At 47.1% G+C, this 68,811-nt stretch overlaps 1 protein-coding gene across 2 annotated transcripts; it reads left to right on the top strand.

Annotated features, from left to right (window-relative positions):
* Positions 1-8,198: 8,198 nt before the first annotated feature.
* On the top strand, positions 8,199-34,419 carry LOC311322213 (glutamate receptor 2-like; the record flags this gene model as incomplete). 2 transcript variants are annotated; one of them, XM_084454260.1, is made up of 15 exons in its annotated part: positions 8,199-8,268; positions 8,747-8,887; positions 17,466-17,705; positions 17,833-18,029; positions 18,280-18,333; positions 18,495-18,653; positions 18,816-18,983; positions 19,142-19,246; positions 27,266-27,373; positions 27,762-27,968; positions 28,877-29,244; positions 30,307-30,505; positions 31,048-31,295; positions 32,284-32,398; positions 34,174-34,419. In XM_084454260.1, the coding sequence occupies 15 exons, from the start codon at positions 8,199-8,201 to the stop codon at positions 34,417-34,419; spliced, it is 2,625 nt and encodes an 874-aa protein (XP_084310386.1). The 2 variants fall into 2 exon arrangements, with proteins under 2 accessions (XP_084310386.1, XP_084310387.1); XM_084454261.1 differs by lacking the exons at positions 8,199-8,268; positions 32,284-32,398 and adding an exon at positions 33,228-33,342 and having other exon boundaries at positions 8,800-8,887.
* Positions 34,420-68,811: the final 34,392 nt, after the last annotated feature.

Here is a 68,811-nt window from a genome sequence, read left to right as displayed (position 1 = left end):
TGTATCATTCATCTGAAGGTAGAAATATAATGCTACAGTAGTCATAAAAGGGTGTCTGTGGCCGTGTCCGAAATGCATATTACCTGCTACATGCTATGTAGTAGGTACTATATAGTAGGCATACTACATGCTATAAAGTACGTACTGTTACACAAAACGCGTGTAGTATGTGAGAAAATACAGCATGTTACTCGAGTCATCCAGCGGAAGTGACGGGGCTATGACGGGCTACGATACTGTTTACTCAGACCACGAAGCTGTGGTACAATTCTCTGGTGTTTTCTGTGATCGTTTTGTGTATTATCCACAAAAATGTTGCCTTTTCCTGGCATGGGATGTGCGGCTGCTGCCAGGAGAAGTCGTGTTCGCGCTGCAAGGAGAAGAGCCGTCATGAGATTTGTTCTCGACATGCTTGTAGTTGAGGTAAATATTGAACATTAGCTTGCTAGCTACGTTAGTTGATAGCCCCGCATGTGCTGGCTTGGGGCTAGCTATACTGTTATATTTGTACCAGGAATGTTATATTAAATATATTCTGAGAGGAGGCAGGTAAGCAAAACAATAAAACTCAACTCATTTTAAAGAGGTGGGTAAACTGAGTTTACTCATCACTACACGCCTGCTTTGTAATGTTAAATTTTAGCTCTACAGATAATGACATCTCTCTATTATCATATTGTAAAGACAAGTATATGCCATAAGCACAAATGAGTTAAAGTTTGCCCTAATAATATTCCCCCTGTAGGCTCGCATGGAAGACAGAGGTCCTCACCAAGTCAACCTCCACGTCCCTGCTGAGGACCTATTTTGACGGCGCGGACACAAGGAGGGACTTCAGATTGTCAAGACCGACACTGAGGCACATCATTGATACCCTTGATACCCTTGGTGATGGTCAGGGAGGATGGGGCAAGACCATGGAGGTGCTAATAATAGCAATAACAATAATAATAATTAATTGCATTTAGAGCTTTTCTCTGTACTCACCCTTTACAATGGTCTTGTCATTCACACACAGGTGCTAGTCTTTGTCTACTGGCTGGCCAGTGCAACCTCCTACTGGATTGTGTCAGAGGCCTTTGACATGCCGCGGTCGACCGTCTGTGATGTGGTCCACAGAGTCAGCAGGGGCATTCAGTGTATCATAAGCCGCGTGATGGGGTACCCCACAGAGGCAGAGCTGGAGGAGGTCGAGGCTGGGTTTGCCCGCCTGGCCAGATCTCATGCCTTCAGGAATTTGGCCGGAGCCATCGGCGGCACGCATGTCCGCTTCATCCCCCCAGCGGCAGAACAGCAGAGCTACTTCAACCCAAAGCTCTACCACTCCATCCAGATGCAGGCTGTCTGTGACCACGAGGTGCGGTTTGTCAACATCTTAGTTGGCGATCTGGGATCAGCCCATGACTCACGTGTCCTGAAGAACTTGGACATGTATGTCTCCTCGGGGACGGAAGCTACACCTGCCTGGCTGAACCCATCGCCCTCATCACGCCATACAGGTATTTTTAGAGGAAGGCTTGCTTCTTTATTTTCTTGTTAGCTACAGTAACTCTGGTTCCTGTTTTTATAATCATGTGTGTACTATTTTATCTTGATCTTTAAAGCATGTATTACATGTATTATTATTATATTTCAGAGAGCCAGTGCAGGGACTGGTGCGGGAGCGCTTCAACGCCCTGCATGCCAGAGCCCTGTGCATCATAGAGAGGGTGTTCGGGATGATGAAGACAAGGTGGAGGGGGATCTTTCTGAAGGCTCTGGAGGTAATAATAAATTATAATAATACATTTTCTTTGTAACACACTTTACATTAGAAACAAATCTCAAAGTGCAAAACTGCGCTTTTAGGTGAAGTTGCCCTTGGCTGCCGAGGTGATCGCTGCGTGTGCTGTCCTGCACAACCTCTGCCTGGAGAACAGAGACATCATGGAGCCAGAGGAGGTAACATTACATCAGTCATTTAGCAGACACTTTTGTCCAACATTACATTAGTCATTTATTTAGAAGACACTTTTGTGTCTGCTAAGCGACTTACAGTAGGCCTAATTGCATTTAACCATTTAAAGGTTGAAGATGGTGGCCATGGTCCTGCTGCTGCAGATCATCCCAACCCTGGAGATGGCCTCAGAGAGCGTCTCGCAGCGGCAGCATCAGCACCAGCACAAGCTGCTTGGGTCCCAGCTCTTGGTGAGCACGACTACCCCATCTTGCCATAAGTAGTCAGTCAGTCAGTCAGTCAGTCTATCAGTTCATGAGTGTGCTTTGCCTTGTTCCTTATAGGCAGCCTTGAGGCTTTAAACATCAATCAGTTCCTTAAAGACAGCCTTGAGGCATTTGTTTAAATGTATTTGTATTTAAATGTATGTGTTTCATTTAGCACTATACATAGTAATCAGTTCTTTATTAAGTTTTTTGGGGAGACAAGTTAGATCAGCGTTCTCGTTGCGTCTCCTGTCAGTACTTTTTGCAAGGAAAGCTAATGATCTGACCAAATATAAACGTCAAAGTCAAAAGTATATTTGAAGACCATTGTGTAATAAAAATATCCAAGAAATGTTTATGGTTGTGCTTCTTCCATTATACATGTAAAGGTTACTTCTCAGTGTTTCCCATACGTTAATTCATCAATGGATGCATTTGTCCCGCCATAGCTGCAAAATTTTGGTTATCAACAGTGGCGATTGCTCCTATAAGCCAGGGTAAGCCTGGCTTACCCATACAAATCCAAATAACACTTGATTTTTGTGCTTTCTTTAAGTGAAAGAAGGCACAAAAATCGACTTTCACACTGTTTTTGACTGTTTAGCGTTTTGGTAGTGCTCCGTCGCCCCTAGACCTGGTCCAGGGCGATATCCTACAGATAACGCTCTGTTACTGTCAATGCAATTTACCTATGAATGCACTTCCTCAGCCCGCTCGTCTGAGTCTACAGACAAAACCATTTTGTTACTCAACAAAGTAAAAACATCGTTGGAAAGATTAAAGCCTTTTCTCCGAGGTCGCTACAGTTTGTAGTCCCCCACCTTTCAAATAAAAGACAAATTTGTACACTTAAAGGAGTAGTAAAGGGAAAATGCATGTTTAGCCCTGTTTTAAGGTTACTTATGATCATATACAATGGTTCAGATCAAAACATTGACAAAACTAGCACTTTTGAGAAAGTCTAATAATTGCTCTACCACCGTTTTGGTCATACAATGGATGTGGGTGGACACACAGCTCTCGCTCTGGGTGTACAGGGATTGGATGGCCCTAAGTAGGGACCCACTCACCCCATACTCCCGCATAACCCTCCACAAGACCTCTCGAGGGACCCGGTCGTAAGCCTTCTCCAAGTCCACAAAACACATGTAGACAGGTTGGGCAAACTCCCAAGCCCCCTCCAAGATCCTTGCGAGAGTGAAGAGCTGGTCGGTAGTTCCACGACCAGGACGAAATCCGCATTGTTCCTCTTCGATCTGAGGTTCGACTATCGGCCGGACCCTCCTTTCCAGCACCTTGGAGTAAACTTTCCCTGGGAGGCTGAGTAATGTGATGCCTCTATAATTCGCACACACCCTCTGGTCCCCTTTTTTAAATATTGGGACCACCACCCCAGTCTGCCACTCCTTCGGTACTGACCCAGACTTCCACGCAATGTTACAGAGGCGTGTCAACCAAGACAGCCCCTCTACACCCAGCGCCTTCAGCATGTCTGGACGGATCTCATCAGTCCCTGGGGCTCTGCCACTGTGGAGTTGTTTGACTACCTCAGTGACCTCCTCCAAGGAAATTGACGACCCCCCATCATCTTCCGGCTCTGCCTCGATCGTAGAGGGTGGATTAGTCGGGTTCAGGAGTTCCTCAAAGTGCTCCTTCCAACGCTCAACAACCTCCTCAGTTGAGGTCAGCAGTGTCTCCTCCTTGCTGTATACAGCTTGGATGGTCCCCCGCTTTCCCTTCCTGAAGTGTCTGATGGTCTTCCAGAAACACTTTGGTGCCGACCGAAAGTCCTTCTCCATGGATTCTCCGAACTCCTCCCACACCCGCTGCTTTGCCTTGGTCACGGCCGAAGCTGCAGCCCTCCGGGCCAGTCGATACCCTGCAACTGCTTCTGGGGTCTCCCGGGCTAACATATCCCGGAAGGCCTCCTTCTTCAGTCGGACGGCTTCCCTGACCACCGCTGTCCACCACGGTGTCCGAGGGTTACCGCCCCTTGAGGTACCTATGGCCCTCAGGCCACAGCTCCCAGCCGCAGCTTCAGCAATGGAGGCTTTGAACACCGACCACTCATGCTTGGTGTCCCCAACCTCCACAGGGATGCCTGAGAAGCTCCGCCGGAGGTGGCAATTGAAATCTCTCCGGACAGGCTCTTCCTCCAGACGTTCCCAGTTCACCCTCACTACACGCTTGGGTTTTCCAGGTCTGTCCAGAAGCTTCCCCCGCCATCGAAACCAGCTCACCACCAGATGGTGATCAGTGGACAGCTCTGCCCCTCTCTTTACCCGAGTGTCCAAAACACATGGCCTCAGATCAGATGATACGATAACGAAATCGATCATTGACCTTCGGCCTAAGGTGTTCTGATGCCAGGTGTACTTGTGGGCATCCTTGTGTTCGAACATGGTGTTTGTTATGGACAAACCGTGACTAGCACAGAAGTCCAACAACAAAACACCACTCGGGTTCAGATCGTGGTGGCCATGCCTCCCAATCACGCCCCTCCAAGTTTCTCCATCATTGCCTACGTGTGCATTGAAGTCCCCCAGTAGGACAGTGGAGTCCCCTGCAGGAGCCCCCAAAAGGACTCCACTCAGGGTCTGCAGGAAGGCCGAGTACTCTGAACTGCTGTTCGGTGCATAAGCACAAACCACAGTCAGAGTCCCCCCCCCACAGTCCTAAGGCGCAGGGAGGCGACCCTCTCGTCCACTGGGGTGAACTCCAGCACAGAGGCGCCAAGCTGGGGGCTAGCTAGTATAGCCACAACTGCCTTACGCCTCATACCGTGCGCAACTCCGGAGAAGAACAGGGTCCAACCCCTATCCAGGAGTTTGGTTCCGGTGCTGGTGCTGTGCGTGGAGGTTAGCCCCACCAGGTGTAATTGGTATCGCTCCACCTCCCTCACAAGCTCCGGCTCCTTCCCCCCCAGCGAGGTCACGTTCCATGTCCCCAGAGCCAGCCTTTGCCGCCCGGGTCCGGTCCGTCGGTGCCCCCCGCCTTCACCGCCACCTAGTTGGCAGCGCACCCGACCCCGACAATTCCTCCCGCGGGTGGTGGGTCCACGGGACGATGGAGGAGGAGATGGTGCTTCCACGTTGCTTATTCGGGCTGGGCCCGGCCGGGCTCCATGGTAAGCCCGGCCACCAGGCGCTCGCAGGCGGGCCCTCCGTCTGGGCCTGGCTCCAGACGAGGGCCCCGGGCTTCCTCCGGGCCGGGTCTCTCTTCCTTTTGGTTGTTTTGTCATCGGGATTTTTCCTGTAACCCCAGGTAGGGGGGCTAGGGGGTACTTGCCCAAGGTGGACCCCCAGACTAGTGGAGGGAAGGAGGCGTCTTACTTCTCCATTCTAGTTTTGCAACTAGCCACTGCCGCTAAACAAATCATCATACAGCGAAAACTATAAGTCACACAGCTTAGATATTTACATTGTACGAATCAGCACAGTTGTGTGAACATTTCGATATATAATGTGTGTGAGAGATGTCAAAACTGTAGGAGTACCAGCAGTGTACGACATATGTGAATATTTTTAAAGCAACCGCTGCCACCACTCTAAAAACATATAATGATACTGAACATTCCACCAGCAGTTTCAATGGCACACAAATTACTATTAAAAGTTAAATTACTAAAAAACTATTTAAAAAAATCTAAAATCTGAATAGGTCCGGGAAACAGTTAAACATAATGAACATTTTAAAGTTTGAATGAAGTTTCTAGCACAAAGTATGAAGAAGTAGCTAAGGGGAGAACTAAAAGAAAGAAAGAAAGAAAGAAAGAAAGAAAGAAAGAAAGAAAGAAAGAAAGAAAGAAAGAAAGAAAGAAAGAAAGAAAGAAAGAAAGAAAGAAAGAAAGAAATAGTGGGAATATTACAAGTTGGGCTAGCTTCTACAAGCTAGCCCACCTAAATATTGTGGTGGACCTGTTTTTTCAATACCGCTTTTTTGTAGTTTCTGAACTACTGAGTAGGCGAGTGAACATTTTCACAGCCAAGTGTTATTTGCCGCGTTTCCCGATAATAAAACTTTCTTAAGGAACCCTTCTTAAGCAACCCTTTGTATGGGAGTTAAGAAGTACTTTAGAGTTAAGTGCTTCTTAACTCGTTCGGGAAACCCGGCCAATATCTGTACTCTCTGTCTATCCATCTATCTATGTTACTGTCTGTATGTCTGTCTATCAATCTATCTACTCTATCAATCTATCTACTCTCTGTCCATCTGTCTACTCTATCTACTCTGTCTGTCTTCTCTGTCCATCTAACTTTGTGTTTCTGTCCATCTATCTACTCTGTCTGTCCATCTATCTACTCTGTCTGTCCATCTATCTACTCTGTCTGTCTGTCCATCTATCTACTCTGTCTGTCCATCTATTTACTCTGTCTGTCTGTCCATCTATCTACTCTGTCTGTCCATCTATCTACTCGTCTGTCTGTCCATCTATCTACTCTGTCTGTCTGTCCATCTATCTACTCTGTCTGTCTGTCCATCTATCTACTCTGTCTGTCTGTCCATCTATGTACTCTGTCTGTCTGTCCATCTATCTACTCTGTCTGTCTGTCCATCTATCTACTCTGTCTGTCCATCTATCTACTCTGTCTGTCTGTCCATCTATCTACTCTGTCTGTCTGTCCATCTATCTACTCTGTCTGTCTGTCCATCTATCTACTCTGTCTGTCTATCCATCTACTGTCCATCTAGGAGTTTTGATTCTGTCTTGCAGTGCCACCTAGTGAAATTGAACATGAACTGCAGGGAGAGATGAAGTGAGGTCTCACCTCCTCAACCATCTCCACATGCCTAGTGTGTGTTATGCATACATATCTAGAATGTGTTATATATCTGTGTACATATTATCAGTGCATCTGTGTACATAGTATGTGTTATATATCTGTGTACGTCATCAGTGCATCGTACATACATATTATGTGTTATGAATACATAGTAGTATGTTATATATAACATACTACTATGTATTCATAACACATAATATCTGTAGATATCAACAGTGCATCTGTGTATATATCTGTTATATCTACAGTATGTGTTATATGTCAAGTATGTGTCATATATCTACATATCAGTATATCTGTGTACATATCTATATATCTAGTATGTGTTGTATATCTGTGTACATATCAGTGTATCTCCGTGTACATATCTATGTGTTATATATCTAATATGTGCTATAGTCCGTCTTCTCCCACTCACTGCAGCACAAGAGGGTAAAACAGAGATGAAGGCGGAGAGAGCAGAGAGAGAGCAGAGAGAGGGAGAAAGCAGAGAGAGGAAGAGAGCAGAGAGAGGGAGAGATCAGAGAGAGAGAGAGAGCAGAGAGAGAGGAAGAGAGCAGAGAGAGGAAGAGAGCAGAGAGAGGGAGAGAGCAGAGAGAGGGAGAGAGCAGAGAGAGAGGAAGAGAGCAGAGAGAGGGAGAGAGCAGAGAGAGAGAGAGCAGAGAGATGTAAAGTAACCATTAGCACGGCACGTGGGGAGGTCGTATCATCACCACAATGTAACCATACATTATTCAACTACATCACATGTCCGCCGTGTATTTATGCGAGATCTCAGTAATCCACACACGCATAAATACACGAGGAGTTATGAGCCTTGATGTTTTCATGTGTTACATCGCGCCCGTGTTTGAATGAATTAGACACGCATCCACCCCCGTCCTGCGCGCGTGTGACTGTAGGCTACTCGAGTCTGGAGCTCGTCTCCGCTCGTGTCTTTCCGTCCTCATCAGTATTCTCTAGCTGTCTGCTCGCGGTCGGTCCTGCAGTGCTCGCGCATAGGAGCAAGAGAGAGAGAGAGACATCTGCAGAGCTCGAGCCATCCTCCCACGTCCGGACCACAAACAACGGGCACGCGACCCCCCCCCTTTTCAGGTGCCCATCACCGTTAATCCGGCCTCCGGTTACTATGAGGACAGGCTGAGGTGCCGGTACCCGCTGGATGTCGTTATTCGGTAGACATCGACACTGCGTTTGGAAATGTTGAAGACGATGAATCTGCTGTTTGTGCTGGCAGTCTTTTGGCGCGAGTCGCTCTGCGGTTCTCCCAGTGTTCAGATAGGTACGTAGTCCTCCGCTCCTATCTCCTCCTCTTCTCCTCCTCTCCTATCTCCTCCTCTTCTCCTCCTCTCCATCTGCCGACGGCTGCAGAACCGAACCAATTCGTCTTGTTGTGACAGCGAGGCTCAGATTAGGCCTTTTAAATTAGAACATGGAATGTTTTCGACATGATTACCAATGCGGCCGATGTTGATTAAGAATGAAAATGATGTTTAAGAAGAAATGGATTTGAGGAGAAAAACAGTTTTATACAGAACATCGAAGTGGCCGAGGATGATATGTATAGGCTACTGATTGTTCCGTGTGTGTTTAAAAAGGCTATTCATTCTGCTTCTCTCTCTCTCTCTCTCTCTCTTCTCTCTCTCTCTCTCTCTCTCTCTCTCTCTCTCTCTCTCTCTCTCTCTCTCTCTCTCTCTCTCTCTCTCTCTCTCTCTCTCTCTCTCTCTCTCTCTCTCTCTCTCTCTCTCTCTCTCTTGTAGGGGGCTTGTTTCCTCGTGGTGCGGACCAGGAGTACAGTGCGTTCCGGATCGGGATGGTCCAGTTTGGGACGGCGGAGTTCCGCCTCACGCCTCATATTGACAATCTGGAGGTGGCTAACAGCTTCGCAGTGACCAACTGCTGTGAGTGGGATGACAAGCCGTAATGGTTTTATTAATCCTTTTACCGGGGGAAGCTGGTGGGGGTGGGTTGGCACTGATTTGAGGAGCTCTAACCCGCGCGCAGCCCACTGGGAGACGATGTATTTAATATTGCAGGCTCGCGGGCGCGTTACGCTCCAGTGACATCAGACAGTCTGAATAAAACGGGTCGGGGAGAGTGCGTGTACTTGACATGCCAGCCCACTGCACAACGGTCCTTAAAGGCCTCCTATTGGGTTAGGGTTAGTTCCTATTGCGGCCTACCAGATGCCTGTGGTTGTAGGCCTACTCTACATTCTGTTTTGTAGGTGCTATTTAGTAGCTGTTGATTTTAATATTAAAGACCTCGAGGGTGTTCCATTTGCCACACTGCAGTGGTAAACACATACAGTTCACACAAATACACATGTGAGCGAGCGGGGACAGACACACACACATGCATCTGCAGTCGTCGGTGGAAATTGTTCCCTGAATTTCTCCCATCCAAGCGGTCCTCCATCTTCTTGCTGTGAGGTGACAGTACTGCACATGAGTGATTTTGGGGTTCAGGGTCTTGCTCAAGGACAGTTCGGCACACTGCCAGGAGCTGGGATCGAACCAGAGACCTCCGAATCCCGATGCTCCACCTCCCAAGCTACGCGCCACCCCTATCCTATGCACTATGCTTTGCATACATCTACTTTCCATACAATCTGCATACAACTTCTACTTTCCAGAGGAAGCATCCAACAACACCAAAAAAGCCTCTTCAGTTTTTCTATTTATTGAAACAGTCTAGTGCGATAAGTGTGGGAAAGAAGCACAGGTGTAATGACCAGCCAAACCATATGGCATATTTTGACCATTTGTCAAGTAGAACTTTCATCATACTCTTTTCACACACTAGTTTAACTTTCTGTTCTTACAAACACAAAATACCTATAGGATGTGGTATGGAGAATCCAGGCTACTACCTCTATACTTGTGACTTACGACTGAGGTAAGCTACAGTAGGACTGAAGTAAGCTACTGTAGTACTAATGTGTAGGCTACTGTAGGAATGATGCAGGCTACTTTAGTACTGATATAGGCTACTGTAGTACTGATGCAGGCCATTGCCGTACTGTAGGACTGAGAGGCTACTGTAGGACTGAGGTAGGCCACTGTAGGACTGAGGTAGGCTACTGTAGGACTGAGGTAGGCCACTGTAGGACTGAGGTAGGCCACTGTAGGACTGAGGTAGGCTACTGTAGGACTGAGGTAGGCCACTGTAGGACTGAGGTAGGCCACTGTAGGACTGAGGTAGGCTACTGTAGGACTGAGGTAGGCCACTGTAGGACTGTAGTATGATGGTAGTACTGATGGGTTAAAAGCAGAGAACTTTCATCGGTGGATGCTCCAGCCATTCCGTGTGTGTTTTGCCGCCTACACCATGTGATATGCCGCCTTTCACCGTGTGACAAGTAAAGATGTTTGTTTGTTTTAGTACTGATGTAGGCTACTGTGGTACTGATGTAGGCTACTGGATTACTGTAGGGTTCATGTAGGGTACTGTCTGACTGATGTAGGCTACTGTAGTACTGATGTAGGCTACTGTAGTACTGATGTAAGTTACTGTAGGGCTGATGTAGGCTACTGTAGTACTGATGTAGGCTACTGTAGTACTGATGTAGGCTACTGTAGGGTTGATGTAGGCTATTGTAGTACTGATGTAGGCTACTGTGGTACTGGAGGATGGATGTACGCCACTGTAGTACTGGTGTAGGGTACTGTAGTACTGATATAGGTTACTGTAGTACTGATATAGGTTACTGTAGGACTGATGTACGTTGCTGTAGTACTGATATAGGCTACTGTAGGGCTGATGTAGGCTACTCTAGTATTGGAGGACTGAGGTAGGCTACTGTAGTACTGATGTAGGCTAACTGTAGGACTGATGTAGGCTAACTGTAGGACTGATGTAAGCTAGTGTAGTACTGTAGTACTGGTGTAGGCTACTGTAGTACTGGTGTGGGCTACTGTAGTACTGATGTAGGCTAATGTAGGGTTGATGTAGGCTACTGTAGAGCTGATGTAGGCTACTGTAGAACTAAGGTAGGCTACTGTAGGACTGATGTAGGGTACTGTAGAATTTATAGTAAATCTGAGCGGACAAAAATGACATGACGTTTCCCAAGGCTCCATTCTGGGGCCTACTCTGTTCAACATGTACATGCTCCCACTAGCTCAAATTATGGAAAACAAAAGCTATGCAGACGACACACATTTATATCACTATATCACCAGGGGACTATAATCCCATACAAGCGCTGAGTAAGTGCATTGAACAAATCAAAGATTGGATGTGCCAGAACTTTCTTCAACTAAACAAAAATAAAATGGAGCCAAAGAAGAATGATTAAAAGTCAGCGCTCAGCTCCAATCAGTAATGCTAAAAACCACAAACGAAGCCAGAAATCTTGGTGTAGTCATGGACTCAGACCTGAATTTCAACAGTCACATTAAGACAATTACAAAGTCAGCCTACTATCACCAGTGGCGATTACTCCTATAAGCCAGGGTAAGCCTGGCTTACCCATACAAATCCGAATAAAACTTGATTTTTCCGCCTTCTCGACTTTCAGACTGTTTTTGACTTAAATGCGTCTTGTATTCTGCCTTATTGCTTCATTTTCATCCGTGTTTACTGTTTTCGTAGTGCTCCGTCACCCCCTACATGCCTCGTGAAAATACAGTCCACGTTACGGTCCGTTGACAGCTGTCTTACTAGCTCGTCTTTCACTTAACATTGTAGGCCAGGTAAAAGGATTCTGGCTTACGGAAATCAAGACCAAGTGAAATATCAACCAATCAAATTAGCCCACACATACAAAACCACAAAAAATGTCATCAGTCGATATGTAACCTAATCTGTCATTTGTCAAAATGCTTAAAAGTGGGCGTAGGGTAGGCCTTAGCCAGTTCTGGAAGTGCTTACATTGGAATTCCCATTGACATTTTAACATTGACACGGTTTATCCAATAAAAACTTGTCATGACTGTCCCGTCATTCATGTTACTTGTCAATCACGTTACACACTTTAACAATCTAGCTACTGGCAGCATCAACGGACATGGAAAACTGAGATCTTGAGTATTTGTTGAAAATTGATTCCAAAGTGAAGTGGATTAAACAAGTTTGGGTTACGATATAAGGTAGGTCTTTTGTGATTAATTACCAGTTGTTATGGCTGTGCGTTTTGCTTTGCCTAGTTTAATCAGCACTCGAGAGCGTGAACTTTGCTTCCTGGAGCGGTGGGCTAATAGGGCTAGTAGCCTAGTAGTAGCCTAAACACTGATTAGTGAAGTAGGGGAGTAGGCTATTGAGTGCTGTGCCCTAAGGGGGTGTATTTTATCATCCTGTCATTCCTCTTCGTGGTGCTTGGCCATTGTCATATAATGGCTCTGTAGTTTATTTAGTGTGTCCCTAAAAGCTTGGTTGTTTCGGCCTAAATATTGCCCTCTTATTCGTTCGCTCTCAAATTAGTTGTGTTAAAAAACAGAAATTTGTTGTGTTAAAAAACATCAGTAGCCTAGGCTACTGTAGTCTTTCTGTATGTTTTTACTTATAAAAATGCCAATGCTCAGCACCCTTCTGCTGCTGTGAAACCTCCCATCAGGGCATGCTTTGAAAGCGCACCCCCCAAAAAATCATATGCACAGCACGTGCGTGTTCGTTGGTCTTGGCTTACCTGGTTCTGACCCACCAATAAAGATTAATGCAGGATCTGGAAAAACTTGTCCATGTGTTTATCTTCAGTAGACTCGACTACCGTAACGGTGTGTTTACAGGTCTCTCTGAAAAATCGATCAGACAGCTGCAGCTGATTCAGAATGAGTAAGTGGATCACATCACTCCAGTTCTGAGGTGCTTACACTGGCTTCCTGTCTGTCAAAGAATTGACTTTAAAATACTGTTGCAGGCCCCTAGCCAGCCTTGTTGAAGGGGGGGTTCGTTTTTATCAGAAAGCGGACCTTATCGCATTTTTCTCGAAGATCCCGTCGCTCGGCAAGTTGTTGACGGGGGTGGGGGGGTGACAAATTATTTTGATTGACGTGCGAGTTGTTGGGGGGGGGGACCTTTGGTCTTAAATTCGGGACCTTTGGTCGTGAGGGGGGGTTCGTTCGATCCACCCGATCCCCCCCCTGGCTACGGGCCTGTGCTGTTGGTTTATAAAGCACTGAATGGTTTAGGGTCAAAATATATTTCTGATCTGCTGCTACGTTATGAACCATCCAGACCTCTCAGGTCGTCTGGCACAGGCCTGCTTTCTGTCCCCAGAGTTAAAACAAAACATGGAGAAGCAGCGTTCAGTTTTTATGCTCCACATATCTGGAACAAACTTCCCTAAAAACTGCAGGTCTGCTGCAACTCTCAGTTCTTTCAAATCAAGACTGAAAACGTCTTTTTGCCGCTGCTTTTTATTAAATCAAATAATTATTTATTCATACACTGCACTGTAACTTTTATTCCTGTATTTTATTTTTCCTGCATTTTGTTTTAAATGACCTTTTTTGCATTTTGTTTTATATGTTGAATCCTTTTATGTGTTGCACTTTGTCTTGATGCTTTTAATGTCTCATGTAAAGCACATTGAATTGCCTTGTTGCTGAAATGTGCTCTACAAATAAACTTGCCTTGCCTTGATGTAGGGTGCTGTAGTACTGTAGGACTGATGTAGGCTACTGTAGGACTGATGTAGGCTACTGTAGGACTGATGTAGGCTACTGTAGGACTGAGGTAGGCTACTGTAGGACTGATGTAGGCTACTGTAGGACTGATGTAGGCTACTGTAGGACTGAGGTAGGCTACTGTAGGACTGATGTAGGCTATTGTAGGACGCATGTAGGCTGCTGTCAGAATGATGTAGGCTTCTGTAGGACTCATGTAGGCTACTATCACATAAATCTACTAACCCTGTATCACATAAATCTACTAACCCTGTATCATATAAATCTACTAACCCTGTATCACTGAGAAATCTACTAACCCTGTATCACATAAATCTACTAACCCTGTATCATATAAATCTACTAACCCTGTATCACAGAAATCTACTAACCCTGTATCACAGAAATCTACTAACCCTGTATCACACAGATATTTACTAACCCTATATCACACAGATAATCATTTTAAAGCCCAGAATGTCATTGTAGCATTCAAAGTCTATATAGGCTTAGTCGAAATAGGCTACTCTTGTCCTACCAACATTATATAGAGATCTAGCCTATTAGTCAGGCAATAAAGCTTGTTAGACAAAAAATAGGCTATAGGCTATATAACATTAATAAAATAGACTGAGTTTCCTAATTATATGACTTGTGACTTATGACTTCATATAATCTGGTCTAGCAGGCCTACATCAAAAGAAAGAACAACATTAATAATGATAATAATAATAATAATAATAATTATTATTATTATTATTATTATTATTATTATACAACGATAATGATAAAATAAATTATGCTGAATAAATAATTAGTACTACCTACTAGTTAATTGCTTACTAAGGAATGCACCCTAATTTGGAAATGTAGGCCTGAGAACGGACTGACCAAGATTTCCTTTGATTGAAGATAGGCAGCCCTAAATAAATGCATATGAAACAAATTATTTTCATAGATGACTGTCAGGGTATGTTTACAACAGGCACGCACATGCCCAGTGTTGTGAATGGCATTGCGATATCGTTGCCTGTAACCCTGATAACCTCTGGCAATGCTGATAAACATTGCCGTGTAACCCAGGCCTTTGTGATGAGCCAGTGGCTAGTACTGTATGTGGTACAGTATGTGTTTTTGTTTGCTCTTGTAATTGAGCTAAGGTTCTAGAGCCATCGCCTGGCATCTCCAGCCTGGTCACGTGAGCTCACATTCTGTTTCTCTCCATCAATAAACTGATTCTGATTACGCTGATTGGCTTAAGGATTGTGTCTGTCAAGGCAAGTACTCCTGCTCCTGAAATGGGTTAGGGTTAGGGTTAGGGTTAGACCCTGGGATGAAATGGGTCTGGGCTGCTAGAAGATTTTGTCTTCCAGGCTAGTAGATCCAGTCTGGACAGAAGGATGTCCTTATGCTTGGGGGAGAGGGGGTGGGTTAGGGTAAGTGGGTTAGGGTAAGCGGACTAGGGTGCTTGGTGGTCAACCTCCTGACCCTTAGGGCGGAGGAGTCGGGATGTGTTGTTACCATGGTAATAAGGAGTTACAAGGTGAGGGTGGGTGTTACCATGGTAATGAGGAGGTGTAGGTGTGTCATAAGAGGAGAGAGTGATGCAACAATGCTGTCTGATAGGACAGGCCTGTTTTCAATGGATAGCCTTCATGTATGTGTTGGTTTGATTGTACAATGTTTGATTATTTGTGTGTGTGCGTGAGTGCGTGTGTGTGCATGTGAGTGTATGTAGGGCAGCGCTGAGCTGTTTTTCTGCTTGGCGGCCATGTCTGTCTCTGCCTGTCTTTGATGCAGTGAAGAAAAGGAGAAGGCCAATGGCAGTGTTCAGAATGGCTGAGTGAGCGCCCATCCCCCCACCCCATACAACCTACACAACACACACACACATACACACACCATACAACACACGCACACACACACACAGTTGTGATGAGGGTTAGGGTTTATGTCTTTTATACATCAACACAGTTTCTTTTTACATTCACACACACAGTTGTCAGTGGCTGTGCAGCACAGGATGAGCTGTTTAGGGTTAGAGATGAGCTGGTTAGGGTTAGGGATGAGCTGGTTAGGGATGAGCTGGTTAGGGTTAGGGATGAGCTGGTTAGGGTTAGGGATGAGCTGGTTAGGGATGAGCTGGTTAGGGTTAGGGATGAGCTGGTTATTAAGTGCCTTGCACAAGGGCAGGTTCTGGATCATTTTACAAACTTTTTCCAGTGCCTGGCTCAGGACTCGAACCAGCGACCTTCTGCTTTAAGTACCTAGCCACCGGGCCTACCCCAACTACACTGTTACTGCAATATATTATTACTTGTATTCACTACTATCAGAGACGGACAGATAGAGATAGAGAGAGAGAGAGGGAGTGTTTATCTCATGACAAAGCAGGAATGAAACTAAATGTTTTACCTTTGGAGAATACAAAATCAGGGCAGCTAAGTAGGACAGCTAAATATACATCTACTGTTGAACACACACACACTCATATGTGCACACATGCACACAAACGCTCATACGGACACACACACACATACTCATATGTGCACACACACGCACACAAACGCTCATACGGACACACACACACACATACTCATATGTGCACACACACGCACACAAACGCTCATACGGACACACACACACACATATGTGCACACACACGCACACAAACGCTCATATGTGCACACACGCACACAAACGCTCATACGGACACACACACACAAATACTCATACACTCACTCATACACACACAGGAGCAGAAAGGCAGCATTGATCAGGTTGGGTAAGGGTTAAGATCAGGTGTGTGAAGTTTAGGGTTTAAGATCAGGTGGGCGAGAGAATCAGACATCTCCTCGTGAGTCTCTGCATGAAGAAGACAGCCGCTCTGAGCTGAGTATAATGAGCAGAGGGAGGAGGAGAGGGAGAGGAAGCCATCTTGGCTATAATAGTGGAGGAAGGGCCGACATCTTGTAAGTAGAGGAATGACAGACTGGTCTTGGCTTTAGTAGTAGAGGAATGACAGACTGGTCTTGGCTTTAGTAGTAGAGGAATGACAGACTGGTCTTGGCTTTAGTAGTAGAGGAATGACAGACTGGTCTTGGCTTTAGTAGTAGAGGAATGACAGACTGGTCTTGGCTTTAGTAGTAGAGGAATGACAGACTGGTCTTGGCTTTAGTAGTGGGGGAGCAGCTTCTGCAGACCTGAAAGTTGCTAGTGTGAGATTTACCACTTTACACAACTTGGTGATGAGTATTAGTACGAGTGTGTGATAGTATTTTAAACTGGTCTAGTCAAAAGATTTACCAAGATACGTTCAAAAGGTTAAGTCTGGTTTATTGTGAAAAACAATACGTGCGCAAGGACTTCCTGAACAACGCAACAAAGGTGGTTTCGTCAGAGAAGTGAATTCAGCCTCTTCTAGCTGTGGCTTATATGCAGTCAAAACACAGGTAAAGTCCTTCTAGGATGTGATTGGCTAACTCATTGCACGTCATGTGAAATGGCAGGCGTGGCCAAGAGTACAGACATGTGACAAACAAAGAAAACAAAGGTCTGAAGACGAAGGTGTGGCCCTTCTGACTTAAACAAAGAGATGAGGAAGAGCGAGGCAGAGGGGGTGTTTACAATTACAAAAGGGGGAGAGTTGAGGTGTTTACAATTACAAAGGGAGATTGAAACTAGGGGTTGCAGGGGACTTGATGAATACTTGGGGGGAGGTGATGAATTACAAGAGAAGTGAGAGGACAAAGGTTTAAGGTGTTTGGATGTAAATTCCTGGACAAGTGCAGTGCCGTATCAGACGTGCGGAGTATTACTGATCCAGATCTCTCGTGTGTGTGTGTGTGTGTGCGTGTGCGTGTGCGTGCAGTCTGCTCTCAGTTCTCCAGAGGAGTGTATGCCATCTTTGGTTTCTATGATAAGAAGTCAGTCAACACCATCACCTCCTTCTGTGAGACTCTGCATGTCTCGTTCATCACCCCGTCCTTCCCTGCCGACGGCCTCAACCAGTTCGTCCTGCAGATGAGGCCAGACATCAAGGGCCCCCTGGTGAGCCTGGTGGAGTACTACAAGTGGGAGAAGTTTGCCTACCTGTACGACAGCGACAGAGGTGAGTTAGAAGTGCTGTGCAGATCTGTGCTCTGATTGGCTGTGCGGATCTGTGCTCTGATTGGCTGTGCGGATCTGTGCTCTGACTGGCTGTGCGGATCTGTGCTCTGATTGGCTGTGCTGTGCAGGTCTGTCCACTCTGCAGGTGATCCTGGACACGGCGGCGGAGAGGAAGTGGGTGGTGACGGCCATCAACGTGGGCAACCTGAAGGACGAGAGGAAGGATGAGGCTTACCGCTCACTGTTCCAGGACCTGGAGATCCGCAAGGAGAGACGCATCATCCTGGACTGTGAACAGGACAAGGTCAAGGACATAATGGAACAGGTAGGAACACCAGGCTCAGCCTGGCCTCATAGGGGAGAGTGTGTGTGTGTGTGTGTGTGTGTGTGTGTGTGTGTGTGTGTGTGTGTGTGTGTGTGTGTGTGTGTGTGTGTGTGTGTGTGTGTGTGTGTGTGCGTGCGGTCTAATGCGACTCCAGTCGTAAACATACTTTCCTTTGAAGTACTTAAATGTTTGATCACTGATCATGTGGTGAATCAGGAAGGATTATTGATCAATGCTGTCTTCCTGCCAGGTTATAACGATTGGCCGACATGTGAAAGGATACCATTACATCATCGCTAACCTGGTGAGTGATCTGGTGAGTGACTCTCTCTATGACCTCTGATATCTATGCAAACATAACCAGAGACTGTGTGTGTGTGTGTGTGTGTGTGTGTGTGTGTGTGTGTGTGTGTGTGTTTGTGTGTGTGTGTGTATGTGTGTGGGGGGGGCGGGGGTGGGGGGCAGGGTTTTGTGGATGGAGACCTGTCTAAGATCCAGTATGGTGGCGCCAACGTGTCAGGCTTCCAGATTGTGGACTTTGATGATCCGCTGGTGTCCAGGTTTGACCAGAGATGGGAGGCTCTGGAGGAGAAGGAGTACCCTGGCGCAGACAACAGGATCAGGGTACCCCTCACCCCTAACCTCTTCTAACACCTCCTAGATCCAAATCCTAAACAGCAAGACTCAACACTCTATCTCTCTCCATCCCTCCATCTGTCTCTCTCTCCATCCCTCCATCTCTGTCTCTCTCTCTCTCCATCTCTATCTGTCTCCATATCTCTCTAGTACACTTCTGCCCTGACCTATGACGCTGTCCAGGTGATGACGGAGGCGTTCCGTTTCCTCCACAAGCAGCGAATCGACATCAGTAGGAGGGGCAACAGTGGAGACTGTCTGGCCAATCCCGCGGTGCCCTGGGCTCAGGGGGTGGAGATAGAACGTGCACTGAAACAGGTTACCCTAGAAACAGCCAAACACCGCTTCAGAACACAAAATCAAAACCTATGTCAGTCTCATGGAGTGTGTGTGTGTGTGTGTGTGTGTGTGTGTGTGTGTGTGCACGCGTGCGTGTGTGCACGTGTGTGGGTGTGTGTGCATTTGTGTACGTACAGGTTCGTGTGGATGGTCTAACAGGAAATATCCAGTTTGACCAGTATGGGAAGAGAGTCAACTACTCCGTCAATGTGATGGAACTGAAGAACAGTGGGCCAGTCAAGGTGCACAACAACTACCCTATCACAACCATCACATCTACAACTACCGTATCACAACCATCACACCTACAACTACCCTATCACAACCATCACACCTACAACTACCCTATCACAACCATCACACCTACAACTACCCTATCACAACCATCACACCTACAACTACCCTATCACAACCATCACACCTACAACTACCCTATCACAACCATCACACCTACAACTACCCTATCACAACCATCACACCTACAACTACCCTATCACAACCACCACACCTACAACTAGCCTATCACAACCACCACACCTGCAACTAGCCTATCACAACCACCACACCTACAACTACCCTATCACAACCATCACACCTACAACTACCGTATCACAACCATCACACCTTCAACTAGCCTATCACAACCACCACACCTACAACTACCCTATCACAACCACCACACCTACAACTACCGTATCACAACCATCACACCTACAACTACCCTATCACAACCATCACACCTACAACTACCCTATCACAACCACCACACCTACAACTACCCTATCACAACCACCACACCTGCAACTAGCCTATCACAACCACCACACCTACAACTACCCTATCACAACCATCACACCTACAACTACCGTATCACAACCATCACACCTACAACTACCCTATCACAACCACCACACCTACAACTAGCCTATCACAACCACCACACCTGCAACTAGCCTATCACAACCACCACACCTACAACTAGCCTATCACAACCATCACACCTGCAACTACCGTATCACAACCATCACACCTACAACTACCGTATCACAACCATCACACCTACAACTACCCTATCACAACCATCACACCTACAACTACCCTATCACAACCACCACACCTACAACTAGCCTATCACAACCACCACACCTGCAACTAGCCTATCACAACCACCACACCTACAACTACCCTATCACAACCATCACACCTACAACTACCCTATCACAACCACCACACCTACAACTACCCTATCACAACCATCACACCTACAACTACCGTATCACAACCATCACACCTTCAACTAGCCTATCACAACCACCACACCTACAACTAGCCTATCACAACCATCACACCTACAACTACCGTATCACAACCATCACACCTTCAACTAGCCTATCACAACCACCACACCTACAACTAGCCTATCACAACCAGCACACCTACAACTACCCTATCACAACCATCACACCTACAACTAGCCTATCACAACCATCACACCTACAACTAGCCTATCACAACCACCACACCTACAACTAGCCTATCACAACCATCACACCTACAACTACACTATCACAACCATCACACCTACAACTAGCCTATCACAACCATCACACCTACAACTACCGTATCACAACCATCACACCTACAACTACCCTATCACAACCATCACACCTACAACTAGCCTATCACAACCAGCACACCTACAACTACCCTATCACAACCATCACACCTACAACTACCGTATCACAACCACCACACCTACAACTACCCTATCACAACCATCACACCTACAACTACCCTATCACAACCATCACACCTACAACTACCGTATCACAACCATCACACCTACAACTACCCTATCACAACCAGCACACCTACAACTACCCTATCACAACCATCACACCTTCAACTAGCCTATCACAACCACCACACTTACAACTAGCCTATCACAACCAGCACACCTACAACTACCCTATCACAACCATCACACCTACAACTAGCCTATCACAACCATCACACCTACAACTACCGTATCACAATCAGCACACCTACAACTACCCTATCACAAGCATTGTGAGTACAGGTTGTTATATTTCACAGGATAGATTAGATAGTTTTTGTTTAGGTAGTTTGGGAGCCCCCCAGTGCTATGTCTGGTCCTCACTGCTTCTTCTTCGTGTGGGTTTGATGTTATATCCTCTCCCCCCAAGAATCGGGGCCGAGGGACTGTCCTTTTACCACCCCGAGCTTGGGTGAGGGGTCATTCGGGCTACATATCCGGGCACACCTCCAGGAGTCATGTCATCATTTCGACATCCACAACCGTCAGGCCATGCATTCCGTTGGGTGTCCGATATATTGGGCATATATTGGTTCCTCAGCACCACACTCGCACACCGCACAGGATACCAAGCCCCATCTGTGCATCGATGAGCGGAAGGGTCTGACGCTGGTCCGGAGGTGATTAAGCCTCACCCACACCGGTCTGGGTAAGTCCATCCTGGGAGAGGAAGGACCAGCGGCCGGGATGAAATCATGGAGTCTGGAGTTGTTTGCCTCCCACTCCGCACGCCAGATGTAGTCCGCCCATCCTGCCTCGCTGATGTTAAGATCTCTGCGTTGCTGCAGGAGATCCCGTGCGGCGGCACAAAAGGGTGTCTTGACTTGAGATGCCGGGGAGGCTCCGCTGTTGCAGTGAGCCTGTCGTGGAGCAGGTGGTTAAGCTTCACGTCCCAGCAGGCGAGATGTGCTGTGGTTCCTGTGCGGCGGAGGCCAGCAGACTGGATGCCTGCAAGGATGGGAAGGTTGTCCACAGGAGAGGGACGCAGGCATCCTGTCACGATGCGCAAGGCTTCATTGATAGGTGGGTCAATGAGGCGGGTGTGAGCGCTGTGACACCAAACCGGTGCGCAGTATTCACTGATCAATTAGACAAGGGCTAGGGCTGCCATATGCAGTGTTTTTGTGCTGGCGCCCCAGCCTGATCGGACCAGTCGCCTCATCAACGCCACATGAGCTGTTAACTTCTTGCACAGTGACTTGAGGTGCCGGCGGAATGTGAGCGACCTGTCCAATGTCACGCTGAGGTAGATTGGTTCGGCGCTGCATGGCAGGAGTGTTCTATCGATGTGCACTCGGAGCTCACGTTTGGCTACCTTCTTGTTAAGGTGGAAGGCCGCCGACATAGTCTTTGCCTCGCTGAGCTTCAATCTCCATTTCTGGAGGTATGCCACTAGTGTCTGCATGTCCTGGCCCAAGGTCTTCTCTATGGCCTGCCAGTCTCCAGCTGAGTACACCAGCGCAAGGTTGTCTGCTTAGGCATACTTCCTGGAGTCTATGATCAGCAGGTCGTAGGTGTAGATGTCCTCACTGCTGTATGCACATGACTGTGTAGCAGTGGAGGCTCGTCCATTGAGGCAGGGGAGGACAGTCCTCCTCAGTTTTTGGAGAGAAGAGATGGATTAAAATATAAATATATGAATGTATTTATTAATAATTAATATTATCTCAGTTTTGTTCATAAAGCAGGTTTTCCCTATGGATAAAAACCCAATATTGAAATTCTAAAGCTCCAACAGTGACATCTATAACATGCAGCTGGAGGACCCATAGATATCTATGGAAGGGAGGCTAGCCTCCCTTAGGGCGGGTTCTTTTCTCTTAAATCAATGTAATGCCTTTTTTCTTGCTAATTTGTGATTGGCCAAAACGCTGAAAAATTACCGCAAGGGAGGCTAGTCCTCCGGCCCTGTCTGAACAGGATTTAATGATTGACATTTTGTAAGTCCAATCACATTCCAGATTCCAGATTTACCACAGTGAAGGCCAATTGGGTCGGCGTTGATGTCTGTGTTTCTCTTCCCTGTGTCATTAGAGACTTTTTGTGTGTTCGTAGCTCCATAATATAATACATCCGAAAGTATTATGGGACATATTATACATCAAACTGTTCGTCTATTTGTCTTGATTCTAGCCATCTAAATATCTAAGCTGACATAAATACTTTTTGAGCTAGAGCCGTCTGAACACGACAGTTCCACTGGCTGGCTATAGCCGGTAACGTTAGCTACGAGGTGCATGTGAGGCTGGAGGCGCAAACTGTCAGCAACTCGTCCAAAACATTTCTAGAGACTGGGTCTCAACACCGAATCGGAGAAATCCACAGCCTGGCTCCTGCTTGCGTGAGAATTGATCGCTTTGCGGTGCTTATTCCTCATCCAGTGATGGATGGGTGGATGGAAAACTTTCAACTGAATGTTCATATTGTTCTGATAACAGCAACCCAAATGAGCTAATCCCATAGCTGTACCATTGCTAGATAGCCATGAGCGAACTGTTGGATACTGCATGCTGTGCAATGTATTCCATTGTCCAGTTGTCAAATCTATTTGCCAACAAACTGTTTGAGAGCCAGCACACCTGTGTCCCCTAATCATTTTTTTTTTTCATATATCACCTAACCTCCAGCACCTCACCAATATCAATTCTTTACTCTCTCTTAATAGAAGAGTACAATCCATTACAACAACTATTGCTTACAACGTTTTATTGTTGTTTTGTAACATTTTATCATGAATATGATAAATAAATGCTGCATGTAGTTAAAGAAAGTGTTATTCAGTTTTTCATATGCTAAAATTGACTGTAAATCCACTTTAAAGCTGATATTTCAAATAATAACTGACTGAGGGAAAGTGCCCCTCGGCGCCCACGGGCGGTTCGCCTCTCTTGCTCCTGTCCTCCTCAATTTTTTGAGTCACCAGCCGCCACTGCTGTGTAGCCACCTACGATTCGCTCTCAGTCATCAAGTTTGCAGATGGCACAGCTGTGGTAGGCCAACAACGATGAGAAGGCCTACCTGGAGGAGGTGGGGTGCCTGACTTACCCTTACCCTAACAACGATGAGAAGGCCTACCTGGAGGAGGTGGGGTGCCTGACTAACCCTAACAACGATGAGAAGGCCTATCTGGAGGAGGTAGGGGACCTTACTAACCCTTACCCTAACAACGATGAGAAGGCCTACCTGGAGGAGGTGGGGGACCTTACTAACCCTTACCCTAACAACGATGAGAAGGCCTACCTGGAGGAGGTGGGGTGCCTGACTAACCCTAACAACGATGAGAAGGCCTACCTGGAGGAGGTGGGGTGCCTGACTAACCCTTACCCTAACAACGATGAGAAGGCCTACCTGGAGGAGGTGGGGTGCCTGACTAACCCTAACAACGATGAGAAGGCCTATCTGGAGGAGGTGGGGGACCTTACTAACCCTTACCCTAACAACGATGAGAAGGCCTACCTGGAGGAGGTGGGGGACCTTACTAACCCTAACAACGATGAGAAGGCCTATCTGGAGGAGGTGGGGTGCCTGACTAACCCTAACAACGATGAGAAGGCCTACCTGGAGGAGGTAGGGGACCTTACTAACCCTACCCTAACAACGATGAGAAGGCCTACCTGGAGGAGGTGGGGGACCTTACTAACCCTTACCCTAACAACGATGAGAAGGCCTACCTGGAGGAGGTGGGGTGCCTGACTAACCCTAACAACGATGAGAAGGCCTACCTGGAGGAGGTGGGGTGCCTGAATAAGTGGTGTCAGGACAACAGCCTCCATCTGAATGTCAGTAAGATGAAGGAAATGCTAGTGGACTTTGGGACGAGGCAGGAGGGGAAATACAGAGAGGCTACCCAGCTACTCAGGCTACCCAGCTACTCAGGCTACCCAGCTACTCAGGCTACCCAGCTACTCAGGCTACCCAGCTACTCAGGCTATCCAGCTACTCAGGCTACCCAGCTACTCAGGCAGGGAAACATGCACTATTGAGAGCATCCCGGCTGGGAAAACCACTACCTGGTATAGGAGCAGCGCCAAAAAAAACATTCTGATTTTGATCCTGGCTGGGAACTTCACTGATTCTGACTATGATCCTGGCTGGGAACTTCACTGATTCTGACTATGATCCTGGCTGGGAACTTCACTGATTCTGACTATGATCCTGGATGGGAACTTCACTGATTCTGACTATGATCCTGGCTGGGAACATCACCGATTCTGACTGATCCTGGCTGGGAACATCACTGATTCTGACTCTGATCCTGGCTGGGAACTTCACTGATTCTGACTATGATCCTGGCTGGGAACATCACTGATTCTGACTCTGATCCTGGCTGGGAACATCACTGATAATGACTCTGATCTTGCCTGGGAACATCACTGATTCTGACTATGATCCTGGCTGGGAACTTCACTGATTCTGACTATGATCCTGGCTGGGAACTTCACTGATTCTGACTATGATCCTGGATGGGAACTTCACTGATTCTGACTATGATCCTGGCTGGGAACATCACCGATTCTGACTGATCCTGGCTGGGAACATCACTGATTCTGACTCTGATCCTGGCTGGGAACTTCACTGATTCTGACTATGATCCTGGCTGGGAACATCACTGATTCTGACTCTGATCCTGGCTGGGAACATCACTGATAATGACTCTGATCGGAAGGATCTGCAGAGAGTGGTGCGGTCAACAGGAGGGGAAATACAGAGAGTCTACCCAGCTACTCAGGCAGGGAAACATGCACTATTGAGAGGATCCTGGCTGGGAAAACCACTACCTGGTATAGGAGCAGTGCCAATAAAACATTTGGATTCTGATCCTGGCTGGGAACTCAACTGATTCTGACTATGATCCTGGCTGGGAACATCACCGATTCTGACTATGATCCTGGCTGGGAACATCACTGATTCTGACTATGATCCTGGCTGGGAACATCACTGACACCGACTCTGATTCTGGCTGGGAACATCACTGATTCTGACTACATTACATTACATTACAGACATTTAGCAGACGCTTTTATCCAAAGCGACTAACAATAATTGCATTTAACGTAGGAAGAGCCAATGTACTACTACTTGCCAGAACTCACAAGTGCATCTTCTTTCTTAAACAAGTGACTAAGAGTATAATCTAGTGCTGAAGGCAAAGTGCAAGAATCGCAATCTAAAGTACAGTTCAATATAATATAATACAATAAGTGCTTAGGTGGGAGGATTGTTGTAGTACTTCTTGAAGAGATGAGTTTTGAGCCTGCGACGAAAGATGGGCAGCGACTCTGCTGTCCTGACATCAGTGGGCAGTTCGTTCCACCACTGCGGGGCCAGGACAGAGAAGAGCCATGACAGTGTCGATCGACCGCAGGAGCCTCGGAGTGACGGGGCAACCAGTCGCCCTGAGGTAGCAGAGCGTAGCGGTCGGGAGGGGGTGTAGGGTTTGACCATGGCCTGGAGGTAGGGGGCTGTTCCTTTCATTGCCCTGTAGGTTAGCGCCAGAGTTTTAAACTTGATGCGAGCGGCTACAGGGAGCCAGTGTAGGGAACGGAGGAGGGAAGTTGTGTGGGAGAATTTGGGGTGGTTGAACACCAGGCGAGCAGCAGCTTTCTGGACAAGTTCCAGAGGTTAAATGGCTGACGCCGGTGCCCCAGCGAGGAGGGAGTTGCAGTAGTCCAGGCGGCTATGATCTATGACTATGATCCTGGCTGGGAATATAACTGATTCTGAATCTCATCCGGGCTGCGAACATCACTGACACCGACTCTGATCCTGGCTGGGAACATCACTGATTCTGACTCTGATCCTGGCTGGGAATATAACTGATTCTGAATCTCATCCGGGCTGGGAACAGCACTGACACCGACTCTGATCCTGGCTGGGAACATCACAGATTCTGACTCTGATCCTGGCTGGGAATATAACTGATTCTGACTCGGATCCTGGCTTGGAACATCACTGATTCTGACTCAACCGCATAATTTCATCTCTTTTGTCACCACAGCCCATTCCATTCATGGGAGGGTTGTATTTTGCTTCATTTAACTTTCTAAATAGTTTTGTGTCAGTGACATTAGGGTTAACTTCCAATACCAATGTTAGTGTAGTGGTGGTGTTCTCTCCCATCAGATATTTTTTGTCTGCCATTGTTTCAACATTGTTCAAACATTTTCAACATTGTAGCATAGTTGTGGATGTCACTGTGTCAGGTTCGCAGATCATTGTGGGATTTTTACTTGTGCGCTCCTGTTGAAGTTTGTATTGATGTATTATCAGAACATTAAACCTTCAAATGACTCCTACATCATGTTTACACGTTTCCACTGCTTCATTGGCACAACGGGGCGATGCATTATTGGCGGGGGACAACATGTTTACTGTGCACTTGTTTCTGTGTGTGCTTGTATGTCTGTTTGGTGTGTGTTTTCAGATTGGCTACTGGAATGAGGTGGATAAGATGGTGGTGACCAAATCAGATACTTTCACCAACGAAACCATGGGCATGGAGAACAAGACTGTCATCGTCACAACCATCCTTGTAAGTGTGCTATCAGTGTCTGTGTGTGTGTGTTTGTGTGTGTGTCTGTGTGTGTGTGTGTGTGTGTGTGTGCGCAAGGAGAACAGCCTTTTGTAAACACAAGCATTTATTCAAAATTCCTTTTTATTTGTCACATGTAATGTACGGTGTACAGTCACAGTGAGATGTTGCTGCCGGCTCCAAGATTATGCCTGATATAGATAAACTCTAATACTCAATTTACAAATCCATTGCAAAAGCTTATAGATACACTAACACTGTGTGTGTGTCCGTGTGTGTGCTTGTGTGTCCTTGTGTGTGTGTGTGTGTGTCTCTGTGTGTGTGTGTGTGTGTGTGTGTGTGTGTGTGTGTGTGTGTGTGTGTGTGTGTGTGCGCGCGTTCGTTGCAGGAGGCCCCTTATGTTATGATGAAGAAGAATTCAGAGTTATTTCTGGACAACGACCGCTACGAAGGCTACTGTGTTGACCTGGCAGCAGAGATCGCAAAGCACTGTGGGATACGCTACCAGCTGAGGATTGTGGGAGATGGGAAGTATGGAGCCAGAGACGCAGAGACCAAGATCTGGAATGGCATGGTGGGAGAGCTGGTGTACGGGGTGAGACAGCCTGGACCCTAACCCTAACTATCTACACATTAAGATGATTGAACTAAATTTATTAACACTGATTATCAACACAGTAGAATGATTTAACTAACTGTATTAACACTATCAGCATAGTAGGACGATTGATTGATCTAACTTTCTTAAAGCTGCAATCATTGATCTTATATCCCGCTAGCTGGCAGTAAGAGACTTGTTTACAAACAAAAGGCCTTAAACATTTAATATGTACGTTTAAGGCACAGGGTCGGAGCAAAGGCACGGTGCAGCTATTGACAACACAGGCAGAAATGCTGGAATAACAACAGACAGGTGACCGGTATGGATGAGTCATTGAAGTAGGATGCTATTAGGATGCTATGGTCAGTGAAACAATCTGATTTCAGGTGGTTTTAATTTATTTTGACAATGTGAATGAAATCAATGATTGCAGCTTTAACACTGACTAAATATACACTAACACAGTGTAACTTTATTCACACCTTATCATTTGTTTATTACTGCCCAATCAGTGGCGACCGGATTTAATCTGATTGAATCAGATTCAATCCAGACTACGTGAAGCAACAGCAACCTAGCAACCGCTCCACCGAAGACGATTGTGATTGGTTTAAATAAATACAGCATTTTCCCCCCTACCGCCGAATGGTAATGGGTCCAGCTAGACCTTTCTCCAGCGCTGACACAGCGTAAACGAAGTGTGGAGATAGATCTGGCCATGCGAGACTACTTCAACACTAACACAGTAGCTTTATTAACATGGACTACATCAACACTAACACAGTGTAACTTTATTCACACTAAGCATCAACATTAACAAGTGTAATTTTATTAACATGTACTACAACACTAACACAGTGTTCAACTAACTTTATGATACTGTATTTAATGTTTCCCTTCAGAAAGCAGACATAGCGGTAGCTCCCTTGACCATCACCCTGGTGAGAGAGGAGGTGATCGACTTCTCCAAGCCCTTCATGAGTCTGGGCATCTCAATCATGATCAAGAAGCCCCAGAAGTCCAAGCCCGGCGTGTTCTCCTTCCTAGACCCTCTGGCTTACGAGATCTGGATGTGCATCGTGTTTGCCTACATCGGCGTGAGCGTGGTGCTCTTCTTGGTCAGCCGCTTCAGCCCCTACGAGTGGCAGCTGGAGGAGTTTGAGGATGGCCAGCTGCCCACCACAGAGTCCACCAACGAGTTTGGGATCTTTAATAGTCTGTGGTTCTCTCTCGGTGCCTTTATGCAGCAAGGGTGCGATATCTCGCCAAGGTTGGTGTGGCGTCTGGCGTCCTCTGGTGCCGTCTGGTGACTGGGCACTGTAAGCAGTCCTGCTATGCGCTGGTGGATATATGCTAAACTCTGACCTCTGGGCTGCTTCTGGTCCTGATCCTGATCCTGACCTCTAACCTCACCACACCAGTATGTCAGTGTCCCTTCATTAAGCCCTCCCCCAACCTTGGTTACCTGGGTCACCTGGCTACCTACATACATACAGGGGTCCTTACCTGGCCAACTACATACAGGGGTCCTTAACTGGCCAACTATATAGAGGTGTCCTTACCTGGCACTGGGACCGTCACCCATGTCTCTCCGCTTGTCCTGAGTTTCCAGATCAGTGCAGACAAGAAGAGGAGAGGATGTATGGAGAGGAGAGGGAGAGAGGAGGGAAGGAGGAGAAAAGTGGAGAAGAGGAGTGGAGGATAGGAGGAGAGGATGAGTGGAGAGGAGGCTAGATTGTGTTTGGAAGCAGCCCAGAGCTGGGTTGGGGCCGTCACGGTGTCTTAACCTTGATGACAACTTCCTGTTTGAGCCTATATCCACCATGCATGATGTCAAATCCTCTTTCTGCCTCTTGGAGGGGTACCGTGTTTTTGCTGCATATTCCCGTTTTTCATTAAGATGCTACGGGACTACCAGGCTATCTATCTGTTTATACACCTATCTATCTATCTATCTATCTATCTATCTATCTATCTATCTATCTATCTATCTATCTATCTATCTATCTATCTATCTATCTATCTATCTATCTATCTATCTATCTATCTATCTATCTATCTACATACATACATACATACATACATACATACATACATACATACATACATACATACATGCATGCATGCATGCATGCATGCATACATACATACATACATACATACATACATACATACATACATACATACATACATACATACATACATACATACTATCCGTTACATACCTCTAACCCTCTGTGCTGTGTTTGTGTGAGGGACCTTCACATACCTCTATGCAGTGTGAGAGAGAGAGTATGTGTATGGGTGTGTCTGACTGTGTTCTCTCCCCCAGGTCATTGTCGGGGCGTATTGTGGGGGGTGTGTGGTGGTTCTTCACCCTCATCATCATCTCGTCGTACACGGCCAACCTGGCGGCTTTCCTGACGGTGGAGAGGATGGTGTCGCCCATCGAGGGAGCTGAGGACCTCGCAAAGCAAACAGAGATCACCTACGGAACACTTGACTCAGGTTCCACCAAGGAGTTCTTCAGGGTTAGTATACAGTCCACACACACACACACACACACACACAACATACACACGTTTCTCAATATGCAGACATACCCCCCCCACCCACACACACACATACATCAATACCCATACATAGCATCAATACCCTCTCATACACTCATCAACACCCTCTAATACAGTCATTAGTGTACTCAAATGTACACATTCACTGTAGTAACTGGCGGTGATATGGGCTTCATGTGGGGCTCAGTGTTTGGTTGTAGGGGTCAGGTTGTAGAACTGGCTTTTGGATGATTGCATTAACGTTAAGGCTGTTACGACACAGCAAGCTATGGCTATCAATAGTTTCAATCAACTATGACATTTACTTATAGACATAAGCCTAGTGGTGTTTTGTTAAATCTATGAAAAGAATATGCTTTATGCTTCAGTGTTGATCTGAATACCCTTGATTACAAACATAATGTATGAGAACTGAATATTCAGTCAGTAACCCCGAGTGTCTCCACAGAGGTCAAAGATAGCGCTGAATATTCAGTCAGTAACCCCGAGTGTCTCCACAGAGGTCAAAGATAGCGCTGTTTGACAAGATGTGGCAGTACATGAGGAGTGCGGAGCCGTCGGTGTTCGTGAAGAAGACAGCAGAGGGCGTGCTGAGGGTCAGGAAGTCTAAGGGGAAGTATGCCTACCTGCTGGAGTCCACCATGAACGAGTACATCGAGCAGAGGAAGCCCTGCGACACCATGAAGGTGGGAGGGAACCTGGACTCCAAGGGATACGGCATCGCCACGCCCAAAGGATCCCCATTAAGGTGGGTGGAATAGTATAACAATGTGCTGCATGTTGTTATAGTATCCCACCTACCCTGATGACTGCCCGGTTTGTATCCCTAACCCTGAGACACTAGATAGAGCAGGACTACACTACCCAGAGGTCTGTGGGGCTGGTCACATTCAACCCCTGCAGTACCTACTCAATGGCTGTCTGTCTTGGAACAGAAACATACTGATTGGCTGAGTAGAGAATGTGTCAGGTAATGCCTGGGTTGTGATTGGACCAGCCAAATGGGATCTTGGTTTGGGTTAGTAACATGATTATGACAGTGTAGCTAGTCTTCATTAGTAACATGGTTATAATAGTGTAGCTAGCATCTCATTTGCAAGGTGTAGGCAGGCTTAACATAACTGAGGATGCTATAGTTAGCTGTATGCAAAGGAAAGGTTCATTGGTTATAGTGGGTAGAATGAAAACTTGTGCGCGTGTGTGTGTGTGTGTGTGTGTGTGTGTGTGTGTGTGTGTGTGTGTGTGTGTGAGAGAGAGAGATAGAGAGAGAGAGAGATGAGACAGAGTAGTCCAGAGGTTTAGGGCTAGGGTTAAATGTTGTTGCATGTCTGTTGTGTACTGAATGTATTCGATTCTCTCTTGTCTGTTCTCTGTCTGGCTTAACGTCTATTGATGTTTTTCAGATGATGATATAATGTATAATTGTGATTTGCATATGTGTGCTCTAGACCATACTGTATTGATGACATAGTATTGATATGTTTGAGACACTACTATAGCCCTCTGTACACTACTGTGTAGCTGCCTAATCCCCACTAAAAGAGCCTGACAGGTCACTAATGCTAAAGCTACTGCTAATGCTAATGTGTCAAGCTTATCCTGATGCTAATGCTAATGGCTTGTGGCTAATGGTGACAAGAACTGTAATGCTAATGCTAATTGCTAACAGCTGGGCCTGGCTCGGGGAACAGACCTGTCACTCACCCTGTCTCACCAGTATGTTTTATCGTTTCAAGAAATGCGGTAAACCTTGCAGTGCTAAAACTGAATGAACAAGGCCTGTTGGACAAATTGAAAAACAAATGGTGGTACGACAAGGGAGAGTGCGGCAGCGGAGGAGGTGAAAGCAAGGTTAGCGCCGTCACCACGGTAACTACAGGCCATGGAGTAAGCAGCACACACACGGCGCATCTCACCCACACACACACACACAAACACTAGAGAGTAGAATTTAGATGTAGGGCAGTTTAGCTGCAGAGAGGGTATGTCTGTTGGGGGGTCTACATGTGTGAGGGTCTAGATGTAGGGTGGGCAGAGAGGGTGTGCCTACGGTGGGCAGAGAGGGTGTGTCTGTTGGGGGGTCTACATGTGTGAGGGTCTAGATGTAGGGTGGGCAGAGAGGGTGTGCCTACGGTGGGCAGAGGGGGATTGTCTAGATGTATTTAGACAGAGTAGGCAGAGTGTGAGTGTCTAGATGTGGGAGGGACTAGACAAAGGTGTGTCTACATGTGGGAGGTCTAGAGGGTGTGTCTACATGTGGGAGGTCTAGAGGGTGTGTCTACATGTGGGAGGTCTAGAGGGTGTGTCTACATGTGGGAGGTCTAGAGGGTGTCTCTACATGGGGAAGACTAGAGGGTGTGTCTACATGGGAAAGACTAGAGGTTGTGTCTACATGGGGAAGACTAGAGGGTGTGTCTACATGGGAAAGAATAGAGGTTGTGTCTACATGGGGAAGACTAGAGGGTGTGTCTACATGGGGGAGGTCTAGATTGGGAGAGAGGGTTTGCGCTGCTGGCTGTGCTGCTTACTCAGGGTGATGTGTTGGTGCCTGTCTGGTTGGGTGAAGGCTACAGTCAGACCACACAGAGCACCAGTGCCCATCACCACACTACTAGAGTCTAATGTAATAATAACATAATATAACATTGATAATGTTATTTATGTTATTTTCCACGGGAAGAACGCCAGTAAACCTTGCAGTATTGAAACTCAGTGAGCAAGGCACCTTAGACAAGCTGAAAAACAAATGGTGGTACGATAAAGGTGAATGTGGATCCAAGGACTCGGGAAGTAAGGTTAGTCAAAGCAGGTTCTTTGTGAGACACACACACACACACACACACACACACACTTAGACATAAACACAAGCACGCACACACACATAGACACAGGCACACACAAGCTGTACACAATTACATACTGAAGCACGCAGGCACACACATGCATGCAACAAGCACACGCACACACAAACACACACACTTGTGTCTGTTAGTGTGGTTAGTGGGTATGAAAGCATGGTTAGATGTGAAGCACCAATAAGATGCATCATCACTTATGCATGACTGTTGTCTTTCACACACCTGTCTTTACAAGAGCATACATGTGTACAGCAGGGGAGGCCTGAATACGTTCATGTTCTGCCTGCTTCTAACCGTGACTTTATTGACTTTATCCTTCCTGATGCGTGTATGTGTGTGTGTATGTATGTGTATGATTGTTGATGTATGTATGTATGTATGTATGTATGTATGTATGTATGTATGTATGTATGTATGTATGTATGTATGTATGTATTTATTTATTTATTTATTTATTTATGTGTATGCTTGGCGGCGTGTGTGTGTGTGTGTGTGCTTGGCGCCGTGTGTGTGTGTATGCGTGTGTGTGTGTGTGGGGGGGGGGGATGTGTGTTTGATGGTGTGAGTGTGTGCGTGTGTGTGTGTATGTATGTTTGTTTATGTGTATGTGTGATTATGTGTGTGTGTGTGTGGGTAAGTATGTGTGTGTGTGTGTGTGTGTGTGTGTGTGTGTGTGTGTGTGTGTGTGTGTGTGTGTGTGTGTGTGTGTGTGTGTGTGTGTGTGTGTGTGTGTGTGTGTGTGTGTGTGTGCATATGCGTGCCTTGCAGGAGAAGACCAGTGCCCTGAGCCTGAGTAACGTAGCAGGAGTGTTTTACATCCTTGTGGGCGGGCTGGGCCTGGCCATGCTGGTGGCTCTGGTGGAGTTCTGCTACAAGAGCCGGGCCGAGGCCAAGCGTATGAAGGTGGCGCAGACCCCCCAGAACACACTCCCCACTTCCTCGCAGAATTCACAGAATTTTGCTACTTATAAGGAAGGGTACAACGTGTATGGAATCGAAAGTGTAAAAATCTAGGGGGTAGGAAAGATGTCCTGATTTAATTTCAGCCAGCCAGTCACACTCACTCATTTCCTCATCTCCTCTCTCTCTCTCGCTCCTCTCCTTTCATGTCTCTCTACTCTTCTCTTCACCACCCCTCTCTCTCCTCCTCTTCTTTCTCTCGTCCCACCATGTCACTGAGGAGAGGTAGTAGCCATCATTAGCCACTTGTGATGACGCTGTTATGATTTGAAGACATTCATTGTTTTCTGTATAATTGTCATGGTTACGTGCCGTGTGAGGTGGCTTCAGTATTCTTCTGATCACATGACCATGGCTGTATTTCAAATCAAAGGGCTCATCCATACGCCCTACACCCTACGGAGTATCTTCCCATCGTAGTGAGCACTGTGAAGGGCATAGTAGGTGAAGGGCGAGTAGTGCGTTTGGAATGCCCTTCAACATCATTTTCAGGGCTGTCGCATGTCAACAGGCTGTCACAAGCAATGGCTAACCATAACAATTGTTAATGAATTCTATCTTAAAGGAGTATTAAAGGAAAAATGCATGTTTAGCCCTGTTTTAAGGTTACTTATGATCATATACAATCGATACGATTACAATACGATGTAACAAAAATATCTGCAAAAAAAAAAAAAAAAAAATTCCATCGACAGATTTAGCTACAATGTCCCCAAACCTTTAAACTGGGTTGCCAAATTGCTGTCGCCTCAATGTCCACCATATTCGTTGATAAATTATTGACCATAGACGTCGCAAAGAGTTGTGGGAGCAAAGGGAGCAAAAGTATGTTCAAAAACAACCGTTACGAAGGGCCCTTTTGCACCCTTCGGATTGGAACACCCTTCAATAAAGCGGCGGTGGGCGTGGCCCCGATGATGTTTTCTTCGAAGGGTAGAGCCCTACCGTTTGGAGTACAGCCCATGATCCACTTGCTTTACATCAATATACATTATTCTATGTACATACAGTCTACATCATTCTACATACATGGTAGTCTACATCATTCTACATACATGAAGTCTACATCATTCTACATACATGAAGTCTACATCATTCTACATACATGAAGTCTACATCATTCTACATGCATGCAGGCTACATCATTCTACATACATGCAGGCTACATCAATCTACATACATGTAGGCTACATCAATCTACATACATGTAGGCTACATCAATCTACATACATGTAGGCTACATCAATCTACATACATGTAGGCTACATCAATCTACATACATGTAGGCTACATCAATCTACATACAGGTGCTTCCCCCCAAAATATAATATTGTGAAAAAGCTAATTATTTTCTGTGATTTAATTCAAAAAGTGAAACTTTCATGCATTTTAGATCCATTACACAAAGTGAAATATTTCAAGCTTTTTTTGTTTTAATCTTTCTGATTGTACAGTATGTTCAGTATGTTCATTTATACACTAAATACTTGGTGGGGGCTCCTTTTGCACAAATCTCATCAATGTGGAGCGTGGCATGGAGGCAATCAGCCTTGAGATATTTCACTGCATGTGTAATGCATTTATAATATATTAAAGTTTCACTTTTTGAATTAAATGACAGAAACTTATGAACTTTCCACGGTATTATAGTTTTCTGAGATGCACCTGTACATGTAGTCTACATCATTCTACATGCATGGTATTCTACATACATGTAGCCTACATTAATCTACAAACATGTAGTCTACATCATTCTACATACATGTAGTCTACATCAATCTACAAACATGAAGTCTACATCATTCTACATACATGTAGTCTACATTAATCTACAAACATGTAGTCTACATCATTCTACATACATGTAGCCTACATTAATCTACAAACATGTAGTCTACATCATTCTACATACATGTAGCCTACATTAATCTACAAACATGTATTCTACATCATTCTACATACATGTAGTCTACATCAATCTACAAACATGTAGTCTACATCATTCTACATACATGTAGTCTACATCAATCTACAAACATGTAGTCTACATCATTCTACATGCATGTAGTCTACATCAATCTATAAACATGTAGTCTACATCATTCTACATAATCTCCAATCTCACATACATTGTACACATGGATTATAACTACTATATTATGCGGGGTGGAGCTGGTAATAATCAGTTTCATCCTCTTTGTTTCTATGTGTATGTGTGCTTTTTGTGTGTGTTTGTGTGCACACGTCTGTGTACATGTGTGCGTTGGTTTGTGTGTGTGTGTGTGTGTGTGTGTGTGTAGATGACGTTCACTGACGCAATGCGGAGTAAGGCCAGGTTGTCCATCACTGGTTCGTCAGGAGAGAATGGGCGTGTCATAACACCTGACTTCCCCCACGCCGTGCCCTACCTCCGCCCCGGATTACCCATGAGCCTCAGTATGACAGACCTGTCCTGACCCCGCCCTCACAGTGCCTTATGCCCGACAGCCAATCACCATGCTTCTGTCCTGCAGAAAGATCTCCCCCAAACCTGCATCAGCCAATTATCTCTCTGCAGTGGGACCGACCTGCTTCAACCAACCAACCATGTTCCTCAAAGGGAAACCACACCCCCACATCAATGACTGAAAAATCTCAACAATCCCATATCCAGGCCAGCCAATACACCCCCACAGGAAGTCAAACTAACCAACTCTGGCTCTGCAGTCTCCATAGCAACCAGTCCATGATGACCCAACTCAAGCACAGTTCTTCATTTGGATTTTCTAAATAACCACCAACAAGCTCTGGAGAAACAAAAACATTTTTAAGATATTTTCAAAACCAACAGGCTTTTCATGTGTATTGTCATGCCAGAAGGTTAACCTGTCTACTGGGCTGGACTGAACATGACTGGGCTGGACATTAATCACCATGTGTATATATGAGGAATTAATGGGCATATTGATACTAATAGTACTAATTATGCCACTGCTTGCGTGTAGCCCTAGCCCCAATAGAGACTAGTCTAACCTGACAGATGCATGGACACAACTACTGATGCCATATGATCCACTGATGCCAAGAGGGCTTTGCCAAAACAGGAGTGCCAAAAGGTGTAAGAACAGAACCAATAAGAAGCTCCTGGTTGAGGCTGAGCCAATAGGTGCTCTCAGTTTTCAACCCCTGCCATTAGGAGCTCAGATGTTCAGTCAACAGAGCCAATAGGAGTTCCCGATGTTCAATCCTGTTGAAGCAGAGCCAATAGGAGCTCCTGGTCTGTGCAATTGTAGACCTAATAAGTTAACTCTTTACTTTCACTACATATAACGTTTAATGACAGTACAGATGATCATTAAGGAAGATCAGGAAGAGGGTGATACATGTGTGACATACTGCCTACCCTTGGGGTATGATGATGATGATGATGATGATGATGATGTCTATCAGTACTAATGCATGCATGTTTACCTGCTTCATTCACTTTTAAAGTTTTACTATTGCCACAATGATGACGTCATACAGCCTACCCTACCCTAACCGTCTCCTCTTTCTACCCATATCTTTAGTGGTTTAAGGTAAATTTAAAATATAAAATATCAGATAATTAATACAATATAGGTGATCATGACCATATGATTATAACGGATATGATAGATATATTCCTAAATGTGCTGAACACTTCTATTTGCCAAACTGATAATCCCACTAGTGTTGGACTAGTGTCTGTCATTATGTCCACAGCCTGTGTGTGTGTGTGTGTGTGTGTGTGTGTGTGTGTGTGTGTGTGTGTGTGTGTGTGATGATCCCACTAGTGTTGGACTAGTGTTTGTCATTATGTCCACAGCCTGTGCATGTGTGTGTGTGTGATGATCCCACTAGTGTTGGACTAGTGTCTGTCATTATGTCCACAGCCTGTGTGTGTGTGTGTGTGTGTGTGTGTGTGTGTGTGTGTGTGTGTGTGTGTGTGTGTGTGTGTGTGTGTGTGTGTGTGTGTGTGCGCGTGCTAGATGTTTGCTCACATGCATACTTTTGTGTTGGCATATGTTTGTGCCTGCCTGTTTATGCGTGATGTGTATGTATGTGTGTTTGTGCATGTGTGTGAAATGGAGGATGGTAATGTTGTTGCACAGGAGGCTCAGCACAAGGAATCTCCACCCAGAGTGTATGATGTAGTCTGTCTGAACCAGTTAATCCTAACCCATCCAGAGTGTATGATGTCTGAACCAGTTCATCCTAACCCACCTAGAGTGTATGATGTCTGAACCAGTTCATCCTAACCCACCCAGAGTGTATGATGTCTGAACCAGTTCATCCTAACCCACCCAGAGTGTATGATGTCTGAACCAGTTCATCCTAACCCACCCAGAGTGTATGATGTCTGAACCAGTTCATCCTAACCCACCCAGAGTGTATGATGTCTGAACCAGTTCATCCTAACCCATCCAGAGTGTATGATGTCTGAACCAGTTCATCCTAACCCACCCAGAGTGTATGATGTAGTCTGTCTGAACCAGTTCATCCTAACCCACCCAGAGTGTATGATGTAGTCTGTCTGAACCAGTTCATCCTAACCCACCCAGAGTGTATGATGTCTGAACCAGTTCATCCTAACCCACCCAGAGTGTATGATGTCTGAACCAGTTCATCCTAACCCACCCAGAGTGTATGATGTCTGAACCAGTTCATCCTAACCCACCCAGAGTGTATGATGTCTGAACCAGTTCATCCTAACCCACCCAGAGTGTATGATGTCTGAACCAGTTCATCCTAACCCACCCAGAGTGTATGATGTAGTCTGGCTGAACCAGTTCATCCTAACCCACCCAGAGTGTATGATGTCTGAACCAGTTCATCCTAACCCACCCAGAGTGTATGATGTCTGAACCAGTTCATCCTAACCCACCCAGAGTGTATGATGTCTGAACCAGTTCATCCTAACCCACCCAGAGTGTATGATGTAGTCTTTGCTGTGACCAGCCCGTCTAGTCTATCAATAACATTACAGTTCACACTACAAGTCATTCTCACAGCAGTTTTTTGTTAAATGGAATGTGCTGACTGGTTTATTTTTGGGGCTGTTTTTCAAATAAAAATGGTCATAACCCTCTTTGATTGCCTAGCACAATCTAATTGTTATAAACAAGTTGTCGTTTCAAGGTAATTGTATGCATGTTCACACACATCCACTTGTAAATATTTTAATGCTAATATCACATGCACCCACTAATAAATGTTTTAATAATGTTAACATAACTGAAATTAAGCCCAAATTAACAGGGTATTAATAGTAGTTGTAAGAGTTTCAATGCATTTTAAACCATCCATCTCACACACAAACACATACACACTACCTTATTACACAGCAGGTACACACTACCTTATTACACACCAGGTACAGTATGTCTGTATTTGAGTTCTCTGGGCGTATTTCAACCGCCCCTCCCTCTCCCTCCCTTTCTCTTTCCCTCTCTCTCTCTCCTTCCCTCTTTCCCTCTCTCACTCCCCCCTCCCTCCCTCTTTCCCTCTCTCCCTCTTTCTTTCCCTCTCCCTCCCTCTCCCTCTCTCCTCCCTCGTTACCTTTCCTCCACTCTCACCACTTCCATCCTTCACAAATCTTTTTCCCTTCCTCCTTTTCACATACTTCCTTCCCAGCTTCCTTCTCGTGACTAGCTAATGTAGCTAACCATATTGTGCCAGACAGCCAAAACAAGCGTCACATATAGAGGGTTTTCGCGGCTGGCCATGTTGGAGGTTTAAGCTTAGGTTTAGCAGGTGTAAGCTCAGGTTTAGGCTAACGACTAGATAGATGGGTAGATAGATAGGTCTATCTACCTGTCTATTGATCTAGCTAGCTAGCTAGCTAGCTATCTACACTCAGTAGCGTCAACCTCCAACATGGTCGACAGATGATGGGCTGTGAAAACCCTCTATATTTGACATTGTTGGCTAGAATGGGAGCGTGTCTATGGTCCCACAGCCCAATGGTCCCACAGCCCAATGGTCCCACAGCTCTATGGTCCCACAGCTCTATGGTCCAACAGCCTTAGTAAGTGTTAGTAATGTTGGACCAATGGGCTGTGGGACCATTGGGCCTAATTAAAAAAAAAAAAAAAAAAAGTCTTAGTAATGTGGGACCAATGGGCTGTTGGACCATTGGGCTGTGGGACCAATGGGCTGTTGGACCATTGGGCTGTGGGACCATTGGGCCTAATTTTGAGAAAGAAAAGTCTTAGTAATGTGGGACCAATGGGCTGTGGGACCATTGGGCTGTGGGACCATAGGGCTGTCCCCTCAAGAAGTTCTCCATCATCTCTGTACCGAAGAAGCCAAGACCAGCCTGCCTCAATGACCACCTACCATCTAGTAGCTCTCACCTCCATGGGTGAGACTTAAACCTGTCAGAACAGATAAATAAAATACCACCTACCTACCAGGTGGGCACAGGTCAATCTACCACGTACCTACCAGGCTGGCACAAGTAAACCTACCATGTACCTAACAGACTGGCACAGGTAAAGTTATGCTCACTGATTGGCTAACAACTTCAGACATGAACTATGATGCTGATATTGATCAATTGTCAACACACTCATATAGCCTTTTATACCAACTAACCCCATATGACTTGGATATTGGAGTGGTTTGCAGGGAATCACAAATCCAGGAAAAAGCAAAAGTCACAAGAAACAAAAAAGCCCTCTACCTCCCTCTTGTAGCTATAGCTGTAAATAACCTTCTGTTTCATAATTATATTTCCAGCAAATCACTACTATATATTTCTACCGTGACTTCTCTTCATCTCTGTTGAATATATATTACCATAACACACCTCTACTGGCTCATGAGTCTGCCCATCACACCAGTTATCCCAACAACCTACTTAGTCTGGCTCTGCTTCTGGGATGTGACTATTTTACCAAGCTGAAGGTAAATTCTAACCCCCCCTAACCCTAACCCACTCCTGGCTCCGGACTGTCCCAGCACACCCCCACCCCTGGACTGTCCCAGCACACCCCCACCCCCGCCCCCAGACTGTCCCAGCACACCCCCGGCCCCGGACTGTCCCAGCACACCCCCGGCCCCGCCCCCAGACTGTCCCAGCACAGCTCCACACCCTCCCCCAGACTGTCCCAGCACACCCCCACCCCCGCCCCCAGACTGTCCCAGCACACCCCCACCCCCGCCCCCAGACTGTCCCAGCACACCCCCACCCCCGCCCCCAGACTGTCCCAGCACAGCTCCACACCCTCCCCCAGACTGTCCCAGCACACCCCCACCCCCGCCCCCAGACTGTCTCAGCACACCCCCACCCCCGCCCCCAGACTGTCCCAGCACACCCCCACCCCCGCCCCCAGACTGTCCCAGCACAGCCCCACCCCCGCCCCCAGACTGTCCCAGCACAGCCCCAATGCCAGATTCCTGACAAACTGTATGTGCTCTCTAACTGAAACATGCATATAATGCCATTTTCCCAAAGCTGAACCTTAGTTTTTAACCTGTTCCAAGTTCACAAGCCTTACAGGTCAACTCATCAACCAGTGCCATAATTAGTGTAGCCAGTGATGAGATACCACCTCATCACCCAGGTATACCTCTGACACACTGCATGGACAGGTGAGTCAGTCTTGTCCAGGTTGAGCTTGAGGTGATGAGTTGCCATCCACTCTGAGATGTCAGCCAAGCATGCAGCTATGAATGCCTCCACTTGTGTCAGAGGAAGGGGGAAATGACCAAAATGTATCCTCTCTCACGTTTCTGTAGCTAGTCCGTGTGTCTGTCTCCTCTCTCTCAGCTGACGGCCTTCCTCAGTTCCTCGAGGTGTCACTCAACAAAGACATAAGGATGACCCATCTCATCATCCAGGTCTATTTCTGACACACTGCATGGACAGGTGAGAGCACACATACACACACAAACACACACGTTGACATCCTCTCTGCAACACTGATCTCTTCTGCCACCCTACTCTCTCTCCCCCCTGCTCCCAGGCTATAGCTCCCGCTGTGGTGATTATCTGCAACTGCTGTGCTGTACAGACTGAGAACAAGGAGAGATGGACACAGGGCCTGCCCCTCCAGCAGCTTACCAAGAACGCAGGAATGGTCAGCAACAGACAACCAATCTGAAACACTTCACTTTAGCCTCAAACAGCGTATGCATAGGCTGTGTTCGGAGATTTCACAGTCCATTCTCTGTGTGTACTTTGCACCGTAGGCTGCGACCCTAGCCCCTGCTATGGATGGGAACAGCACCCACTGCCAGGATATAGATCAGGTACCAGTTATGGTCCCTCATCCCCGGATAATAGTTATTGATTAGGGTGATAACATGTCTATCTATCCATCATTCCTTCTTCCTCATTTTGCTTTGCTGTATACTGTGATTTCTATCACATTTTTCTCTTTATTATTGTTCGTGATCTCACCTCATTTCAAGTGAACGTTGACTGTAGATTCTTATAAAGGGGACAATTATACAAAAAGGTTGAATTAACTCTCCCTTTGTTTCTTTCCCTCTTTCAATCTCTCTGCCTCTGTCAGTGTGCTCTGGTCTGGATGTGTTTCCAGCTTGCAGGGTCTGTGAACACAGCCAAGGGGTTCAGCTGTGAGTCATATCCAACTGGATACTGTCATTTATTAGAATATCAATGTCATTTTCTTTATATAGCACCATTCATACAAATTAAAGTAGCACATAGTGTTTTCCATAAAAAATACTCACAATACTCACAACTTTCCCTCAGTGGTGTGGGAGTGGACCAGACTCCAGAACCTGACTTCTAACTGGCTCCAACGCTCTGTTTCAGGACAACTATAGCACATGAGACCAGTGGGTTGTGGGGAACACTGTTATGAACACACGCCAAATTCTCCCATACATAGGAGTTGTATTTGACTGACAATGTGGCTGTATGTCAATTAAATGCAGTGTCTCCTTTTTTATGTCACAAACTAGTTTATTTTGAAGACATTGTGATTCTTTATCACATATGTGGTGTCTTCAAGCAATTTGTTGGACATGTCTTCAAACGGGTACTTTTGAAAGTTTCACCTTCAGTAATCGCACACACATTATACCTTGGAAGTGCTGTTTATCTCAAGGAGGAGCTGCCTGAACCTGCCATCACAAAGACACCTCCAGCTCTACCTTATGTGATGAGAGATGGCCTTGTCTAAGCAAAGTGTATAGGAGTTGTGGGGGATTTGTTTTTGAGTGGAGAAAGGGGGTGGGGGTTATGAATTAAGGTAAAGGGTAATTATTGTGAAAAATGATATTTGGTGCCTTGTTTTATATCAATGGCTGTAGTACATTTTTGACTATGATGGTCAAATATTAGTAATTGGATTAGATGAACTATTTCTATTATTTATTTGTCAGTATTGCAAAGTGAATGAAATGTGTTCTGGTCTGGAGCACAAGAAAAGCTAAAATAATGGGGGACTTAGGCAGAAAAAAACATTTCCACGATGTAAAAAAGAAAAGCACATTTCATGTAGCCTTACATTCAATTATATATGGATGTCTCCACAACTATTAACTAAGGAATATAAGTCAAATCCATGCTTGACAAACATGACAATTCTTTATGACAACTATTTTCCACCGCTAATGCTGTCCGTCGCTGATGAAGACGGACATGAGCACTTTATCGGTCCCCATGGTGCGTCCCCTGCATGCTGCCTACTGTCTGCTCTTGGCTGCCCTTAGAGGAAGGATGGCAGAATGGGTGAAGAGCAGAGAACTTCATCAGTGGACACGTCTCTCTGTGTGTTTCAACATTGATGCGCCATCACTGGGTGCTGTGTGCAACAACTGTCTGACAATAAAAGTTGTTTTTTTTTTATTTATTTTTTTAAATTCCCTTTTATCAGTGTGAAGAAGATAAAGGCATGACAACTTTTTGAATAACATTGTGCAGTCCACAGTGCATTTGGGCAAGGCACCTTGACATTACACATGGCTGTTTGGCTAAAACAATATCAAAAGCAAGTCAGTATGTTTCCCATGTTATGCTTTATGAGTAAAGTGATCAGAAATGCAATGACATATTTTTTTAACAATGCTTTATCAAAATAAAAATGCTACATCTCTTGCAGGGAAGGACATGTGCTTATAGTATTTGCAATATCTTTGCAGACATATGAACATTAAATTAACTTTAATCAGTCTAAAAAATATCTAGTTCAGTATCTTCTGATAATAATGGTCAATAAACTGACTGAAATCATGATATTTTGACCAAAAAATGAAAAACACATGGCTACTTAACATACAATTTTACCTCAGAGCTTTTCCTCAATCATGTTCATGATAAATTGCACTCCAGTATGTCTCACCCTGATCACTGGAGATGGCCCCCAGAGTCTGTCCTCCTCCTCAGGCATTCCCAGAGGTGTGAGACCACCACAAACAGCTCACTTCTGCTCAGGTCCAATGTTTTCTTGGAGCCCTTCTTGCTAAATGAGTAACTGCCAGTAGGACAAGACCTCCTCAGACCAGCTACTCCACATCTCTATAGCCTGGGTGCAATGATAACACCAACTCTAGCAATAGAATGAAGTGAAGCACTCCTGTACCTGTACCAGGGATAGTCATCTTCTTCCCTCTCATCTCCAGTCACGGTTGCACTCCCAGAATTCCCTTTTTGGCATAAACCCCACCCACTTAAATAGGGAGGAGTTTGAATTTGAATAATACCGCACTGCTTTCTGGGTATTCACCATAATCAAACTTTGTACCTTTATAAAACAATGAGGAAATGAGATTGAAGGCTGAAACCAATGCCAAATGAACATTTAGTTTGGGATACATATTTTTGGAAGATACTATTAAATTTTTTCATTTTTTCACCATGGGTGTGTTTGCTGTTCAGTTTAATTGGGTCCCCTAGTGGTTTACAGCAGAGGCAAGGCCCGACGATGCTCGAATCCGTATTGAGTATCCTAGGGCCTTCACGTCTGTCGGTGAGTTTCTTTGAACAGTGTAGGAGCCGAATTCAGGGGTTTATGTGGCATGCCCGCAAAACTTCTCAGGGAATACCGCACTGTCTTAGACTCTCATACGGGACTTAACCTTCAGCCGGTAGAAGCTTGTGGGGTGGATGGTGAGACTCACCACCACCACCCCTCCGCCGGATGTGGAGGTTTAGGGTTAAGAGACTTATAGATAGAGGAACCTCTCTTGAGTCTTCGGCCGGTAGAAGCTTGAGGGGTGGATGGTGAGACTCACCACCACCACCCCTCCGCCGGATGTGGAGGTTTAGGGTTAAGAGACTTATAGATAGAGGAACCTCTCTTGAGTCTTCGGCCGGTAGAAGCTTGAGGGGTGGATGGTGAGACTCACCACTACCCCTCCGCCGGCAAGGAGGCACAGAGAGGAACCTTTCTCAGGCTCTGGTCGGACGGCTGTGGCAACCTTACGGTGACAACAAGCAGTTTGTTTGGCCAGGGGGTAAGTATGCGGCCCTCCATGGTTCCACTTGGAACAGCACGCTGGATGTGGTGGTCCAGGGCATCAGGACCTTGATCGTTGCCCAGTCTTCTTTGGGGGTTAGCCCTACCCATGCACAGTACATTTGCACCACACTCTTCAACGAGGGAGCCCCCCGGCCTGGGGGCGGTAAGTCCTGAAGTCTGGACCCAGTTAGCCATCAACTTAATGGCAGTTTTGAAGATGAGGGAATTCATGTAGGATTGGTAGTTGTCCAATCACCCAACCCTAATCAGCTCAGGAATAGAGTACAGGGTTAGGGTGTTTCATGAGCCTAAGTCCATACTCCCTTTCAGAAAGGTTGTCAGTTCATTCTCTGCTACATTGGTTTTGGAAGTGGGATGGTGGCAGTGGGGCCATCGGAGAGGCGCATGAGGACGTGAGGGACTTGGTATAGTGTAATGGCCCTCTATGGCCTGTTAACAGCTGTGCTAAGATAAATGGCTCTCTTGGTGTTGTGGTTAGTGAGCCGGGTTTGGAAGTGAGAGGTCAATGGTTTGATTCCTGCTTGGGGCGACTTCTTTCAAATAAATATAATTACATGAGGCAGCATGCCGTCTTCCTTTTTCCTCCCCAAAGCTCTTCTGAGTTTGAGCCCACTCCACTTTGCCCTTGCTGATTGCTCATTCAGCTCAGGTGTGCAGGATCAGCTAGGTGCAAGCATTCAGCTCCTCAAACTACAGACTGAAGGGTCCTAGTAGTAGCCTTTATTTAAACTAAAGGGGCCACATTAAGGTTTTCACCTCATTTTCAAGTGTGTTGAGTTGACAAACACATACTAAGCAATAAACGGCTCCTGGGAGCTGTAATTGTAGGGCGGCTGCAATTTTGCCATCTGTAGGCTTCCCCTGGTGGCCATATCAGGGATTGACAGCCCCAGCTTGCCACTGGTCTAACGCTCCTTTTTTCATTTGACCCTAACCCTCTATGGCCTGCTAACAGCTGTGCTAAGATAAATGGTTCTCTTGGTGTTGTGGTTAGTGAGCCGGGTTTGGAAGTGAGAGGTCATCAGTTCGATTCTTGCTTGGGGCGACTTCTTTCGAACATAATTACATGAGGCAGCATGCTGTCTTCCTTTTGAGTCCACTCTGCTTTGCCCTTGCTGATTGCTCATTCAGCTCAGGTGTGCAGGATCAGCTAGGTGCAATCAGCAAGGGCAAAGCAGTGGACTCAAAAGGAAGACGGCATGCTGCCTCATGTAATTATGTTCGAAAGAAGTCGCCCCAAGCAGGAATCGAACTGATGACCTCTCACTTCCAAACCTGGCTCACTAACCACAACACCAAGAGAACCATTTATCTTAGCACAGCTGTTAGCAGGCCATAGAGGGTTAGGGTCAAATGAAAAAAGGGGCGTTAGACCAGTGGCAAGCTGGGGCTGTCAATCCCTGATATGGCCACCAGGGGAAGCCTACAGATGGAAAAATTGCAGCCGCCCTACAATTACAGCTCCCAGGAGCAGTTTATTGCTTAGTATGTGTTTGTCAACTCAACACTTGAAAATGAGGTGAGAACCTTAATGTGGCCCCTTTAGTTTAAATAAAGGCTACTACTAGGACCCTTCAGTCTGTAGTTTGAGGAGCTGAGTGATTGCACCTAGCTGATCCTGCACACCTGAGCTGAATGAGCAATCAGCAAGGGCAAAGCAGAATGGACTCAAAAGGAAGACAGCATGCTGCCTCATGTAATTATATTCGAAAGAAGTCGCCCCAAGCAGGAATCGAACTGATGACCTCTCACTTCCATACCCGGCTCACTAACCACAACACCAAGAGAACCATTTATCTTAGCACAGCTGTTAGCAGGCCATAGAGGGTTAGGGTCAAATGAAAAAAGGAGCGTTAGACCAGTGGCAAGCTGGGGCTGTCAATCCCTGATATGGCCACCAGGGGAAGCCTACAGATGGCAAAATTGCAGCCGCCCTACAATTACAGCTCCCAGGAGCCATTTATTGCTTAGTATGTGTTTGTCAACTCAACACACTTGAAAATGAGGTGAAAACCTTAATGTGGCCCCTTTAGTTTAAATAAAGGCTACTACTAGGACCCTTCAGTCTGTAGTTTGATGAGCTTAGTGCTTGCACCTAGCTGATCCTGCACACCTGAGCTGAATGAGCAAGCAAAGCTCATCAAACTACAGACTGAAGGGTCCTAGTAGTAGCCTTTATTTAAACTAAAGGAGCCACATTAAGGTTTTCACCTCATTTTCAAGTGTGTTGAGTTGACAAAAATAAACCAAGCAATTAACAGCTCCTGGGAGCTGTAATTGTAGGGCGGCTGCAATTTTGCCATCTGTAGGCTTCCCCTGGTGGCCATATCAGGGATTGACGGCCAACTTGCCACTGGTCTAAGGCTCCTTTTTTCATTTGACCCTAACCCTCTATGGCCTGCTAACAGCTGTGCTAAGATAAATGGCTCTCTTGGTGTTGTGGTTAGTGAGCCGGGTTTGGAAGTGAGAGGTCAATGGTTTGATTCCTGCTTGGGGAGACTTCTTTCAAACAAACATAATTACATGAGGCAGCATGCTGTCTTCCTTTTTCCTCCCCAAAGCTCTTCTGAGTGAGCCCACTCCACTTTGCCCTTGCTGATTGCTCATTCAGCTCAGGTGTGCAGGATCAGCTAGGTGCAAGCACTCGGCTCCTCAAACTACAGACTGAAGGGTCCTAGTAGTAGCCTTTATTTAAACTAAAGGGGCCACATTAAGGTTTTCACCTCATTTTCAAGTGTGTTGAGTTGACAAACACATACTAAGCAATAAACGGCTCCTGGGAGCTGTAATTGTAGGGCGGCTGCAATTTTGCCATCTGTAGGCTTCCCCTGGTGGCCATATCAGGGATTGACAGCCCCAGCTTGCCACTGGTCTAACGCTCCTTTTTTCATTTGACCCTAACCCTCTATGGCCTGCTAACAGCTGTGCTAAGATAAATGGTTCTCTTGGTGTTGTGGTTAGTGAGCCGGGTTTGGAAGTGAGAGGTCATCAGTTCGATTCCTGCTTGGGGCGACTTCTTTCGAACATAATTACATGAGGCAGCATGCCGTCTTCCTTTTGAGTCCACTCTGCTTTGCCCTTGCTGATTGCTCATTCAGCTCAGGTGTGCAGGATCAGCTAGGTGCAATCAGCAAGGGCAAAGCAGTGGACTCAAAAGGAAGACGGCATGCTGCCTCATGTAATTATGTTCGAAAGAAGTCGCCCCAAGCAGGAATCGAACTGATGACCTCACTTCCAAACCCGGCTCACTAACCACAACACCAAGAGAACCATTTATCTTAGCACAGCTGTTAGCAGGCCATAGAGGGTTAGGGTCAAATGAAAAAAGGAGTTAGACCAGTGGCAAGCTGGGGCTGTCAATCCCTGATATGGCCACCAGGGGAAGCCTACAGATGGCAAAATTGCAGCCGCCCTACAATTACAGGTCCCAGGAGCCGTTTATTGCTTAGTATGTGTTTGTCAACTCAACACACTTGAAAATGAGGTGAACCTTAATGTGGCCCCTTTAGTTTAAATAAAGGCTTCTACTAGGACCCTTCAGTCTGTAGTTTGAGGAGCTGAGTGATTGCACCTAGCTGATCCTGCACACCTGAGCTGAATGAGCAATCAGCAAGGGCAAAGCAGAGTGGACTCAAAAGGAAGACAGCATGCTGCCTCATGTTATTATGTTAGAAAGAAGTCGCCCCAAGCAGGAATGGAACTGATGACCTCTCACTTCGAAACCCGGCTCACTAACCACAACACCAAGAGAACCATTTATCTTAGCACAGCTGTTAGCAGGCCATAGAGGGTTAGGGTCAAATGAAAAAAGGAGCGTTAGACCAGTGGCAAGCTGGGGCTGTCAATCCCTGATATGGCCACCAGGGGAAGCCTACAGATGGCAAAATTGCAGCCGCCCTACAATTACAGCTCCCAGGAGCCGTTTATTGCTTAGTATGTGTTTGTCAAACTCAACACACTTGAAAATGAGGTGAACCTTAATGTGGCCCCTTCAGTCTGTAGTTTGATGAGCTTAGTGCTTGCACCTAGCTGATCCTGCACACCTGAGCTGAATGAGCAAGCACTAAGCTCATCAAACTACAGACTGAAGGGTCCTAGTAGTAGCCTTTATTTAAACTAAAGGGGCCACATTAAGGTTTTCACCTCATTTTCAAGTGTGTTGAGTTGTTCAGAAGCCTCTTTCAACACTGTTCTGAAGACCCAGTGAGTTCAATTAACTGAATGACAATTGAGTTTATTTTTTATTAAACACAATGAGAACTGGCTCTTGAACATTGGATCAACCAGTAAAGAGAAGAAAGTGGTCTGAGTAAAATAATTCCACAAAGTTAGCAAGTCTCATTTTCCCCTCAATCATGAGTCTCAGATGTACACGACTTATGTGGATCAGGTTTCTTACTTGTCCAATTCAGTGATATGGCATTCAATGACTAGTAGGACTTTACTCCGGATCTTCTTGCTTTCCCAATTAACGTCTACTAAAGGGCAGTTTGCATCACGGTCCTCCTTGGTGAAGTTCTCTTTGAACCTTGTGTTCTCTGCAGATTGCAGATGTCTTTGTGATCTTGCAAACTCGTCCTGATATCGACGCATAGAGAATTGCATGATCATCTGTCCCTGTCTACTCCTCTTTCCTCCCGATCCGAAGTCCACTACATCCTCCAACTTTGGTGACGGTGGGGGAGCGATCTTGCTAAGGAGACAGAACGTCCTAACTCGGATTTGTCTTCCTTTCATTCCATTAACCCACAAGTTCAATCTTCTCAAGCTCTGACTTTGGTCTTCACCTCCTCGTTGTCTCTCAGGAGTGATGACACTTGTTTTTTGAGGTGAACAACTTTCGCTGCAAACTAATCTCAGCATTAAACTCTACTTGCTCACCCTATTTATCGGGATGGGTTCTCTTATTGCAACATGAATGTCTACGAGTTCTGTCAGAGTTCCATCCTGTTTGTCAAACCTTTCTCTGTAAACTAATCTCGGCATTAAACTCTACTTGCTCACCCTATTTATCGGGATGGGTTCTCTTATTGCAACATGAATGTCTACGAGTTCTGTCAGAGTTCCATCCTGTTTGTCAAACCTTTCTCTGCAAACTAATCTCAGCATTAAACTCTACTTGCTCACCCTATTTATCGGGATGGGTTCTCTTATTGCAACATGAATGTCTACGAGTTCTGTCAGAGTTCCATCCTGTTTGTCAAACCTTTCTCTGCAAACTAATCTCAGCATTAAACTCTACTTGCTCACCCTATTTATCGGCATGGGTTCTCTTATTGCAACATGAATGTCTACGAGTTCTGTCAGAGTTCCATCCTGTTTGTCAAACCTTTCTCTGCAAACTAATCTCAGCATTAAACTCTACTTGCTCACCCTATTTATCGGCATGGGTTCTCTTATTGCAACATGAATGTCTACGAGTTCTGTCAGAGTTCCATCCTGTTTGTCAAACCTTTCTGAGCTTGATCCCTTCAAGTGAAGTTGGGTTGGAGACCTAGACATTATGGTATGTCATTTTCTCCATCTTTCATTCTCTTGGCATTACGGTCTTTGATAGGAGTAGGCTGTGATGAATCTCTCTGACAGATCTAAAAGTTGACGGATCATAGTCCTGGTCAAGTGCATGGCACTTACTTTCGCACATTGGCTTTAAGTGACGCAGCTAGCGAGCTATGAGTGAACATTTTCCAGTTGACGTTGCATTCAGCAGTACTGAACTAACCCTAACAAGCTCAGTGACCGCATGTGCTTAGTTTTGTCATCTTCCCAGAATTCCAACTACCAAATTTGTAACTAGTTAATTTCATTTATGTTTAACTGAACCCTAACTTAAAGGAACAAGCCAAAATGTTGGTACATTCAATTATTTGCCATCTTCTCCAGAGTCAGACAAAGACACACCCTTCTCTTCTCTGTGCACACAATGGGAAGTATCGAGGCCTGTGCTATTAGCCCATCTAAGGCTAAAGGCAAAGGTGTCGATGTTTCCTATTGTATGCATAGAGAAGAGAAGGGTGTGTCTTTGTCTGTCTCTGGGGAATATGGCAAATAAGTGAATGTACCAATTTTTGGCTTGTTCCTTTACCCTAGGGCCAGGTGGAGTCCCCCAGGGCCAGGTTTATGGACAAGATACCCCCAGCTGTTCCCTAGGGTTAGGGTTAAGATACCCCCAGCTGTTCCCTAGGGTTAGGGTTAAGATACCCCCAGCTGTTCCCTAGGGTTAGGGTTAAGATACCCCCAGCTGTTCCCTAGGGTTAGGGTTAAGATACCCCCAGCTGTTCCCTAGGGTTAGGGTTAAGATACCCCCAGCTGGGTTAGGGTTAAGATACCCCCAGCTGGGTTAGGGTTAAGATACCCCCAGCTGGGTTAGGGTTAAGATACCCCCAGCTGGGTTAGGGTTAAGATACCCCCAGCTGGGTTAGGGTTAAGATACCCCCAGCTGGGTTAGGGTTAAGATACCCCCAGCTGGGTTAGGGTTAAGATACCCCCAGCTGGGTTAGGGTTAAGATACCCCCAGCTGGGTTAGGGTTAAGATACCCCCAGCTGGGTTAGGGTTAAGATACCCCCAGCTGGGTTAGGGTTAAGATACCCCCAGCTGGGTTAGGGTTAAGATACCCCCAGCTGGGTTAGGGTTAAGATACCCCCAGCTGGGTTAGGGTTAAGATACCCCCAGCTGGGTTAGGGTTAAGATACCCCCAGCTGGGTTAGGGTTAAGATACCCCCAGCTGGGTTAGGGTTAAGATACCCCCAGCTGGGTTAGGGTTAAGATACCCCCAGCTGGGTTAGGGTTAAGATACCCCCAGCTGGGTTAGGGTTAAGATACCCCCAGCTGGGTTAGGGTTAAGATACCCCCAGCTGGGTTAGGGTTAAGATACCCCCAGCTGGGTTAGGGTTAAGATACCCCCAGCTGGGTTAGGGTTAAGATACCCCCAGCTGGGTTAGGGTTAAGATACCCCCAGCTGGGTTAGGGTTAAGATACCCCCAGCTGGGTTAGGGTTAAGATACCCCCAGCTGGGTTAGGGTTAAGATACCCCCAGCTGGGTTAGGGTTAAGATACCCCCAGCTGGGTTAGGGTTAAGATACCCCCAGCTGGGTTAGGGTTAAGATACCCCCAGCTGGGTTAGGGTTAAGATACCCCCAGCTGGGTTAGGGTTAAGATACCCCCAGCTGGGTTAGGGTTAAGATACCCCCAGCTGGGTTAGGGTTAAGATACCCCCAGCTGGGTTAGGGTTAAGATACCCCCAGCTGGGTTAGGGTTAAGATACCCCCAGCTGGGTTAGGGTTAAGATACCCCCAGCTGGGTTAGGGTTAAGATACCCCCAGCTGGGTTAGGGTTAAGATACCCCCAGCTGGGTTAGGGTTAAGATACCCCCAGCTGGGTTAGGGTTAAGATACCCCCAGCTGGGTTAGGGTTAAGATACCCCCAGCTGGGTTAGGGTTAGGGGTTAGGGTTAGGGGTTAGGGTTGGGGTTAGGGGTAGGGGTTAGGGTTAGGGTTAGGGTTAGGGTTTAGGGTTAGGGTTAGGGTTAGGGTTAGGATAAGAGATGAAAGCTACTTTAGCTAGGGTTAGGGTTAGGGTTAGGGTTAGGGTTAGGGTTAAGGGTTAGGGTTAGGGTTAGGGTTAGGGTTAGGGTTAGGGGTTAGGGTTAGGGTTAGGGTTAGGGTTAGGGGTTAGGGTTAGGGTTAGGGTTAGGGTTAGGTATTTGTGTTGGGTTGGGTTTGAAACGACTGGTGTGTCTGTGGTGCACTGGCCTGCCGCATTATTCCCTCCCCGACTATGTGTATGCTCTTTTACAGGATGTGTATGGTGTGCTGTGGTGTCCAAGGATCATATTGTGGGTGAGTAATCAGTTCTGGCTATGTGTGTGTATTTACTGTGTTTACTATGTGTACGTGTGTTCTTTTACAGGTCATATATGTTGTTCTGTGGTTCCTGGAGGTCATGATGCAGGTGCGTAATCAGTTTTGGCTATGTGTCTGTAATTATTATGTTGGTCTGTGTATATGTGTGTTCTTTTATAGTGTGTGTATAGTGTATTATGGTTCCCGGGAGGTCATGAATGGGTGAATGATGCATTGTGACTATGTGTACGTCTTTATAGCTTTGGGTTATGTGTATGCTTTTATGCGAATTTGTATGATGTGTTGGGTACAGGCCCCCGAGGAGGGGGCTGTGACACAGGTCAGTGGTGTAATGTTATGTAGGGCTACTGTAGGAAGCTATGGGAAAGGGGGGGCACAGGGGTATAAGTGCTATCAGGGGTTAGTAGTGGGGGTAAAACCATGCAGGGGGAGATGCCAGATCTCCCAAGTGCTGAGTAAAATAAGTGCTAAAAGTCAATAAGTGCCATAAGAAGATAAAAACATAAGTGCTATAAAATCATAAATACATGCATCCACACAATGATAAAAGGCATAAGAAAACATCACACATAAGAATATAAAAGCATAAAAAACATAAATGTTAGTGGCCCCAGACAAGGTAAGAGTGTAGGTAAACAGAGGGTTGTTGTTGTATTATGATGAGACCAGTTTGTATTCTTATTTCCCTGTTGTCACTTCCCCTCCCAGGGGGGCCTGTTGTATGTATGATTAAAGTTTTTCATTCAGACCTCCGGGTGTTATTGTTTGTAATGTTTCTATCCATCTGCGTTCCTGTGCCCTCCGTTGCCCCACCGTCCAGGAGGATTGTGCCTGAAGACCACAGATGGTGAGATGTGTGACGGTGTGTTCCTGAAAGTGTGTGATGAGGTGGGTGTCCAGTGTGCCTTTTTTGATATTATACAGGTGTTGTTTGAGACGTGTGCTTATTGAGTGTGATGTTTCCCCTATATAGTGTTTGTGACAGAGTGTGCAGGTGATGATATAAACTACATTAGTTGTGTCCAGAGTGAGGAGGTTCCCTATTGGTGCAGAGGTGTGACTGTGTGGATTAGTGATGAATTTCCTAGGTCTAAAGTGTTCCTTAAGGGGTGTGGGTGATTTTATAGTGTTCCTGGTGAATTGTGCCTTGATGAGTATATCCTGTAGATTCTTGTTTTTCCGGTATGCTGTGATGAGCCTGTATGATTGGAGTGGTGTGTGTTCCTGCTGTGCTACCGTGAAGTTGTGTCTAAGTGCTGCGTGTAAAGCTGTCCTGCTGTGTGAAAAAGTGGCCACCAGGGGGATAAGTGTGGGCTGCTGGATAGAGGAGGACAATTGGGAAGTGTCTGGGTCCACTGAGGGGTCAGTCAGGTCCGTTGATGTCCCGTGTACTGTCAGGTTCAGGTATGAGTCTGGGTCGTGGTTGCTGAGAGGGGGTGGGGTGGGGCGGGTGGGGGTGTGGCATAGGTAAGGGTCGTGGGGGAGGGGGGGCGGGGCAGGGTAAGGGGAGGAGGAGGGGGAGGGGAAGGGGGCGTGGCTTAGGGCCAGACCGTGGGTGTGCAGTCTGGTCTGGTTGGGGTGGTGAGGGGGGGAGGGGAGGGCATTCTGTGGATGGGGGATGTTGGTGTGTGTGTGTTGTGTCTGTGTGTGTATATGGGGGGTTGGCTGAGAGGGAGAGAGTGACGCCAGCGTGGTGTTTTTTATTGTTCTAAGAAATCTTTTGGAGTAGTGTCTTTTTCTAAGTGCAGTGAAGAGTATGCCTATTGCTTCCTGTAGGTGCTGTTGTGTGGATGAGATTCTATGGTACCGTATGATTTGTGATTTAATGATTCCTCTAAATGTATGCTTTGGGTGGTAACTGTGTTTATGTAGTAGTGCGTGTGTGTCCGTGGGTTTGAAATATACCTTGGTCCTAAGTGTTTTGTGTGTGGGACTATGTGTATGGAAGTAAACTGTAGTGTCTAAAAAATCGATCTCCTGTGTGTGTATGGTGTGTTTGATCTTGATGGATGCATGGTGGGTGTTCAGGGTGTTGATGAAATCTGTAAATAAATCTAAGTGATGGGGCCAGATTCCTATAATGTCGTCTAAAAACCGGTAGTACATGGTGGGTAGGTGTGTGCATTTTGCTAGCGCCTCTCTCTCCCACTCAGCCATGTATATGTTTGCGTAAGCGGGTGCGTATCTTTGGCCCATGGCCGTTCCCTGTACCTGTAGATATTGTTTATTGTCAAAAGTAAAGTTATTGCAGGTGAGGCTAATTTCCAGTAGTGTTAGTAGTTCTTTATCCGGTCTGTGAATGTCTGGGTGACGTGAAAATGCTTTCTGTATTGCGGCTAGTCCGGCTTGTGTGTTAATATTAGTGTATAAACTATCGATATCTATAGTGAAGATGTATGCTTGGGAGGGAACGACCATGGACCTGATTTTATGTATGAAATCATATGTGTCCTTCAGGTAGCTGGGGTGTCTGCTGGAGAGGGGATTGAGGAAATGGTCTATGTACTGTGAGATGTTGTTAGATTCGCTGCTGCAATCTGAGACTATTGGCCGGCCAGGAGGAACCTGAAAGGGAATGGTCCATGTTGTTGGGTCTTTATGTATTTTTGGAAGTAGGTAAAAGAGTCTCTGTCGGGGTTGGTCTGGTCCCAGTAAGAAGTTATGTTGCTTGTATGTGATGTAACCGTGACTGTAGATGGTGTGTAGTATTTGTCTGAGTCTGGTCTGTGTCTGTTCTTGTATACTGTTGTCTATGTGTTTGTAGTAGGTTGTATTGGAGAGTTGCCTGTTGGCCTCTATTAAATACTGATATTTATCCATGATAATGATTTTGGAACCTTTATCTGCCGGTTTGATGACTATGTGTGGGTTGTTTTTAAGTTGGTTGATTGCTTCCCTCTCTATATGTGTGATGTTATCAGTCCGGTCTGGTGTGGGTAGATAGATCTGTAGTGTATGTATGTTGTTGTGTATAAGTCGCCTAATTGGTTTCCCCACCCGGGAGGATGCAGGCTCCCAGGTGGAGGGGTGTATGAATGGTGTGTGGTCGTCGTTCGTGTTGTATTTAAAATAGTCAGTTATTTTAAGTCGTCTGTGGTAGTGATGGATATCCCTCTGAAGTTCCTCCTGGTCAAAGCTGGTGGGTTGTGGGATGAAGCTCAATCCCCTCTCCAGTAGTTGAATTTGGGCAGGGGTGGGGTGGAAGGATTTAGAAAGGTTAAGGATGTTGGAGGGGGCTGTAAGGGAAAAGGGGTTGGGTCTATCGCCCTCCTCTGGTCCAGCAGTAGGTGAACCCAGAGTGGGGGAGGGGGGAGGGGGCGTGGTCCGGGTGGGCGGGGTTAGTGCACACCGTGGGTTAGAATGTATGTGTGGAGGGGTTAGTGGCTAGGGGGAGTGCAATTGTGTCCACCAGTGTCTGAGAATTTTAGATGCCGTTATGCCCGTCCAGTGTATATTGTCACCCTCTGTGAAAAACTGCTCCCGTGGAATGCATGTGAGGTGAGGGAATTTAGTCCGGATGTGCTCATTGAGTGTTTTGAGATTGTGTTTGTCCCGTGTGTCCAGGTGTTGTGAAAAATGTATGAGGGGGATGTATATGGTGGCGTTAGGAAAGATTTCCTGTGATTTTCTGTACATAGATGTGATTTGTTTACGGGTGGTCTTTTCGGCACTTGTATCCTTGTTGTTGAGGCCCACCGAGATGACAAGCAGCTCTACTGTGGGGTCAACGGGTGTTTTGGTGATGATGCCTTCCATGTGCCAGATTTTTGCCCCCGGGTAACTGTCTATTTGTAGTCTGTTGTGAAAGTATAGTGGTATTCTGTGAAGGTTGGAGTCGCCGATGATGAGATATGGTTTGTGAGCCTGAATGTTCCAATCCTGCACTTTTCTGGAGTCCCTTGCTTTGTGATAAACTGGTTTGCTTCCTGTGGGACACTGTAATGTGGGTGCTGTGATTGAGGTAGGAGTGTGTGTGTATGTAGCGTGTGCTGGCATGAGTGTGTGTGTGGGTGTATGTGTGTGTGTGGGCGTGTGTATGGGTGTGTGTGTGTGTGTGGGTGTAGATGTGCGTGTGTCCGTGTGTGTGTTTGTGGTTGTGTGTGCATTTGTATGTGTGTGTGTGGATGGTATGTGTGTGTTGTTATGTGTGGGTGTAGGTGTGTGTGTGTCTATGTGTGTGTTTGTGATTGCATGTGTGTTAGTATGTGGGCGTGTGAGGGGTGTGTGTGTGTTTGTATGTGTATGTGTGGAGGGTGTGTGTATGTTTCTATGTGTGGGTGTATTTACCAATGTGTGTGTGTCTGTGTCTGGGGCAGCGTCGGTTGGCAGGGAGAGTCCCCCAGGCAGGTTTTTGTTTGGCTCAGACTGGGCTGTACTGGGATGTTTCCCTTTAATATGCCCCTTTGTCATCATGATGTTGGTTGCCGTGATGTTGCTCTGCCTGCTGGGGGAGCTCTCCCCCCTTCCGGCGCCGCCTGTAGATGTAAAAATATGTTGTGTGGTTAGTGGGGTGTATTGTATGTTGGGTGTATTAAGTGCTGGTGTGTGCGTTATGTCTGCTGTGTACCTGTTCGTGCTTGATATGTCTGTTGCATTCTCTGTCCTCCGTCCTATAACCACCCGGGCCTCTAGGGGTCCCGGTATGGGTCTGTGGCTGGGTGGTGATGTGTGTAAGGAGGGGGATGGGGCAGGAAGGGGGGAAGAGGAGGAGCCATCAGGGGAGAAGGACAAGGAGAAATTAGCTGGGGGAATGGATAGGGGGGATAGAGAATGTATTGAAATGTTATGTAAATGTATGTTAGGGTCCAGTGTCTGAGGGGGAGTACCTGTGTTGGAGAATGAGTTGGGTGTGGAAGTTTGTATGGGTGGTACGCGGGACTTAGGGGAAGAGGGGGATCCTCTCTCCTGCCCTTCTGTTTGGGGGAGAGAAGGTGAAGTGAGAAGGTGTTGTGAGAGTGTGTTGGTATGTGCTGCAAGGGGTTGTGAAGTAAGGGAAGGGGTCTGTGAGATCAGTGTAGATGTTGGTTTAGGAGGGGAGGAGAGGAGGGAGGGGGGGAGGGAGGAGGGGAGGGAGGGGGGGAGGGAGGAAGGAGGGGAAGAGGTCAGGGGATCGTTGGGTAAGGTATGGGGGGAAGGGAGGGTAAGGGTCAGGGCTGGGATAGGAGGGATCAAGTCAGTCAGGTTGGGGTGGGGAGGGAGCTTGGTTATGGGTGGGTCGTGGGAGGGAGGGAGGAGAGTCAAGGTCGGGTTAGGAGGGGTCAGGTCAGTCTGGGTCAGGTGAGGGGAGGGCTTTACTCTAGGTGGGGTGCAAGGGGCAGGGGAGGTACGGATCAAGACTGGGGTGGGAGGGGCTACGTCAGTCTGAGGGGAGTGAGGGGGAGACGTGACTGTAGGTAGGTCCTGGGGGGGAGGTGGGGGGGTAGGGTTTGGGGTCAGGGTGGGGAGGGACTGGTGGGGAGGGTCGTTACATTGGAAGCGGGGTGGGGGAGGTCGGGGTGGGGGGGGCCCACGCCTGCCCTGGTTAGGGTTGGCTGGGTGGGGTAGTACACCGCCCTGGGTGGGGTTGGTGATGATGTTGGTGGTGGGCCTGCCTCTGTTGGGCAGGCTGAGTCTCCCCCTCCTCTGCAGGGGTGGGAAATCCTCCGTGGAGAAGGACGGGATGGGATTTGGGTATGGGTGGTGGGTAGTCAGAGGGGCTAGGGTGGGGTGGGGGGCGGGACAAGGATACGGACCCGTGGTAGGGTGAGGGTAAGAGGGGTTAGGATGGAGGAGGGAGAGAGACATGGGTAACGGCGGTACTGAGTGGGTGGGCGGGGCCAGGGAGGGCAGGGGGACAGGGAGGGGAGAAGAGGGGAGAGGGAGGGGTATTGGGTTAGAGGGGATGAGAGGAATGGGAGGGGGAAGGGGGTTGGGATGAGCAGGAGGGGGAGAAGTAGATGTGTGTGCATGTGTGTGTGTATGTTGTGTTGCGTGTGTGATGGATGGAAGGACGTGTAAAAGTGTGTTGACCTGGTCTCTTGTAGTGTGGGTGAGTCGTTGGCCGTACCGCTTCTCAGCCCATCCCATTGCAATTTGCAGTGCTATATCATTCCTTAACTGTGGCAGCTGTGTGAGAGAGGTGATAGTAGATTGGTAATGTAATTGAAGAATACCCATAATGCTATTCAACCAGGTTTTTGTACACCCAGTGACCTGTATGTATGTGGCTTCTGTGGGTGCTGCAGGTTTGATGAAATCAGTCAATCTATTGATCTGTCTCACCATGCCCGGGGGGTGAATATGTTCCTCCACCGCCCTATCTGCTACCCCCTTGTGGTGAACTGCTTGTATTAGTTTAAAGTATGTTTTTGCTTGTTTCCTAGTGTCTGCATCCGGTTCGTGGCCTAGTGGTGGTGCATGTGTGATGAGTCTGTCCCTAATGTTTGTGTGTCTAGGTGGTGCCTGTTCATGGTTCCTATATGTGGTGTATGCTTGTCTAGGTTGTGTGTAGTTGTGTGGTGTGTGTCTGGGTGCATCTATTTGGTGTTGTATGTATCCAGTGGTGTAGTGTGGGGGTCTGTAGTGTTGTTGCGGCCTACTATGTGTATATGCATTAAAATGTGTGGGGTGTATGTTTGGTGTGGGTAGGAGTGGGCGTGTGTGTCTGTATGTGTGTGTGTGTGAGATGGGCCCAGTGTTTGGTGCCCGTACATTTGCAACATTCACACTGCGATACATAATGCATAAAATATAATAACAATGAATTGGAGAGATTTGGACAGCAAGTCAAGATGTAGTGTTGGCTTGCTGTCCAAACACGCTCTTACCGCCGTCCTGTAGTCTACTGTGCTCCCGTGGTCCCTCTGCGCGCAGGCTCTGGACTGTCCCCCACTGGTCTGGATCCGGTGGTGAGGTTGTTCCTTGCGGATGACAAACTGGTGTACTGGTGTAGGTTAAGAAGATCCAGCCAGGGTAAAATGACAGTTCCAGGACCCCGGGCCCAATGGCCTGAGAGCTTTTGCAGTAATCCAAACAGTTAAAAAGCGGCAGAGCCTCTCCAATAAAACCAAAACTTTAATGTTAAAAGTAATAAAATAGCCAAATGGCTAGGATTAAGATCACAGTATAAATCTTGAAAAAGTAAAAAGGCTATCCCTGACGTTTCGCAGTGTTCCTGCTTCATCAGAGGGATACCAAACACTGGGCTGGATGATCTTTTTTGTAGTCCAGGGAGGTGAGCGGTTAGACCCTCCCTCCCAGGTGTGGTGCTTGTTGATTGGCCGGGTTATTAGGGTGAGTGTTTGTGATTGGTGGTGTGCCCTATGATGATATTTGAATTTTGGCGGGAAAACTGCTGGATGTGGGTGTATATTATGCTCCATATTTGTAGATCCTCTGTTTGTGTGTGTGAGCAAATGTTACAAAACAGGAGGGTATAATTCATATAAAAGAGATAAAAGCATATATAGAAAAGACAGGATATGTAAAATATATACAAGGGAAATGTTAAAATAAGAGGATAAAAGTGAACAAATGTAAAGTATAACAGGACTTTATTAAAGGTTTTATAGTGTTGTGAGTGTGATCCGCCGGGCATGGTGAGACAGGGCAAAGATTGTGTAGTGTATTGCAGTGTGTGTGTGCTTCTAAATGTGATGTGGTGGATTGCAATGGGGTGGGTGAGAAGGGGATCCGGTGAGATGTAATTATGTGTATGTATTTATTCCTTTTTAATCTATGTGTGTGTTTCTTATTCATTCTTGTAGGGTCCGTATGCTGTGGTTTCCTGAGGGGTCATGGTGTGGGTAAGTGATGTATTGTGACTATGTGTATGTACCTTAATGTTTCATTGTATGTGTGTACTTCCTTTTCAGGGTCTTATTGTATATTTCTTGAGTTTGTTTATGATGTGATTTGTAGTCTATGTGATGTTATTAATCCATTGTTCTAATGTGTGTGGATGGGTGGGAGGAGGGGAGGAGGGGGGAGGGAGGGGGGAGGGATGAATAGGAAGGGGTTGTTTTGGAAGGGGAGTTGGTTTGGGGTCAGGGTCACTGTTCCATAATCCCCTAGGGGTCTAGGAGGGGGTAAAAAGATAGGGGTTATTTGGTGGAGGGACCTTGGTTAAGGTCAGGTAAAAGGTGGAAGGAGGTGTTAGGGTCAAGGGATATGGGTGGGGCTCAAATGGTCTAAGAGGGGAGGGGGGTTGGGAGGGGATAAAGGGGTTCAGGTTAGGTTCAGATGAGGAAAAGGGAGATTTAGGGTCAGGGTTAGGGTTTGGGTGGGGGGTAAGGTGTCTAGGGGGGGTTTTAAAGGGAGGGGGGTTGGGGTAGGGGGGTAAGGATTAGGGTCAGTTGAGGGGTGGGGAGGTTAGGGTCAGGGTAAGGGTTTGGGTAGGGGTAAGGTAGTGTACTAGGGGTCTAGGAAGGGATAAGGGAAGGGGAATTAGGGTAAGGGTCAAGATTAGGGTCAGGTAAGGGATGTGAAATTTAGGGTCAGGTTAGGGTTAGGGTTAGGGTTAGGGTTAGGGTTAGGGTTAGGGGTTAGGGTTAGGGTTAGGGTTAGGGTTAGGGTTAGGGTTAGGGTTAGAGGGTTAGGGTTAGGGTTAGGGTTAGGGTTAGGGTTAGGGTTAGAGGGTTAGGGTTAGGGTTAGGGTTAGGGTTAGGGTTAGGTATTTGTGTTGGGTTGGGTTTGAAACGACTGGTGTGTCTGTGGTGCACTGGCCTGCCGCATTATTCCCTCCCCGACTATGTGTATGCTCTTTTACAGGATGTGTATGGTGTGGGTTAGGGTTAGGGTTAGGGTTAGGGTTAGGGTTAGGGTCAGGGTCAGGGTCAGGGTCAGGGTCAGGGTCAGGGTTAGGGTCAGGGTCAGGGTTAGGGTTAGGGTTAGGGTTAGGGTTAGGGTTAGGGTTAGGGGTTAGGGTTAGGGTTAGGGTTAGGGTTAGGGTTAGGGTTAAGGGTTAGGGTTAGGGTTAGGGTTAGGGTTAGGGTTAGGTTAGGAGATAAGGCTCAAGCACAGAGTGCTGAGGTGTGCACGGGCTGCACGCCACTGAACTGGTGAACCTAGTCTAGAATAAAAATTGAGATAAACATACACCAGTCAAGACAACAACAGTACACCAAGGACTAGGACAAAGACAAAACAACCCATACCCCACCCAGGGTTCCAGAGGAGGCCACCAGAGGACGCCAGAGTGGTAAGTGGCTTATGTTGTCCCCAGGGGCTTCGTGGAGCTTAGAGTTCCCTCCAGAGGTAATAAAAATGTGCTAAGGGGCCTAGGAGGGAGGGACAGGCGATTTAAAGTTAGTGCACATAGGGAGGGAAGACTAGGGGGGGTAGGGTTTAGGGTTAGGTAGGGAGGGAGGAGTGATTAGGTTTAGATGACGGAGTGGGAGACCTTAGGGTAAGGATTCAGGGTGGGGGAGGGGGTAGTGGAGTAGGCTGGAGGCCAAGAACCCAGGTCTGGAGGTGGGCAACACACTAGTGACCATGAAGAGGGGAGGAGAGAGAGACACAGCGCGTCCAAATTGACCCAAGGGGGGTGAGGGCAGGAGGCCCATTATGAAAAAACCTGGGCCGGATGGAGAGTCCCCACACTGAAAGATAATAAAATCATTTTAATGAGTGCAAAAGAGCTATCAAAATAGCTTTAAAGTGCTTGAAGTCACACAGGTAAAAGTAGCACTGCACACCACACAAAATAGGAATAAATAAATAAATATAAGTGCTGTTGTCACTCACAGAGGGGGACCTCATCTCAGACGCCCAGATTTTCAATTTGTTGTTTAGTGTAGGGGGTTATTTATTCGCATAGGCTTGGGCAATTTAGGAACGCGCCCTAATCTTTAAACTCCCCAAATATAAAAGAATGGAGAAGCGCAGCAGTAAAATGTAAGTGCTATAAGGAGGGGCCTCGACATTATCCCATTGCAGGTATCTACACAGAGGGGGCCAGTGACCAGGGAGGTTTCAAAAAGGCTAAACCCTAAGGTAAGTGCTTTCCACTTATGCTAAACCATAACATGGCTAACATAAGGTAACAGTTGTTGTTTTTCATTTTCCCACAGGCATACCACCGGACCCGCTGGAGGAGGCGCCTGGACTTGGAAGAGGAGTAATCAGGAGGTAAGTAATACATCATACACACAAAATGCAAAACAATGTTACAGTCATACTGTAAGACCAAAATCATGAAAATACAATGTCAAGGTGGTTCACACAGCATGCAGAGTAATTAAGTGCTTGAGGAGGGAGGGTTAAGTGCTTAAAGTTGGGGTACACTCCACACTGACTCCATATTATCTCCCCTTCTTCACCATAGGCGACAACCGTCCAGAAACTGGTTCAAAGTCCATGGGAGGGTATGCTTAAAAGCACTCAAAGTCCTTTCAAAGGCTCAGTGGGGGATGTCGAGGCGTAAAGTGTCAATAAAATCACATATACAACCACATACAACAATAAAATCACAGTACAGCAAGGGAGAACAGAGGCTACATCTTCTCCAGACCACAATCAGAAATGAATGTGCAAATACGCAAGGATTAAAAACGGTCACTAGATGGCGCCAGAGGAGGTTTTTAGAATATTTCATTTAGGCCCTGGGGATCCATGGTTTGGAGCAGCCTATATTGGATGCGTGGGGAGGTGCAAGTGTAAGCTCGTCTACTCGTCACCGATAACCTGACTCAACCAATTTTTAAAGATGGCCGCCGCCGTCTCCGCGGTCCAATGGACTGGATCGCGGGGCTCTGTTCGGAACTCAAGAGGACTGATCTCATAGAGAGAGTGACACTCCCTCACGATGGTATCGTTCAAGGTTGCGAGAAGGGCCTGCTTGTGTTTCTCAAGGCGGTCAGAGAAGTTGATGACAGGGACACATATCTCAGCATTAGGGAAGACTACGTGAGCTATCTTTAGAACCTGCTGCAGCTGTTTCCAGGTAGTTTTGGAACTTTGAGGACCCAGACAGTTGTTTAAACCTGCGGCAATGACTACTGTCTCCACTTGGGGGTGCGGATCTGCTCGTTTCAGCAGGGCTTGCAGGTGATGGTATGTAGCGCCCGGGTAGGCCTCTACCTGTATATGCGGGTCTCTAAAAGCTGGGATACGCGCCAGGTTGGAATCTCCTAGGAAGACTATGGGTTTCCTAATCCTCAGCTGCCACTGTGTAAGCTTATAGAAAGTGTTCGGATGTCTGGTAGGCTCCCAGGACCCTCCCTCTGCGGCGACCGGCCCTATCTGTCTAGCGGGCGCAGAACCCGAGCAAGGGACCCCGCCCCGAGGGGTGGTGTTGTCCCCAGGGGGGAGGGAGGGGGGCCAGGGGGTCGGGGGTACGGCCTCGGCCAGGCTCCCGTTTGACAAACTCCCAGAAGCCCGAGACACAGGGGACGCTGGGCCAGAAGACCGCGAGAGCTCAGCCGGGACAGATGGCTTGACGTGATGTACATGAAGGGACTCAGGTAGGGACTGACTCAAGCGTCTTTTGTTATCACACAGAGCGCTCCCTTTCATCACGTTATGTCCCTGGCGGATTTTTTGAGCTCTCACGGCCAAGGCACCAGCATCCCCGGGCTCTGTTGGAGAAGGTTGGGAGAGGACACAGATGTTATCGTCAGATGGTATTACAACGTTGCTATAAGCTGTCCTGGTAGATGTTATTAACCCCTGACCTAGGTCCCCCCCGCCCCCCGCCTCCGCCCCGCTCACCCTCCCCCCAGGAGACACCCCTAGCTGGAATGGCCGGACGGGGCCCCGTGGGTCTGGAGAGGATGGTGACGGCGAGAACTCGCTAAGGGCCCTGGGGCTTTCCTGTCCTGAGGATGGAGATGGCGAAGGAGACTGCAACTCTACAGAGGGCTCCCCCTGGGAGAGGAGGTCAGGTGCTTGTGACGGGTAATCCTCCACTATAGCTCTAGTTGGGGCGGGATCTTGGGGTCTAGCTGGCCCTAGGTGTAAAAGGGGCCCAACAGAGGGGGAGGGAGGGTGGACATCACAGCCCCCTAGCCCAGATGGTAAGGGGGGGGCAGCTGGAGAGTGCCTAACACGGTCGCGCAGACGTAGTCTGGATGGGCGGCGGGGATCGTCGGGCTCTACCGCACCCAGGGGGCGCTGCTGTTCTGGTTGTAGGGTGGAACTACAAGTCTTGGTGGGGGACTGGACCTCCCTAGACCCGTACATGGTGTTGCCTGTAGTAATTCCCAAACCAGGAGATAGAGGGGTAAGGGGAAGGGGGGCCCCTGCCCGAGGGGAGAGAGAGGCCTCCCGCGGCCGGCTACCTGGCGATGGAGGGGCCAGGACCCCGCTGGAGTCCTGGACTCCAGCGGGGGCCGCCTGCGCTGAACTGCAGAGTGTGGGTGGGGTCTGGACTTCCAACCTGTTGCTCATACGAGGGGTGTCTCTCCCGGGACTACGCTTGATGGTATCTGCAGAGGCGCTAACAGGACGGCGAGCCGACCGCGAGGGCCTGGGGACTAGGGACCACGCTGGAGAACAGGAGGATGGAACCCCCCGGGGCCCACTAGTCGACGGTGTAGGGGCCTGTTGCTCTCCCCCCTCGGGTGCTGAGCCAGGGGCAGCCTGAACTACCCTACAGGATGTGGTGGGGGACTGGACCTCCCTAAACCTGAGCTGGATGTTACCTGTAGGGGGGCTGCTGGACTGCCTCGCTGACTGCGGGGAGGGAAGGAGGGGCCGGGGCCTCGGAGGGGGCCGCTGGGCCTGTGCTTCCCACGCCACTAAAGACGGTGCTGATGCTTTCCACGCCAACAAGGACGGTATGTGCGCTGCGTCTAAGCAGTCAGGTCTGGCCAGAGGAAGGGATGGGAAATCCTCAGCGGTCAGGCCACCTGGATATCGCGGGGGTGGTTGTTGGTTCCCCAACCTGTTGAGCATGTCGCGAAGAGTGTTTATGGAGCTCTCTGTGTACTTTCTCCTATAACGGTTTCTCGCCCAGATAGCCGCCCGGGCCAGCGCCCCTTCATCGAGGCCCACCAGATCTGCGAGCAGCTCAGCTATGACCCTGTCGTAATGAACACCCAGGATGGCCAGGTTGTTGCTCAGCCAAGCGCTGGTGTTATCTCTTACTTTAGCTAGTGTCTCAGGGTTGGGAGAGGAGGGTTTAATGAAGGTAGCTAGTTTAGCTACCTGTCTCTGCATCCCAACGGGGGCTTGGCCCTGTCTAGCAGCTAGCTCTAGGATCTCCGCATGATGTATAGCTTGGAGAAGCTTAAAATATTGTCTGGTGAGAACCACATTAACGGGGGCCTCCACTGGGGGCGCTGACCCAGGAGGTCTAGCAGGAAGCTGGTTCCTAAGGTGTAACTCACCAGGGGCTGAGCGAGAGTAATGCTTTCCACGTTCCGGTCTACGGTTCGACATAATGAGAGCTCTAGGAGGCTAGGAGAAGTACGTAGCCTGAGTGTACAGAGGCAGAGAAACATCCATTAAAAACATGCACCATAAGACAAACAGGCTAACGCTAGCGCTAATCACGGCTAATGCTAACAAGCCATGAGGCAAGGAAAGCTAGCCACCATTTTAAACAGAATTTGGAAAAGAACACAAAAGGAGGATGGTTAGGGGAAGTGGATAAAAACATATAACATCTTGAACCTAGAGAAGGACTCAAAGGGTTAAGGTGACTCACAGGCTGTCAATAGGAGGTGAGCTTCTCCTCAGGGAGAATGGTGTTCCCTGTAATAGCTGCTAAAGGTCTTTAAAAACAAGGCTTCAGTGTGCACACTCTTTAAACAGTTGGTTTTGTTCTTCACAGGTTACTCACGCGCCCACCCAGATGGCCATTTCCAGGTGAAACGGGCGAGGAGCTGAAGAGGTGAGTGGATCCCTTACTGTAGTTGGTTTAAAAAAGCCCTTTGGCAGCAAGCCTGGTCCCTTCTATTATCCATGTAAATCGAGGTATCAAGTACATTAAAAACAATTTAAAATGTAACACAAGAAAAACTTCCTAACGTTTCGACCGTAGAGGTCTTCATCAGAGAAAGCATAGAGCGACAATGGCAGGGTGAGTTCCTATATGGGAGTCAAAAGGCGTGGTCACTCCCTCAGGTAAACAATTAAACTTTGACCCCCATGATGATGTCATCTCCCAAAACAAACACACAGGTGACCCCTACTGGGCAGAAAGTTCATATTAGTCTAAGGAGACTTCACAAAAAAAACCCACCAATGTCATTTAACTATGCTTAAAAGAGAGTATTCTTGATAGAAAAGGTTCACCTCAATGACTAGGCGCTGGCTGGGTTAGGTTAGGAGATAAGGCTCAAGCACAGAGTGCTGAGGTGTGCACGGGCTGCACGCCACTGAACTGGTGAACCTAGTCTAGAATAAAAATTGAGATAAACATACACCAGTCAAGACAACAACAGTACACCAAGGACTAGGACAAAGACAAAACAACCCATACCCCACCCAGGGTTCCAGAGGAGGCCACCAGAGGACGCCAGAGTGGTAAGTGGCTTGTGTTGTCCCCAGGGGCTTCGTGGAGCTTAGAGTTCCCTCCAGAGGTAATAAAAATGTGCTAAGGGGCCTAGGAGGGAGGGACAGGCGATTTAAAGTTAGTGCACATAGGGAGGGAAGACTAGGGGGGGTAGGGTTTAGGGTTAGGTAGGGAGGGAGGAGTGATTAGGTTAGGGTTAGGGTTAGGGTTAGGGTTAGGGTTAGGGTTAGGGTTAGGGTTAGGGTCAGGGTTAGGGTTAGGGTTAGGGTTAGGGTTAGGGTTAGGGTCAGGGTTAGGGTCAGGGTTAGGGTTAGGGTTAGGGTTAGGGTTAGGGTTAGGGTTAGGGGTTAGGGTTAGGGTTAGGGTTAGGGTTAGGGTTAGGGTTAGGGTTAGGATAGGGGATGAAAGCTACTCATTCTTGTGTCTTTTTTGAATAACTTTTGAACGGAAGGTCGGATCGACCTGAAACCTTTTTGTGCCCCCCCCAAATCGGCTTCTAGGATTCGAACGCGACCGGCCCCGAGGCTCTACGGCAAGCGGAAGGGGTCGAAATAGCAAAAAAGCAAAAAGACACAAGACGTTTTTGGCCAATAACTCCCGAACGGAAGGTCGTAGGTCAAATCCTTTTTTTCCCGCCTGCCCATTTTCGCATACGGCCTTTCCAACGGTACCAGGCTCGACCCTGTA

This window comes from Borostomias antarcticus, assembly GCF_949987555.1.
Source record: "Borostomias antarcticus genome assembly, chromosome: 20".
Taxonomy (NCBI): domain Eukaryota; kingdom Metazoa; phylum Chordata; class Actinopteri; order Stomiiformes; family Stomiidae; genus Borostomias; species Borostomias antarcticus.
The sequence above is the reverse complement of the archived record's forward strand: the minus strand, read 5'-3'. Positions and strand labels throughout refer to the sequence as shown.